The 68,478-nt window shown below is 36.9% G+C and overlaps 1 protein-coding gene across 2 annotated transcripts; it reads left to right on the plus strand.

Moving 5' to 3' along the window:
• The first annotated feature begins 2,128 nt into the window (after positions 1-2,128).
• Positions 2,129-43,825, plus strand: LOC134165048 (sodium channel protein type 5 subunit alpha-like). Of its 2 annotated transcripts, XM_062621390.1 has the most exons (26): positions 2,129-2,444; positions 3,978-4,096; positions 5,372-5,458; positions 6,537-6,665; positions 10,870-10,949; positions 12,856-13,062; positions 13,696-13,759; positions 14,354-14,498; positions 15,710-15,892; positions 17,823-18,014; positions 19,631-19,724; positions 21,443-21,681; positions 21,804-21,956; positions 23,049-23,402; positions 24,167-24,619; positions 26,780-26,899; positions 28,209-28,320; positions 29,420-29,574; positions 32,183-32,356; positions 33,827-33,961; positions 36,238-36,492; positions 37,160-37,213; positions 38,116-38,257; positions 38,787-38,887; positions 39,705-39,969; positions 41,681-43,825. In XM_062621390.1, exons 1-26 carry the CDS (start codon positions 2,172-2,174, stop codon positions 42,856-42,858), a joined length of 5,463 nt encoding a protein of 1,820 aa, XP_062477374.1. In that variant the 5' UTR covers positions 2,129-2,171; the 3' UTR covers positions 42,859-43,825. The 2 variants fall into 2 exon arrangements, with proteins under 2 accessions (XP_062477374.1, XP_062477373.1); XM_062621389.1 differs by lacking the exons at positions 2,129-2,444; positions 3,978-4,096 and having other exon boundaries at positions 5,354-5,458.
• Positions 43,826-68,478: the final 24,653 nt, after the last annotated feature.

Raw genomic sequence — 68,478 nt, forward strand, 5'->3', positions numbered from 1 at the left:
GGTAAGTGTTGTGAGTTTTATTTTATTAAAACATGGTTTGTGTATTCTGATGGAAGAACAGTAGAATGTGATACTGACTGTACTTTGAGCTCTGATCTTGTATTTATGAAATAGTATATTTGACTTCAAGATTTTGTTTTTGTAAGGTTTAATGAACATACATTATAGCCTGGGAATAATACAAAAATAAAAAGAATAAAACACAGTAATATATAACTCTTAATTTCTAACTGAAAGCTTTCAATAAAGAGCAAATTTTGTGCCTATATTTAATGCATGCTGGAAAGTTCAGTTGGTTAAAACCTCAGAATGAAATGCAAAACACCAGATCTTGTTTTCGTATGGTTTTACAAATGTATTTCCAGCTGAACAAAAAAAACCACCCTTCTTTGCTTTCAATAAACATGATTTCAGCAGAAATAAAATAATTGATTAATATTTAGGTGATTAGTCTTCAAAAGTATCACCCATGCACTTTTCCCTTTTTTACAGTGTTCCCAGTGAGATCACAAAATTTCATTTACTGTTGTCAGAAGAGCAACTAAGCTCCTCCCTCCATCCCTCCCACAGGCATCCTGATACAAAAGAAAACTTCCTGCATGGGAGCTAGATAGGTAGACAGGATGTTCTTTTGTATGAAACTGTGCAGGTGGGAAAATGAAGACTCTGTCTCTTTGAAGATACAAGCTAGCTGATATTAGCAAAAGAAATTGGTGTGAAGGTGTTTTATTTTGAAGGGGATGTAAGTATTTTGGTTTTGCTAAATGTTTGTATACTATGAGAAATCTCAACTGCTAATTTACTTAATTTAAACCTATGTATGTTTCATTAAAATATTCAGGGATGTATGCATACAAGTGTGTGTATATATATATAAGATGCATGCACACATGTTTTGGAGTCTTCGATATGGTCTTATTTAAGGTATGGTTGATACCAATTTCAGTGACACAATGTACCTAAGAACACGTATCTTTAATGTAGTCCTATTCTATTGCTGTAAGCATGTAGCTATTCCTGTATTTGACGTGTGACATTTTACTAAACATTAATATATTTCTCAGATTAATTACTGACTACTTCTTTGTCTTCTTGTTTTGTTATGTGGGCTTATGCCCTCAAATTGGCTTTGCTACTACCTAACCTGAGTTATACTTTTCCTGACATAATGGAATTTCTTTGCCAACACAAATCTGGAATGTTTTTCTCATAAAATGCTGTTGAGGGGTATTTTTCAGGATTTTTAGGTAATGCACAGTCTAGCCTGTGGCATGCATTTCTGATTTTGAGTGATTAGATTTTATTATGTTGATAGCGTGAATAACTGTATATTACATCTGTTAAAAAAACAAAACAAAGCAACCAAAAAAAGACCCCACTGATAGATATTTATCCAAGCACAAAGGTTTTGCTGGGGCTGGGGGGAGTGGGAAGCAAAGAGTAGGGGACAAAGTGTGGGGTTCAAAAAATGGCCATGTATTTTAGAAACAGCAGTAGTCCAATAAAATGTCCAAGTTTGATTTTACAAAGGACTAAAATCTTTCAAATCTGTTCATAATTAATTGTAGTTAAATAGAAGAATATGGTGATGAGAGAGCAGAAGTATTTTTATTGAAACTGGGTAGGTTATGGCAGTAGCTTTTTTCAAGGTATTGTACAATACAGGAAAGAGGTAATTTCTACCCTGTTTCATAAGGTGCTTTGTTAGCTATTTTCTTGGTTTGTTTTGTTTTTGTATTCCAGGTGAACTGATGAACAGTTGTTCATGTGAGATAAATATTTGAGCTAGTATATTTGATTTTGTGCTTTCAAACAAAATCCTACCACATGGATACATTTTTATTCTTTTTTTCCCCATATCAAAGAATCTGCTAAATGCATATTAAACCCCAACTGAACAGATATTTTACCCTTTATTTTTTCAGATCCAGGTGCTCACAGGAAATATTCAGTGGGTGGCTATTGACAAGGGAGTGGATAGAAATAATTTGAGACTCAGAATTGATTGTAATACAAGCTGGAACTAGGTTGAAACACAAGGACATTTTCTATTTATGTTCCCTGATAGATATTATTTTTAATTTGTGTAGTATTTCTGTTATTTTCTAATTGTCCATAGTTTTCTCTTTTAAGTTACTTCTAGCACTGGAAATAAACATATAGAAGGAAAAATGGATCCCTTGTTTTGCTCTTCAGAAACTAGCAACTTTCGACCTTTCACCCGTGAGTCCTTGGCAGCAATCGAGAAAAGAATTGCTGAGAAAAAATCCCAGCAAGCCAAAGCTAAAAGGGAGAATGAGGACAAAGAAGTTGACGAAAATAAGCTTACTCCTAAGCTTGATCTGAAAACCTGCAAAAAACTGCCATCTCTGTATGGGGATCTTCCTGTGGAGCTCATTGGGGAACCCCTGGAGGATATTGATTCATACTACAGTGATCACAAGGTTAAAACTTTCAAAAGCATTATTTTATTCAATTTTGTCTTCTGAACGCTTAAGAGATAGTAAAGCCTCTATTCAGGAGCTGGTGGGTTTTGATTCTTCTGTAGACGAAGATATTCTTCAAATATTATTGGTGGTTTTTGGGTCAGGAGTACTAAGGTATGCTGCACATTGTGTAATGAAAAGGTATTTTAAATTCCAGTCAGCAATTAGGATTAATTGTGAAAACCTGATACACTTGGTAGATACAATTTGATAGGAAATATATTCTGTGATCACTGATACTTTGTTTTCCAGAGCAACTTATATGATGTCTTTGGGGCTGAGCTTACTGTCATATAAACAGTGCCTGTCAAACAGTAAATGACTTATTGCATTTGTTTTGCTGAATTACAAATATTAAACAAATTGGGGGAGATATATGTGAGATATTTCAAGTACTCTGTGTAGCAAACCCACATATTTTCATTACAGTAAATTAATTTCCAGTTATTTTATGTCTCATCAGTTTTGTTTATTGTACCATATTCATATTGCATACTCTCCGTGATATTTCAAAGTGGTTTGTGCTGTAGCCTACAGGACTTTGTAAGGTAGGTACTAGAGAAATCCCTTCTAAATTAGATGTCTATTGTATGATTACTTACTGTTAAGGGGTACTTGACCTGAGGAACAGAAGCTTCCATCCAGCCCTATGTTGCTTTCTTTATACCAGCAAGTTACTGGAATATAATAATTTAATCAGAGAACATGCAGAAAGCTTTTTTCTTCCAGAGATTTCTTTTCTCAATGTAATCAGTAATAGTCTTGATGAAGAGAAACTAAGTCTGATTCAGTACAAGATGTTTACAGAAAAGGTAATGAACTCTGCTTTTTTAATTAAGAGATTTCATTTTTACTTCATGTGGCAAAAATACTTGGAGCTTCATAGACCTTAAGGTAGCTTAGAAGAAATTTACAGTGCTACTTGGTAATTTAGATGTATTTCAAAACTAAAATTTTTAGTTTAGGACTAGATTCTGGCAGTCGTACACAACGTGTTTTGTAAATAATTTTTTGTAGCCTGTAAAGCTATCCAAGAGTAAGATACTTTTGACTATGATTAACACCGTTGTTGCAGTCCCCAAATAATATCTTTTGATTACTTTGACCAAGTGAGTATCATCATTTGCTCTTCAAATTCATTCTCATTACTAACTTCTTCCTCACAGGCAATAATGAACTTTTGTCTTTTAACTTTTGTTCCTGCTCATGGCAGGGGGTGTTGGAACTAGATGATCTCTAAGATCTGTTCCAACCCAAACCATTCTATGATTCTGTGATTTATGTAGCTGCTGTCTTTCTTTCAAAATGTGGTATCGTCAAACCATAGCTCCAAGTAAGAATACAGGAAAGCATTACTCTTAATTGCAGTTAGATATCGTTCTAGATGCAGATTTGAAAACCTAAACATTTAATTTTGGGGTGAAATTTTGTTTCATTAAAATGTTTGATACTGTATGAATCTTTTTTTTTTTCCTTTACTTTTTTCCCTAGACTTTTATGGTATTAAACAAAAGTAGGATTATTTACCGGTTTACTGCCACATCTGCCTTGGGTATAATTAGTCCTTTTAATCCAGTCAGAAAAGCAGCAATTAAAATTATGATCCATTCATATCCTTTTATTGGTTTCCCTTACTTCAGTTTTAAAATATACTGTAACCTTTTCTGTTGTTCTCTTCATATGCATGTAAATGTAAGCTCATATAGCTGTGAGAGAGATTTTTCTAAAGTTATATTGAATGTTGGTTTACAACATTTGAGATATTTGCATAGTGTTGGTATACACTAAAATGCCAAAAAAATCTCAAATCTGCAAATCTGATGTTTAAAAAAAGTTTAAAAAACCCCACAAAACCTAGTGACATCCTGGGAAGGATGTGATTTTCAGCCACGCTTTGCCAAAAGAGTCTGATGTTATCCCCAAAAATGTGTTCTGCACTCAAGTTTAGAAAGGTCTGAACAGCCACCCATTTTTTTAATCTTTTTTTTGCAATAATATGAATGTAGTTTGGAGTATGTAAAAATATGAAGGATCACAGGTGTAAAACCATAGGCTGAATAGTTTCTGCTCTTTCTGCCAAACATCTGATTTCACTCAGAATTATATTAATTTGAAGAAATAGGTCCTTTTATGGCAACTTATGGCTGACTTTGTGCATTCATGCTATTAGAAATTGCTAAATTTACTGTTCAGTTTCAAATAAACCCTAAATGTAAGACCTATGTTTGTTAGAAAAACCCAAACACTTTTATTAGGGTAAACTTTTATTATAAGTGAACTTTCATGAAAGCATGTTTTTTCTTATGTATGTTTTCATCACCTGCCACATAAAATGAGAAAGCTTTCTGAACGTGTGGCAGAGCTTAAGTCTCTCCTTTAGGCATGTGTATATGGACTTCCAGTTTCAAGGAAGAGTGGTTCTTGGTAATTAAGCTTTTTCATCTGTTTTTCCTAGGCTTAAAAGCTTAAAACCCTCATTATTATGGGATTGTGGCCCATTTCTCTTTATCTCCTGCTCCTGCCAGGAAGAAATGAAGGTTTCTAAAGTTTCAAATAGCAGTAGACAGCAGAGGACTCAATAATTTTTTTCACTAATGTTCTTCATCTCTTCTGTCATGCATATTATGTCCTGCTCGTGTCCTAACTTCCAAAACTATCTTCACATGCAAATAATTCATTTTTATTTTTAGATCATTAAGTTTATCCATCTGAGCAGAATTTTGAGCTGACATCATTTTCTTTGGAAAATACATGAAAAGTCCTGATCATATTTAAAACCAAAGAAATTATTTGAAAACCTGTATGATTTATTATGTGCATGTCAGCAACTTTTTTGAACATCATTTTTTTACAGAATAGAACTTTTTCCTTAACTTATTATTCACCTTATTTACTTGCTTTATTATATGTACTGTGGTACTCAATTGTGTTTCCATGACTGTAAAGCTTCCACATGAACTCTACTGGACTGAGTAAGTATTTTGGTTACCATTTTTCACTCTTTCTTGGAATACTGACATGCTGGACTGAAGAATTTAAATAATGTGGTGATTCAGTTCTGGGGGTTTAAAATTCTCAGGCAGACCTCTTGGGCAAGATTTGGGATTATTCTTATTATTATGTCACACAGTCTTCTCTGGAGCTTCAGTGCCTTTTCTTAGAGGCTTACACCGTATGCCTTTTTTCTATGTTACCTAATTTTGTCATCTAACGTAACATAGAAGGTTGCCCCATTTTTTGTTTTAAGGATTAAGCCTTCTAGAGAGAGTGTGCAGTAGGATTCTAACTTAATATCTCTCATTCTAAGGCAATAACCTGAATTTCTGCTATGGCTGGCTGATGGAAAAGCTATAAAGGAATAAATATTAATTCCATTCTTCCTTGCTGTTTACATTAGGAAACAGTTACATTAGGAAGCCACTTAATGTTTTGCTATCTAATTGTACAATATATCAAGTGTAACTTGAGCTTATGTTCCAGAATTAAATCTTGAAAATGTGGCTGGAGCCTCAGAGTTTCTATAATTTTAATTCCTCTAATTTTGGGGTAAGCACGGTGATAATGAGAGCTTAATTTTATGTAGGATTTGTCAGAATAAATGTATAGAATGTGCAAACTTTATAGGCTAAAAATAAGTCTTTGCTGTTATTGTTCTGCCAAAATGTTGAGGCTTGGTAATTTGCCAAGCTGCTTTAGTACATAAACACAGCCATAAAAACATTTCATAAGGAAATGTGAACCATCCTTCATCCAGAAATAGTATCATATACTTATGTGAACATATGTGTTTGTAGATTTACATGGAGATCTTACTAAAATTCAGGAAGGCATCCTCTTGTACTCATGCTATTTCTGAAATTAATGTAGCCTGTCTTATATTACTTCACATTTTCTACCTTCATCTCCATCCAGTGACTAAATAATACAAAAGGTAGGAATGTGCCTGAATTTTTCTCAATCTCATTAATATTTTTATTTCTGCAACTTTAATATGTACTTTCCTTCTCAGATACATTTTTACTGCATTTTAATATGTACTTTCCTTCTCAGATATATTTTTACTGGCATATATACTTGTGAAATACTGATAAAAGTAGTAGCAGCAGGATTTGTTTGGAATGAATTTACCTTTCTTCGAGATCCATGGAACTGCATGGATTTTGTCACTACTGTCGTAATGTAAGTAGAATTCAGTGTTCTTTTGCACTCGAGGGATAAACACCCAAATAAAATGCTGTTCGATATTGCTGAAGTTCTTTAGAGTGTTTGGCATCCTACCTGCTTAAGGGTTACTGTGGTTGAATTATCCTTTGCATATCTGCAAAGAGAAGAATAGTCTAGGCCTTAAAGCGAGACCTAAATGCAAAGCTCATTTTAGAACTGATTGTTCTCAGTATAGTACATATTTAAATTTTGTAAAGAGGTGATTGCATAGACAGCCAAACCCAAGCATGCGTGTTTATATTCTTAGTTGTAATCTGGATCAGCTGAAACTCATTTGAGAAGGATCCAAAGTGGATCACAAGGGTGTTGAATAACATGGTGATAAATAAAAGGTAAATCCCAAGAATGATGATTTCCTTAATGCTTAAGGAAAAACACACTTAACTTTGTATACACAATTATGGGTTCTGAAATGGCTTTCACTTGTTGGAAAGATGATGTTGGAATTCAAATAGATGATCTTGTGAAAGCACCTCTCTGGTGTGCAGTCATGGGCAGAAAAGGAAATAGAAAATGAGGACCTTATGGGTAAGAAATAAAGAAAGAAGCAGAACATATAGTTGTTTCTATGTGTGGTCTTGTATTTTTCTCTAGGACAATATGTGATTTTGCTCCTGACATCTCAAAAGAATTAAAAGAAGATACAGAGAAGCTGTATATCTTTTATTCGATGCAATAACAAACAAAATAGAGTAGAACTATAATGAAAAAAGAAAATACAGAGGAGGAATACGGTTGAAGTCTGTAGCATAAAGCCAAAAAGAGAATAAGTTATTTTATTTTATTTTCTCCTACAACAAGAGCTAAAGGCACCAAATGAAGTTGCCATATGGCAGAATAAGAAAGGAGTAGTTTTTCACACTACATTCCTCCTATGGGAGGTTATGGATGGAAAGAACTTAGTTTGATCAGGAAGTCATCTGCACAAAATCCCAGATAAAAACATATTAAGGGTTACTTTTAACACAAATATACTATGTCTTGTTCAGGAAATCCCTGAGCTATAAACTTACTGGAAAAATTAAAACCGGGAATCATCACTGCCTTGATTCTAAACTCCCCTGTAAGAGTCTGTTGTGGGTAATTCTTGAAGACAGGGTAATAGGCCAGATGGAATACTGCTCTGAGCAGTTTTAAATTCATGTCAAAAGCAACTAGCTAGGTGGACAAGAAATGAGGAAGAAGCCAAGTCAGAATTTGCATCTCTAATACAGAATGTTAATCTTGAAAGCAAAATAGTCGTACTTGCAGCAGTGAACAGATTCATTCATATCCAGTCTCAGAGCTTTCAAAGCAAATATGTCATGTAGCATTTCTGAATGATTTTCAGTTGTCATATTCCAACTTATTAGGGGTGTAGAGTCATTTAGATTGGAAGGGACTTTCTATTGATCATATGGTTCAGCTCTGTGCTAAAAGAGTTACCAATTCAGATTAGGCTGCTCAGGATCTCGTGCAGGGAAGTTCTGAGTTTCTGTAAGCATGGAGGTTCAGCAACGTCTCTGAGCTAGCTATTCCAGCCACATTGTGTTGTTTGTTTTTTTTTTTTTCTCAAATTTCTAATTGAAATGTTGTGTGTAGCAACTGATGTCTGCTGCCTCTCATTCTTTCATGGTGAGCTTTCAAGAGCAGCCTAGATCCATCTTCTCTAAGCCCTTACATTGGACAGCTGCAGCCAGCAATTAGATTCCTGCTCCAGCACATTAGCCTGCTCTTCTTCAGACTCACCAAATCGAATCCAGCCTAATAATTTAACCATCTGATTATCTTACTGCCCTCCTTAGAGCCCTGGTTGGACCTGCTCCACTATGAAAAATGTCTGAAAATGAAAAAGCTGGACACAGATTCATTCTCAAAAATCACTTCCTTCAATGTATGAACTAGACTTCTCAACATATGAACTAGACTTCTCAACATATGAGCTAGACTCATGTTAATCTAGCCCAGCATGTATAGGGATTCTATTTCACAAAGTGTACTCTGCTCATGCATGTTCCGTTTGTCTTCCATGACCCTAAGTCCTTTTCTGCACAGCTGCTCATTGTCTAGTCTGTCCTGAGCTCCTACTTGTGGTCATGATGACCTGGGGGCAAGGTTTTGTCTTTGGTTTTGCTGACCTTCCTGAGGTTTCTACAGCCCATAACTCCAGTCCGTCAAGTTCATGCTGCAGAGCAGATTTGCTACCCCTTGTATTGACTGCTTTCCCTCCCGGTTAGTATTTGTGAACTTGAAGGCAAACTCTGTTCCATTCTTCAGGATGTTAATGATCCCATGAGGGATGCCAATAGTTACCAGCCACCAGCTGAATTTGGACCCTTCAATCACAGCACATAGATTCATGGATAATATTTCACTTCCACAGATTTATACACTAGACTCAAGGACCTGGGAGGCCTGAGAGCAGACCTCACTAATCAAGGCAATGCTGAGTAGTTTCAACTTTTGAATGTCCTTTGGCACTAGGTTCCCTGCCCCCTTAAACAACAGGCCCAGGGTTTCTTTAGTTAACGTTTTACTGCTGATGTACTTAAAGCAGCCCTTCTTGTTGCTCTTCATATCTCTTGCTAGCTTCAAATTCAGCTGAACACTTTGTCTTTCCTTGTTTCATCCCTGCATGCTTGGCAATGTCTTACTGTCCCTTCCCAGAGCTGTCTCTGCTTCAACCTTCTGCATGCTTCCTTTTTGAATATGAGGTTAGGCAGGAGCTCCCTGTTCAGCCAATCTGGTTTTCTGCCACATCCGCTTGACTTTCTACAGAGTAGAGTGCGACATTCCTGTGCCTTAAAGAAAATACCCTTGAAGATCAGCCTGATGTTCTGGGGGCTGCTTTTCCCTTTGGGAAGTTTCAGATGCCTGAACATGCTGAAATCTGCTGTCCTAAAGCCCAAGATTGTTATTCTGCTGTTCATCTTACTTATTTCTCTTGGGGTCTTAAATTCCACCATCTCATGGGTTCTGTAGCAAAGGCTGCCATCAACAGTTATACCCCTGACTGTCTTTTCCTTTTTCGTAAATAATAGGTTATGAACTCAGATGTCATCACACACATATATATGGATGTGAGCAAAGTATTAGTATGGGTAATCTGTAAACTATTAAGGAGCTTACACATTGTTAATCATCAGCCACTATCAAGAAGTCCAGCAATTGTATGAACAATTTAATTTTATGTTCTTACTTTCCTACCCATGCTCCTAATTAATTTGTATTCAAGCAGATATAATCACTTTGCACTATAGTATCTCCTTCTGGATTTTTTTTGGAGGGGGGTCCTATCATGCAACAAATAAAAATGTTTGGAACAGTTAACCGAAGTGCAGTTATTCCTTAAGGTACTTCAGAATTATTAAATGTTACAGGCTAGGCAAAGTCATAGTGTTCTGATCTATTGCTGACAAAGTCCATGCTTTGAGTGAGAGGTCAAACTCCTTTCCACTGGTCCTTTCCAACCAATGTTTATCAGATTCTGTTATTGAGAGCTTTTATTTTAAGGAATTATGTTACCAGTTATGATCCTGTCATAAGATGAATCACAATTCATGTCCATTCAGACATGAAAGACACCTTATAAAATATATTATGTAATATAAAGCCTGCTTAAGTGCTGTATTGGATATGCTACTTTTAAAGTATTAATTTTCTGATATTTTCAATTTGTTGAAATTGTTAAATTGAAACTAATTTCAATACTCAAGTACCTAGCTGACTGTTAAATAGAAAGAGAGCCATGTGGTGCAGAATTAACATACTGTAAACCTAGCTTTTCTCAACACCCTTCTCCTAAAGTATGTATTGTATAGTTTTGAGGTAGCTGCAACATATATTTTCATGTGGTGTTCTAAATCAGATTAGCCTCTGACAGTTATGACATTGAAGATTTTATATTTATTTGACATTTGATGGATAAGAACTCAAAAATTAAGCATCCAAATCAACATTAAGTAAAACCCTTATTTTTTTCAGAGGTACTAGTCAAAAGTCTTTTTATTTTATATCAGCATCTAAAAATGGACTTAGATTCCTAACTTTATGTATCTACCTTAGGACATAGTTGACCTATTTAGTTGCTGCACTTTATTCATTACTGTGTGCTCAATATGCATATGCTCTGAAAAGCTAGATCTTTGTCATTCAGTTATATGGTGATTTAATTTTATAGCTATGCTACTGTGGGCAAGGGTTCAGCTCTTCGAACTTTCAGAGTACTGAGGACTTTGAAAGCTATTTCAGTAATACCAGGTAAGGAACAACATGTTTTACTGATTTTCTCTGTGCTTCAGCAGTATGCTAATTCTAATTCCTCTCCTGTTCTTGTCTTCAGTTTTCTGGTCAATTTTTATGACTGTTAAGGAGATTGCAATGTGTAACTGTTTTGCAGTCTGTAGTAAATTTCAGCAGTACCCCAATAGAATATTTTTTATCGTTGTGGTTTAAGCCCAGCTGGTAACCCAGTACCTGCAGCTGCTCACTCACCCCGTGCAGACCTTAATGTGTAGAAAGTGCCTCCACTTGTCTCTTGAGGCAAAGGTGCATAATGGACAGGGCTGCATGCGGTGCACACTGGTGGAGGTCCTCCTGCAGCAGGGACTGATCTGCAGGACACTGTCAGTAGTTAAAAGATGTCAGGGAAGCTGACAGGGGGCTGGACTGCTTGCTTCAGGCCCAAACTGCTCATGGGCCAGGAGCATCACTCACCCTGTTGTCATCATCTATATTACCCTTACAATTTCTATGTAATTGTAAATATATTTTTTTATTTTTCTATTGTAATAAGAATTAAACATAAGAAATGTTTAATTTTTAATATTAATACCACCGATCAGTACTTTTTATTTCATATTCAGTATGGAGAAGAGAGATTAAATGTAATTTTACTTTTTTCTTACCAAAGACTACTAGAAAAATCATGGCTATCACTCCCTGGCTATGTCATAGTTCAAATTCAGTTATTCTGCCAGAATATTGGTCTTCAGTTTGTATGTAACCCATTTTCACAGAATTACAGAATGGTTGGGATTGGAAGGGGCCTCTGGACGTCATCTGGTCCAGCCTGTCTTCTCAAGCAGAACCATCTAGAGTTGGTTGACCAGCACTATGTCCAGACAGCTTTTGAGTATCGTTGAGGATGGAGACTCGCCAATGTCCCTGGGCAACCTGTGAAAGTGCTCAGTCACCCTCACAGTGAAAATGTCTTTCCTGATGTTCAGAGGGAACTGCCTGTGTTTCAGTTTGTGCACATGGTTTACAGACTTGTCACTGGGCACCACAGAAAAGAGCCTGGCTCCATTCTTTTTGCATTCTCCCGTCAGATATTTATACACAGTGAGATCCTCCCTGATCCTTCCTTTCTGAAGGATGAACAGTCCCAGATCTCTTAGCCTTTCCTCACAGGAAAGGTGTTCCAGTCCTTGTCATCTTTGTGACCCTTTAGAGGGCTCTTGCCAGTGTGCCCATGTCTGTCTGATACTGGAGGGTTCAGAGCTCGACCCAGTACTCCAGATGTGACCTCTCCAGTGCTGAGTAGAGGCGAATGATCACCTCCTTTGACGTGCTGGCCATGCTTTGCTTAATGCAGCCCAGGATACCATTCATGTTTGTTGCAAGAGATCATTGCTGTGTCATGTTCAGCTTGTGCCCATCAGAACCCCAGGTCTTTTTCTGCCACTCTGCGTTCCAGCTGGGTGTTCCCCAGCATACATTCTTTTCTCAGTGTCACAGATGCTCTTTTGGTTTTGAACTGGTGATATCTCTAAGGCTTTAACTTCAAAGGCAAAGTTCCATGAGGTCAGCAGAAGCTATCCTTTATTGTAATGTATATTTGGCACAATGTGAAGTACTTGTTGAATGTTAATCAAGCACAGAAATCTGTCCATATTCATTAACATTCTAAAAGAGTTTGCTTAGATGCCATCTTAATTTAGAATTTTCAAGTTAGCAAAATTAGTGTTGGAAGGAAAAGCCAGATAAGATATGATTAGGAATTTTAAGTAAAAACACATTAATCATTACTATGATTTATTTTACCTCATTTAATATTCTGAAGTTACAAAACCACAACATACTTGCAACTGTTGTATATTACCATATGGGAACACTACTGCGTTCCTCTTCTCATTTTACATATTGTTGAATCTTTCTTTTCTAGGTCTGAAAGTCATCGTAAATTCACTTATTGAATCTGTTAAGAGACTTACAGATGTGTTGATCTTCACTGTTTTTTGCTTGAGTGTATTTGCTCTAATAGGCCTTCAGCTTTTTATGGGCAATTTAACATCCAAATGTGTCCTCAAGAATACTACTTACAATGACACATTATGTAAGGATGCTAAGATCTATGTACCAGATACTGAAGGTAAATTTTATTCTTTTCCCTCATTTCATAATGTGTGTATTTTGTTATGTATGTCTTAGGGTTTTTTTAACAGATGTTAAAATATAGTTGCACATATTTCTCACGAGAAGGTATGTCCTTCCGTTTGCACAAGTAGTAATAGGAAGTCTCTGGGGCAACTGAATGTGAGATTAGTGGATCCTGGATTTGGAGAAAGATTAGCAGTTTGTAGGATAGAAGAGACTGAGTTTTCTATAAGCATTTACTTCTTCACCTATGCACATTGTATGGGGATCCTAATTTGAGGGGTACTGCACAGAGAATGTTTCAACTACTTAATTATATTGTTCAGGGATTTTGCCTGCTTCTGCCAGATGTTTTTATTTTTACCAGAAATCAAATAAAATCTTACCTTGTGAGCTGTTCACAATTATTATTTTTTTTTTTAATTGCCATAGGGACAGATCTGTTGAGAAACAACCCTATGGGCCCTTTGTTGTGAAAGGAGCCTTTCACAGAGATTTGGTCCAGCAAGGTTTTTTCTTTTAAAGTGCAACAATGTATGGTTTACTGCCAGAGTGCTGTAAGAACTGACAAGTGCTGATTTTTTGATTCCTTGATTTATTAATTAATTAATGAATTTATTTTTATTAGATGTCTGCGCTAGAATGAATAAATCTTCTGAAATATTGCTCTGTGGGTTCAGTTCACAGCCTGAGTAAGTGAACAAAACAGTTTTAGTATACTTCCTTATTTTTTTCCTCCAGGTATATTTTCTGGCGTAAAGGAATGGTGATGAAGAGGGTGCATGTCTGTGTGTTATTAAATTAAAGCTCAGATATTTACATCAGAAAAAGAATGAAATATCGTGCTAGGATGCAAACAACTATTTATGTGCTTGTTGCTAACCACTGGTAGTATCATAGTAATGTAGAATTACATGCATGAGTAGGAAAAAAAGATAGTAAAGACTTGTGAAATATGAATAAACTCTCCTCCTCTTGGTGAATTATTTTTTAAATATCCATTTTTTCCCCTCTTTATTTGTTTGAATGTAACCTACATTGGTGGAGGATTTCTGTCTAGTCAGAAACTAGGCAGAAGTAGACTTTGTCTAGCCAGTTTGATTGGACAAATGACTTTCTAGGATTGTCTGATATAAATCGCCTTTCTAGCAGAATTATACTGGGGAATAATGAAACAGACTTTCAGATAAACTGACCCAATATATATTTGATGTTGTATACTGGACGCTTTCAGGTACAATCTAACACTGCAAGTGAATACTGTTTAACGTTTCTTTTGTTGCTAGCAATGAGTGTCCCCAAAACTATACCTGTAAGAAGATTGGGAAGAATCCTGACTTTGGTTATACAAGTTTTGATCATTTTGGCTGGGCTTTCCTTTCTTTGTTCCGTCTTATGACACAGGATTACTGGGAACGTCTCTACAGACAAGTATGTACTTTTGTTACCTGCTATAATGACTTTAGACATGCAGTTTAGAATGTTATGTCCACTAGAAAATTCTGCACCTGTCTCAACATTACTGATACCAAATGTCTTCTAAAATCAATGTAAATATTAAAGAATTAGCTTCAAGTGACTAAGTTGCTACACCTTCTGTGAGTGACATTGGATGGGAGCAATCCTGCTGTGTATGCTCATTGGAGAGCACACCTGGGTCAATGATTAATAGTTAAATATTAATATGAAACCGCCACAGGATTTGGGTATGTAGTGGATTTGGCTAGTGAGCTCACTGCTGCTGCAGGGTAGATGAGGACTTGTTACACACACTGTTTCTCTTCCTTTGAAGTCCTAACTCCTCACAAAAGCCTTTTGGCTCAACATATACACCAATTTCAAAAAATTTTTGACAATTGATACCAGAAAAAAAAAAGGGAGCCTTTATGTTTTGATTCAGAGAGCTGAATTTAACTTTCATGTTCCACTTTTTGATAAAAATGGTACAAAAATTGCATGTAGAGAGCTCTCTGGGTCCCTTACATCTATGCAGGGCCTTTGCTAGAAAGGTATTATCCTCTGCCTTGTTTTGTAACTTTCATATGGTCCACCTTATTTACAGCAACCTTTACAAATTGAGAAAATGTAACAGTAAGCAATCAATCTAAATACTGCCTCTGATTCTCTCATCACAACATCTTTCATGATTCTTTAGATGATCTTAACTTTCATCTGTATTACTGAGTTTTATTAATTTCTCTGGTAGCCACCTGTGTATCTCTTTACAGCTGAAGTTGTCTTCTCTTAAGTTAAACTCTGATGATCATTTGCCTAATTTGCTGTGAGATATTTAATTTTAAGAATGTATTTTGTAAATTATTCCCTGCAATGACATCATTATGGACATTTGATGGTCTGTTAAGAAAGAGAAAACGTTGTGTGATCACAGAGACATTTTTAAGAGCTGAAATTTAATCACTTGGAGGCCAGGGGAACTCCTGACTAGATGTATTTCTACACCTTCTATTTAACTTAGACCAGAGGTATATCCTACTGTTTTTTAATGAAAAGAGTGCAGTATGTTGAGCCTTTGTGTTTTATAGGAAAATAAATTGTTTAAAGTTAGTTAGAAATCCTATTTTAAAAGTTAGTTTGTATAGAAATTATTATAACCTTTATTTATTATAACCTTTTCCTCACAGACTATCCGTACATCTGGAAAGAGCTATGTTTTATTTTTTATGGCAGTCATCTTTTTGTGCTCATTTTATCTCTTCAATCTGATCTTGGCTGTGGTAACTTTGGCATATAAAGAGCAAAATGAAGCTCTAGAGGAAAAGGAAAAAATACTTCATGATGCCTATCAAATTCTAGAGGAAGAACAGGTTTGTAAATTATTACAGATAATATATATATAATATGTGGTTCCTTTTGTTTTCTTCTGTTTGTGAATTAGGGAAATAAGAGTTTTAATTGAGCATCTGCTTTTTGAAATATTTTCTTACACTTTGTTTGTCTTTCTGTCGTTTTATAAATGCATGTGTGTGTCTATACATACAAATATATATAAATATATATAAGCATTTCTGCGTTACAAACTAACAGAATAAGTCCAAGTTCAATCATATTAAGTTTTAGGATTGGCAGACCTGATATTGCACAGGACTGGCTTGATGGCAAGTATGTAGCTTTCATGGAAATGCACAGGTTCCTGTGCTCTGTGGTTTACCCCGGTCTTGTACACTGCTACTATTGCTGTGTACAAAAAAATCCTTTCTCTGAATATTCCTTCTTGCTATTACCGTGTAGTTTGATGAAGGAAGTACAAGTGTGTAAACTGAAAGTTGGGGCTTTTCAGCCTGGAGAAGAGCAGGCTGCATGGAGACCTCATAGTGGCCTTCCAGTACCTGAAGGGGGCCTATAGGGATGCTGGGGAGGTACTCTTCCTTAGGGACTGTAGTAACAGGACAAGGGGTAATGGGTTAAAACTTAAACAGGGGAAGTTTAGATTGGATATAAGGAGGAAATTCTTTCCTGTTAGGGTACTGAGGCACTGGAATGGGTTGCCCAGGGAGGTTGTGAATGCTCCATCCCTGGCAGTGCTCAAGACCAGGTTGGACAAAGCCTTGGGTGAAATGGTTTAGTGTGAGGTGTCCCTGCCCATGGCAGGGGGTTGGAACTAGATGATCTTAAGGTCCTTTCCAACCCTAACTGTTCTATGATTCTGTATAAGAAAAATTGTCATTTCTACAGTTCCTTGATATTGGAAGTTCTGATGCTGGTAGATTTCAGGACTGATTAAAAATGTAGGCTTTCTGAGAGCCACTTGATTGGCTATTTAAGGCATGTCGTGCCTTTTTTTTGAGTGACTGTATGCAGAAGGCTTACCATTTGACAAGAGCAGTCATAGTCTTTGTCCAGGCTAATGCCATTAGTTCCATATTAATATAGATGGACATCCAGAGATTGTGTTTTCTTTGCTGTTGGTTTGGAGACCTCATAGACACAGATCAGATTTCTGTAGTATTTCCTCTTGGCACAATATTGCCTAGATTCATTCATTCCTTGCCTGTATAGGAGCAGGTGTCACTTTGTTGTTATTTCTGAGAAATTATTTTATTTCTAAGAAACGAAGCTCTGAGGTGAGGCAATAAGATAGACTGAAAGTTATTGGTAGGACATTTTATCTTCTTTTTATAAAAGATACCTCTGATTTACTGCTAACAATCAGAAAAGTCAGACTTGTAAAAGGACATTCAAACATTCTCTAACAACTACCCAGTTTCATCATTAAGGTGAATTGCATCACCAGTTTGCCAAATCCCTCCTCTCTAGCTGTTGACAGGCCTGTAATGTTTCTCTGTCCAAAATTCCAGCTTGCCAAGCTTTACTTATTCTTCCACCTATTCTTCATTCAATGGGATTAGTAGTTCAGAAAGGTTTAATGCTTTAGGATTTTGTTTAAGCCCTTAGTCTTCTGTTGTCTTTGGGCTCAAGGTCCTTTCCAAAGCAGGAAAAGGAGAGTAAAAGGATACACCAGAGTATCCTGTAATTCAGATACAAATGCAATATCTAAAGTGGCAAAGGCAGACTTTAATTACAGCAGCTGGTAAGTAACACTGTTTTATCTTTCAGTATTGTAAATAGCATTTTGTACTCTTATCTTTTTATAGTAATTTAATATTTTAAAAGTAGGAATTGTTGGTGCAGAGCATGCAGATAACATAATAATTAAATTGTATATCATCCTAATCCATGCACTGGCATTCATTTGCCCTGTATTATTAGACAGATCTTTTGCTGATTCTTTTACAGATGTTGGCTATCGGAGAAGGTAATAAGGCCCTACATGTTGAATCCAAAATGTCAGCTGCTGAGTTGAAAAATTCAGAAGAAAAAGAGGTGAAGAAAGAAAAACCTATTTTAAGCAAAAGTTCAATTTTAAGTGATCATGACAAAGATGGACATATGTTTCAGTCACAGCCTGTTCACTGCCACAAGAAGCTTGTAAGTATTTGAAACAGAAGATAGATTCATTAGACTTAGATGTGGTATGACAAGTAGATGAGAAGAAAATCTTCCTTTATTTGCAATCTTTTCCTTCATTTTTTTTTTTCTTAAACACACCCCTCCTCCCACCCCTCTCTCTTTCATGCATTGGATTAACTTGTGTTTTAAAGCAATCTGAAAGATAGATTTCTGGGACCAGAGAGAGACAGAACTAAATGGACTTGAAAGGGAAGTTTGAAGTGGTTGTCAGTAGTATAGTTAAGACACAGTGTAGACCTCAGCACTTAGAGCTGTGGAAAGATCTGTCAGCATCTCTATTGTGCTGCATAAATAAACACACAAAATCCTGTAAGTTTTAGAATTTCCCTAATGGCCTAATCTTTCTTTTTTTTTTTTTTTTTGTACACACACCTAGTTCTCTGGCCTAAATATTCTGGGTTGTATTTAGTTCAGTATGAAGATATCTAATGTTAGGGGCATAATTCACTTTCGTAACAATAAGAATCTAGTGGCATTTTTAGATGTTCTTGGAAATCTTGGATATTCTGGTATCTTTGGTGTCTGTGGCACATCTTCCAGCACTGTGTGAATATCTTAAATACATTATGGCATCTTAAATGTTACTAAATTTCTAGATTTAGGCAACTGAATTGTGCTTCAGGTTTTTGTTTGCAGGTGTCTACATGTTATTTACATTCTAAACTCCCAGAGTCGACTATAGATTTGAATTTTTGGGTCACAAATTAATCCTTAGTGACATTAGATGTTTTCTAGAGTGTCTTACTTGGCGTCCACCTGCTCTACAGAAGGGTACAGACATGATGTGTCATGTCTGCTTGGTCTGAGACTGTGAATGTCTCAGATATCAAATGTCTAAACAGGCAGTCTCAAATGGCTTCGGACACTTAGATTTAAATGAATCAAACATATATATATAAAACATCAATTATAATAAAGCAGATTTTAGCACATGAACAAATTAAACGTGGATGCCTGAATATTAGGCTGAAACCTACACGTGCTATTTCACATCTTGATTACAGCTGTGACTTCTGGCTTCCCTGCTCATCACTCCTTTTTAAATCCGTTAAGAAACTGCTTTTAAGAGTTGAAATTGTTACTTTTCCTAATCTTGAGGTTTTTTTTACAGTACCGTTGACACTGGCAAGATGCCGTATATCTCGTGGACAGTCCTTACTATCACGTTACCAAGACCCCAGCAGTACTTATATAATGGCATTATTATAGTTGGTAAATATTTTCAGAAGGAAACAACTTCTTGAAAAATATTACTGGTTTTGATGAAATGTTCTTTGCCTTTCCCAGACATATGCATTACCACCACCACTGATAGTTACCACTTAAGCAGAGTTGGGAAATAAAGGGTTGGGGAGTGGAACACACCACCACACCATCAAAAGCAAACGCATGGTATTGTTGTATTGTTTCATTTTACATCTTTCCAGCAAGGAAGTAAATGTAAAATATGTAAAACATTCATAAAATGTGTATTTAAAAAGCCATATTGATCTTATGCTGGACATAATTTTATTAATATTTGCCATTTCTTCATATTCTTTTGTTATATTATCTTCTGTTGTCTTTCTAACTAGAGGCAGATACTGCTGTCCTATGAATTGTCAGTGGACTCTATTAATGATCCTTTTCAAAGACAAAGGTTAATGAGTGCAGCCACTATTATTACAGGTAATTTGTGTTAAGTCATTCTTTAGTGTTTTTCCTGTGGTGATTGTGTAACTTGACCTAAGAGATCAAAATGTCACAAAAAACCAGCATTATTTTAAAAGTTGCTGGAGGAAATTATGCTGCTATTAAATGTACCTTTCAGTAAAGTAAATATTTTCATATCACATATCTGTAATTACGACTTAAAATTACCAAAGATCATACCTGGGCAAGCTGATTGCCCAGTAAAATGAATGGGGTTTGTGGATGAGAAGAGAGCAGTGTTTTCATTTACCTTGACTTTAGCGATTCTTACAACACTGTCTCGCACAGTACTTTTGTCTTGCACAGTACTTTTTCTTCCAAGTTAGGGTGTCAGGATCTGCAAGGGTAGACAACCAGCTGGTCAAAAAAAAATAAAAATGATTGGATGTTTGGACTTAAGTGTCTGGTGAACAAGCTGTATTCTACCTGGAGGCAGGTAACAAGTGGAGTACCACCGGGGTGTATCCTCGGACCCATCTTGTCCTAAGTGACCTGGAAGAGGCAACAGAGAGCTTGATCTTGAATTTTGCAGATGACACCAAATTAAGGGGGAACCTCTTGATACACTGGAGGTAAGGGCTGCCATCTAGAGGGACTTAGGCTGGAGGAATGGGCCAACAGGAACCTTATGAAAATTCAACCAGAGCAAATGTAAACGTCAACAAATCTGCAAGAACCTCTTGCAACAATACAGGCTATGAGCTGGCTGGCTGGGAAGTAGCTCTGCGGGAAAGGCCCTGTGGGTCCTTGTGGGCAGTGAGCTGAGCATGCAACATGCCCTTGTAGCAGCAATGGCTAACAGTATCCTAGTCTTATTAAAAGGAGTATAGCCAGGGGAAAAGTGATTATTGCCATTTATTAAGCACATCCTAGACCACATACTGTGCCCAGTTTGCCCCCAGTCTCCCCAGTATAAGACATACATTATGTTCAGTAGGGTGATTCCAAGCCAGTTGCTGGAGCACTTGCCCAGTGCTGGGCTGGTTCAGGCCAGAGAGAAAGCTTTGAGGCGAAGTTAATATCAGCCTTCCAGTGTGTAGGAAGACATTCTCAAGAAGATGAAGCCAGGCTCTTCACAATGGCACACAGCAGAAGATGAAGCAACAGACATGAATTGAAAGAAGAGAGTTTCAAACTGTGTGTAAGTAGAAATTTTCACTATGGGCAGCGGAACAGTTTATGTGTGTCTGCCCTCATAGCTGACCCTGCTTTGAGAAGGGGGTTGCAGTACAGATCTGAGGTCCCTTCTAACTTATCTTATGATCATATCTTCAACTATGGGACATCAAGATATGGGGCACACCCTTCTTCATTTTATGCTGGGCTTTTCTTCAAGCCATGCTGCATTTGTGACTGCATAGATGCAGCGCACAGAAAACTAGCTGACAGTTTCCAAAGACAGTTAAGTTATTTCTCCTTAATACAGATCCTCTATCATCCTTCAATAGTTTAATAAACATATGAAGAGGTGGGCAATATCACCTGTTTCTTAATTAAGAGATTTGTTGATAGTGACCTTCAAATAGCCTGTAATAAGTTTGTGTAGAATGCATGAAACTTTATTTTCAGTGATGCTGTTTTGCTCACATGAATGATTTTTCTTTTCAGACATTTCTATGAGTGATTGTCTTTTTCTTCATGCTGATATTGCACATAAAATTATCTGTATGTCACTTTACCTCTTTGTCATTTAGACATGCAAAAGTCAAAAATTACATGTCCTTCTCAATGGAAACATCTTGCTCGAAAGTGTCTAATTTGGAATTGTTGTTCATTCTGGAGAGCAGTCAAAGAGAAGGTGAAAATGGTAATTTTGGATCCATTTGCTGAAACCTTGATCATGGTTTGCATTATTGCAAATACTTTATTCATGGCTTTGAAGCATCCTGGCGTGAACCATGATTACAAAGAACTATTTTATAGAAGTGACTTGGTAAGTTAGGTCTATGTTAGAATGAATATGGAGTTATGACCCTGTATTTATATTTGAAAAATCCCATAAAGAGACATACTTTTTCAGTGACTTTTTGCTGGATTTCTTTTTCCTCTTTCCAGGTCTTCACCCTGATTTTTACAGCAGAAATGATCTTGAAAATCATTGCTCTTGATCCTTACAACTATTTTCAGCAAAAATGGAATATTTTTGATAGCATAGTTGTTATGATTGACCTAATAAGCTTTGAAGAAAATCTATCATATTTCAGGCTGGTAATTATTTCTTTATTCTTTTTTTTAAGTATATGTTGTATAGATTTATAAAGATTACAGTGAAACACCCTCAAATTATTTTACTGATGAACCCTTTATATCACTTCTCTTCATTAGTAAATAGCAAGCCCGTGTGAATATTTAATTAGAGCGAATATTAAATGAATATTAACAAATGCATTCAATATGATTATTATACTGTGTATATTGGATACTATAAATCCTGTGGCACAATGTGCTCTTTTGAAGATTTGACCTAGCAGACAATTCAATGGCTTTCTGTTAGGTCTGTACAGTGGCACCACTCAACTACATTTCAGATCTTCCATTAGGAAAAGGTATTATCTGAGCTTAGGGATAGCAGTGGTTCCCTCACAGCTTTTCCTTTTGAGTTTGTAAAATTTGATTTGTAAAATAACACAGCTTTCCTCAAGGCTTAAGCTTGGCCATGAGGTCTTTTCAAGGCTTTCCTTCATCTTAGGGAACAGGAGGAGTATCTCTGAGATCTCTATGTGTAATGTTATGGTTTTGTTTGCATCCTTACTATGTATTCAGAGTGCTATATTTCCTAAATGTTTCCAACATTCTTCATAGCTTTTCAGAGGCATCACACGTAGAAATTCATTTGAATTCTGTTTCATCTTGTGATCATGACTGAAAGATTGGAGCAGCCCTGATGCTGATTTTACTAAAAGTGTCCTTTTTACTCATGAGAATGCATGCAAAAGATCTGACCTGTCTTTTCAGATCCTATTTTAATTCAGTTGTGTAAGAGGCAGAAAAAAATTTTTTTCAATTTTTCTTACATATTTGATTTAGTCTACAATTCAGTCATTTCATAAGCCTCATGCAAGTACCTATAAGCCACTTGAATATTTCTATTGTCATCACCGCTATTAATACTAATTAACTATCTGAGCTGAAGCACAGTGTTTCACATTGGAACAAATATAAACCTTTCTTCGGGGAAAAGTTATGGTGCTATTCCTGTAGTAAAGCCAGCATGATAAATGCGGGGTCTGTTTTTTATTTGTGCTGTGCTACCTATGTAGTGTTTGCTACTCACATTGTTCTCTTGTGTTTTACTTACAGCTCAGGATCTTCAAATTGGCAAAATTCTGGCCAGCCTTAAATACTCTTATGAAAATAATTCTAAACTCAGTTGGTGCTCTGGGTAACCTCACTCTGGTTTTGATTGTCACTATATTTATTTTTGCTGTAGTAGGAAAGCAGGTTTTAGGCCCTTATTATGAAAAATATTCTTGTAAAATAAGCACCGATGCACAGTTACGCTGGCATATGAAGGATTTTTATCATTCATTCCTGATTATATTCCGAATATTATGTGGAGAATGGATTGAAACCATGTGGGAATGTATGGAAGTGGCTGGAAAAGGGCTATGTCTTCCCATTTTCTTGGTAGTCCTGGTCATAGGAAACCTGGTGGTGAGTTTCAAGCTATTTTTCAGTCCATTCTGAGTGAATCCAATTACATCAGCATCTTTTTTCCAAGGCAAACTTTATTATTTGAAAAATATTCACAGTATTCTTTTTTTCTGGATGTTACTTAATGTATGTTTTTCTTCTGACTTTTTTCCTTTTCCCCTTTCTCTTTCTCACACAAAAGGTAGCTGCTAAGCAAAATAAAATTATTTCTTCCACCCAGAGTATAGAAGTGCGGTGCTTTTGATAATTTGGTCTCTGATTTTTTCATCTTTGGTGTTACTAGGATCAATTAACCAAATTAGTCAGTGCTTTTAAGCTTGCCAACTTATCCTCTTATTATCTAAAGTCCCAGATTTTCTGGTTTGTGTGCCACATAATTTTCTACTGTATATATGCAGGAAGACAAAATCTTTTCCATGTGCTTGATTTGTTGGCACATACGAGATCCTTTTTGATGGTAGTGTTACTAAAATTTATCTTTGCCTGCTGTTTTTCTACATATCTACCTCCTTGTAGACATTATGGACATCAGAGCATGTGAAAATATATTTGCTAGACTCAAACTGTCACTTCTTTCTTTTTGTTCCTGCCCTTCCTTCCAGAAAGAGCCATATATATATATATTAGTATTTCAGTATAATAGTAAATTATTTCATTGCAGTGGTTGATGAAAGCAAGACTGAGATGCTTTTGTCTAATGAAGGTTTTCTGAAATGCCTTTTCTGTTACCAGTAGTGTCTCCAACTTACTTTAACTATTTTAAGGTGCTCAACCTATTCATTGCCTTGCTGCTGAATTCATTCAATACTGACTCCTCAACGGATCAAGAGGAATCTGGACAAATGACCAAAAGTCAGATTACCATTGTGCATATTCGCAAGGGCCTGCAGTCTGTGAAAGACAGAATTTTGGGTCGTTGTTGCAAAGCAATGAAACGAAGCCTCAAAACAACAGCCAAAAAGAAGACTTTGGTGAAAATTTCAGCCAAAGACATAGAGGAAAATAACTATGCCATGATAGATGTCAGAAAGGATATAGACAACAGCTGCTTAGACCTGGGTTATTATAATACTGAGAGGAATTGCTCAGTAACAATGAAATATGAAGAATTTTTGACCAGTCATAGTACCTGTGTTCCTATTGCAGTACCAGAGACTTACACGGATGAAGGTGGTGATGAGCACAGTGTATGCACAGAAACAGAATATAGAAAACAGGTAGGGAATAGTAATATTTGAAAAATTATTGTAACTTGCATCTATAAATATGATCTTGAAGACTCAACTGTAAATGTTATCCTTTCTCTCATTTCTGTCATTTTACTTTCTTTGTTCTTCTAGTAGCTTCAAAATGCAAAATAGACCCAAATAGTTTCAGTTATTTAATAATGTTGAATATTCACTTTTTCATCATTCTTCTCATTGATAGCTATCATTCTACTTTGGTCTGTTTTGCTTCCATTTAAGGTTGTCAATTGCTAAATGAAGTTTGATCAAGACAGAAAGTCTCCTTTGCCTTACAGCCGGCACCTGGAATTTTTTGAGGACAGTACTCTTGTGTTGTTTTTATGTTGCTTGTCAGTTGCACAGAGTCCAGATGAAAAAGCAAATAAAAGCTTCTCCTTAAAAAATTAATTTCTTAATTTTTTTTTAATCCCCCTTTCACTTCTATGATACTTTGGACTCCCCTTTACATCTCTTTATTTTTTTGTGTTGGGCAGGTAAAGGCTCAAGTCTTTCTGTGTGTGAGGTGTTTATATTGCCATGATAAAACGGTGTGATTAATTTTCCTGTACATAGGCATTTTGGGATATTTGAGATACTTGGGGTATCTGTCACATCCACATGGGACTGACAAATAAGACACAGAAGCTATAGGAATTTCCGTTGACACCGTGGCCAGGGGTGTGTAGAAACACCTCAGATGACACTGGGTACCAGCCACAATTATATTACACCACTTAGATACCTGAATTTCAGGATTCCACGTACTACTCACCTTATAGATGTCAAGTGTCATTTGAGGTGCTGGATCATCTCATACAGCTTCTAAATGCATCTATAAAAAGGTGTCTGTCAGTTCCTCTATATCCTGCACTGTATCTAACATGCCATGGGTATGTCTTAAGATACCGTCCACGTATCTTAGAAGGCAGTAAGCATGCATGAATGCATTTTAGTTCAAAATCATTAGGTCATCCTCTGAGATTCTTATTCCTGTACAAATATTTTTGCCTATAGAAGGTAAGGGTGGTACCTTTTAGCCATTGACAGCACTGCAGCTGTGTATGAAACACACAATAGTAGTTTCAGCTTTTATTAGCAAAAAGGGACATCAAGCTAATTTCTTTCAGAAGCCTGCCTTATTCGCACGCAGTTGTAATAAGAGGTAGCAGACTCCAATATACCTTCCTTACAATCTTCTGTCAGAAGGTGAACAATAAATTATTAACCTGTTGTGGTTTAACCCCAGATGGCAGCTAAGCACCACACAGCCGCTCACTCACTCCACCTGTGTTGGGATGAAAGAATGTGAGAAAACTAATGGGCTGAGACAAATACAGATTAATAGGTAAAGCAAAAGCCCCCCATACAGGCAAAGCAAAACAAGGAATTCATTCACCACTTCCCATCAGCAAGTGGACGTTTGGGCATCTCCAGGAGAGCAGGGTTCCATTATGTGTAACAATTACTTGGGAAGACAAACTCCATCACTCCAAATATCCCCCCTTCATCCTTCTTCTTCCCCAGCTTTATATGCTAAGCATTATGCCATATGGTATGGAATATTACTTGGGTCAGTTTGGGTCAGCTGTCCCAGCTGTTTGTGTACCCCAGCATCCTTTGTGCACCTACCCATATTAGACTCTGCGTAAGAACTGCTCAGCAATAATGAAAAAATTGCTGTGTTATCAACAGTATTTCCAGCACAAATTCAAGACACAGCCCCATACTAGTTACTGTGAAGAAAACAAACTCTACCCCTGCCAAAACCAGCACAAGACTGAGATCTGGTTTGGATCACTTAGCCATTCTCCCTGTAACTAGAAAGATGAAAAGATTCTTGGGGTCCAGCTGAAAAGGTTGCTGCTGAGCTAGTCCATCTGAACTTAGTGATTTGGATGCAGGAATACATCAGTGGGCTAAACGTAGGTCTCGAGGTATGGTACCTTTCCACAGCGTAACTACAGGAACACAGTATTTGAAATTGAAGAAAAAACCCCATTCTTTTACATGCCTTTATGGATATAATTTAATTATCTGTAAAAAGACAAACATGCTGAATTTTGTGGATGATTTAGATTCTGTTAAAGAATATTTACTTTTAAGAATGTCAGTAAATGTGGAAAGTCAACTGTTTTGCATTATTTTATGCAGGGAGACAGGTTAAGACATAGAAGGGAGTGCCGAAGTTCAAGTGTCTTCAGTCAGATTTCTGGGACTTCTGAAACTTTAAGTTGTGTTTCAGAAATACACCAAAAGAAAGAGCAAAAAGAGGTAATTATAAATTTTATCACCTTGCAGAATATGCTAGAGATGAAAATTGTCACAGTGGTTCCCTCATTCAGCAATGACAGGATAAGCTGGGGTTTTCCAAAGGGTAGTAAGTATAATCCTTGTGAAAATGTTACATATTTCTAGAGGCAATAATAGTTTAAAGCATGGAGGTTTGTCTCTCAGAAACAACCATGGCTGACAGTGTAGCTTCAGATATTATTTTGTACAAAATAAGTAAACAAATTAATCAAGAAACACACTTATTTTAAATATGTGTTACATATTATTCAATTTGACAGATAATTCTGTTTGTTCAACCCTGGATGCAAAAATCTTTTCTCTAGGAACAGTTCCCCAAACAGACATACTTTTTCTGGTCTAGAAGCATAGGTTATTCTAATACAACAGCTCCACATCACAAAAGGTGAAGAACCATGGCTTGCCTCCAATGGCCCAGCAACTTTCTGGATTACTACCTCCAAATGTCAAACCGCTTCAGTATTTTTTGATTTTAGAGGAAGTGGCTGGAAGTTTTATTTGCTAGATGTTATTTAATTTTATATGTTAATTATATTTAGATTAAAATATTAAAATGCTCATAAATTTAAGTAATTACATTTTTGTCTATGTTGAAGATTCCCTAGGACCCTAAGTTAGTGTAGAACAGCATGGCTGCCAACAACAGCAATTATCCCTTCTTCTGGCTTCTCATTTTTATTCCTATCCTTATGCCTTCCCTTTCCATGTCATACAGGGCACTTATATTTTATGGCTGATAGGTTGCTTTATTCCTTTTTCTTTATACTTATTTTCCTTATTGTCTTTAGTTTTATAGGTGTGTAGTTTATTTGCCAATAACAATAACTCTTTGAAATGTGTAGCCATACATACATTTCTTTCCTGCTAGGCCTTCCTATCTTCAAGCCTTTTGAGACATGGTTTGTGTCTCTGAAAATGAAAAAAGAATTGGATTGTCATGAACAAATCAGAGTTTTCTCTAAAGTAAAGCTGTAGCATAATATAATCTCTTCTAAATATTTTCCTTGCTGCAAGTCCAGTGTAGATGACTAGAAGATACTTTATTAAATTAAAGCCATGGAAACAAAGAGGAAGGATTAGCCTTTTCTGTCCTTTTGTTTGTAATTTTGTTTTGGTAGTTCAGCAACATTAAATTCATTAAGATATTTTATAGGGTGCAGTTTTTCTTTTTGTTTCTTCTTTTTTTTGGGGTGTGTGTGTGATAAGTCTATTTTAAATCTGTTAACCTTATTAATGAAAAGCAAATCCTCTTCTTTGCCATCCTCTGCAGAAATGTGATGGTGGTAGCTATTCTGAAGCCAGCACTGTGGATCCAGTTATTCTCCTGGAGACCTTTTCCCAGCCTCAAAACTCACACCTACCCAAGGACTGTTTTACAGGAAGTAAGAATCCTTTATATATTGTGGTGACACCAAATGAACCAGTGTTCATTTGTTCTCTTTAGAACATTTCCAAATTGGCAAAAACTGAGATGCTTGTTTATAAACATAAAAATTCAGATAAACAGACCTGAAGCCAGCACAGAACTGTAGCAGGGCTGGGATGCCTGAACACAAGCATTTAGAACCATATGAGATGCCCGAGAGCAGGCAATACAACTGCATGAATCTGGCAGAAGTATCACGGGAGCTGTATGATATCCGAAGAGGCCTAAATTGGTATAAAACACCTGTGTTTAGGTAGCAAAATGCCATCTTTGGAGTGATTCAGTCTTATATTGAGGCATCAGGCTGTAGGTATCTGTATATGAGCAAAAGCACTCAAAGCATTTCTGAAAGGGCAGCTGGATGTTGGGATATGTATGTCTGTATCGGGTGTCTTGAATGTCACTTTAAGTGAATTTATCTGAGCTCCCAGCACAGTGGATGAATATCCAGTCAATACAGCTAATGGCATTCAGAGGAATTTACAGTTTATCCCAGTGTGGACACCTACTTTTGATTGCCTGAATGGTTCCTTAGACTCCATTCACACTCATGGTTCAACCCTACTGCCTTTACGGATTTCCAGTGCAAAATGGTGACTAGAGAATCTAATTGTAATGTCTCTGCAGTGCAATTGAGTGAAATAATCAGTAGAAATACTAATTTACTAACCAATTTTTACATTATCGATTTTCAAAAGAATAAATGCAGGGGAAAAAAAAAGACCAACAAAAAAACCCAACAACCAAGCAAACAAAATAACTCAAGAAATTTTTTAGATGGAATTAATGGCTTTTTGTGCCCACAGAAGGGCTTGTGGACACAGTGGCTTTTCTGCTTTTTCCATGTATAAGTTGCTCTATTTAAAGATATTTTTACCTACAAATTTTGTCTTTTATTTAGCTTTTGATTGCTTCAGAGACAGCATCACCCCTTAGGTAAAACATCACATTGGTTGTATAGACTGTGGAAACTCATATTAAGATACCTTACACTTTTTATGTTCTATGTCTCTACATTTTCCATGGGACCAACATGTTCTTCTTTCTCTTTTCAGGTTGTGTTGAGTGTTTTCCATGTTGTGCATTGGATACCACTAGGTTTCCAGGCAGAACTTGGTGGAACTTTAGAAAAACCTGTTACAGAATTGTTAAACACAGCTGGTTTGAACATTTTATAATTTTTATGATAATATTGAGCAGCGCAGCACTGGTAAATTTAATTTAATTTCTCAAATTTTGAATTGATGGTTGTCAGTAAAGGAAAATTATATTATTATATTTATTTCTTTTACTCTCACATTCCTTTCCCCAGGGAGACACAAGTATTATAAACATGTCCTTTAGAAGTTATAAGGTTCTCCCCAGCTTGGACAAGATATTTAAATATATGGGATCATAGTCTTCTCATAGTTCTTCGTAGAATCATAGAGTCAGCTAAGTTGGAAAAGACCTTTAAGTCCAGCCATCACCCCAGGACTGCCAAGACCGTCACTAAACTATGTCACTGAGGGCCTGATGCACACTGTTCGTGGAATATGATTCCTCACACACTTGTGTGATTAACTAGGAGGCTAAATGAGGGTATGAAATTTATTAGGAAGGCTTATATAAAAAAAACAATAACAAATCCTTTTCATCGAAGACGTATTGTAGTGTTAAGAACTTTCACATTCCTAAGATACTCTTGTCCTATTGTGAAAAAGGACTTGTCCATTTTCTATTTTTAAAATTGTTTGCTGATACAGAATTTCCTGAACCAGCTAGAATGAAGCAGCACCATACCATCAGGCATGTCCATTCTTGAAAGCAAATCAGATGAGGTGGTGATCATAGAAAGAATGCATAGAAAAGTATGTGGTGAATGCTCAGTGCTCAGAGCAAAAGAAGAGTTAGAATTTTGAAAGAGTATCACTGCTAAATGATGAGTGATTTGACTAGTAGGTAGAAATCAAGGTAGTCAAGGTTAAACAGTGAAAAAGATGACATTACTTATCAAACTTGCTCAGAAAATATGTAGGAAATGGTAAATAGGCTTATGTACATGAATGCCAGAAGTTCTCAATTACCTACAGTCAAATTAGTAGTCCTGTGGACACAGTGACAGCTCTGCCCTGTACACATTTCTTCTGACTGTAGCACAATTGAATGACCACTGCTTTAAAGACCACTTCGGTCCAGAAGCAGTTTTACTGTTTCATTACACTGTGGAGCAGGACTGCGTAAGTTCCACCAGATTAATGTGACTGGCGATAACTCATAATTGTTAAGGCCCGCTATAGCTGGGCTAATGCTTGCAAAACCACTGAGTTTTCTTTGCTGCCATGCTCTCCTGAACCAAAGGTCTATGGACCATCCAGGTCATGTAACACAGCCCACTGTTTCCTTAAATGGTGCTGACTGTTCATGATCTTATTAAAAAATAACAGCAGAATGAGGGATTTCAGGGTCGGGTAAGGAGCTGTTAAGTGAGGAGCTGATGTAGATTGAAACTGGATGTGGATTAAAGTTTTGACACCCTCTGTTTGGTTCCTGATCTTTGTCAAAGACTACAGCCATGTGACTTTGGGCAAATTAATTGATCTTTCTGTACTTCATTTGCTCTTCTATAAAATAAAGATACTGTGTCTATAAAATAAAGATGCTGTGGTCGAACGTCCTAAGGATATGAGATAGTGTATTCTTTCTGAGAGGACAGACAAACAAATTTCTCATTTCAACTTTTTTGCTTGTCTCATGGCAAGAAAGAAGACAAAAAGTTAGCAGCTGCAGAGGCTATTTCAGAGAAAGAGACATAGATTTGAATAAGGATAAAAGAAAGGGAAGTTGTTAAGTGCCCTGATGTGCTCTAGAGACACTTTCAGCTCTTGAGACAGAATGTGAAAGAGACAAAAGGAGATTAAGTAATTTATATCTAGGGATAGTAGAGGGTCAGAAAGGGTGTGGTACAGTGTGGCTTCTGATTTATCTACATAAGTAACGGAAGTTTTAAGTAAAAGTAATGACAGGCATGAGGGAAATAGTGGTAGTGAAAATGGATGGATAGGTCATGAGAAATGCTGGCAGCGAAAGAGAAATTGAATGGAGATGGAGCTATAAGGTGGGGGAGAAATGGATGAAAGGAAGAATGAAGACATCACCAGAGCCTCACCTTGGTGAGGAAGTAGTGCAAGGTGCTAAAAGGAATTGAGAATAGAATGGCAGTATCAAAACTTTAAAATAAATCAGCAATGCAGCAAATACATTAAACACAAGCAAACAATGATGTAAACTAAAGCACTCAATAAAACATTTTCCAAAACCCTTACTGACATCAAAGTAATGTCAAGGTTTAGGTGAAAAATTGTGGAACTCTGGCAATTAACAATTCCAGGTAAAGTGCTTGTCATATTTTTTCATATCTTTATTACAGCTTTGCAGGCTAACTAAAGATGACACATTTGGAAGACCTAGGTCTGAAAGACAGTGCTTAATGTGTTTAATTCAAGCTTTATTGTGAAGAATTTTAGACTAACACCTTCAAAATTATCCAGTAATTCAGGAAGCCAAGATTTTTGGTAGCCACAACTGACCCTCATGAGATAATTTTTTGAAGAAGTGTCGAGCATAAACATCTGAAAGTATGTGATTTTGCAACCAATCTGAAAATGAGATTGTACTTTACAATTTAGGTTTTTATTTCTAAGCATAAAACTATGTGGTGGTTGCCCATAATTTAATATGAAATGGTTATAATAAGCCAAACTGTGCATTCTTGTGGAATTTAAAAGATTTTCCATAAAACTACCGAACTGTTTTAAAACTGAATTCTGAAATTCCAGGCATTTGAAGATATTCACCTACAGGAGAGACAAAAAGTGAAAATGCTCCTAGAATTTGCTGATAAAATATTTACCTACATCTTTTTTATGGAGATGCTGCTGAAATGGGTGGCTTATGGTTTGCACAGTTATTTCACAAATGCCTGGTGTTGGCTAGACTTCATCCTTGTATGTGTAAGTATTATATTCAGCTTGTCTTATGTATTGATTTTGATGTTTTCTGTATAAAGAGCTGCATGTAAAAACTAATTATGAATTAACACAAGTCTAAAAGACAGTTTCCAAAAGTTGAAAAAATTATAATCAAAGGAAATGTTAGAACATATTTAAGTGGCAGTTTTAAGTAATAATCAGAAGTCGATCAAGAAAATTTTATTTGGTGTCACTGTCATTGATGACCATAAGTTGTGGTCCTCAAAAAAAATGTTGGTTATGAAAACATAAGTAGAGAGAGAAAGTGCAATTAGCAATCAGAAATAAAAGTAAAATAAATTAATTAAGACAGTAAAAAAATGTGAAGCTGTTGTCAGCTCTGGTATTTAAAACCAGAAAAAAGTAGATTTTCTTCTTTAAAGGAGAAAAAATTTGGATGGTATAAAGAGCTGAAAAGCATTATTGGAAAAGTAATTAGCCAGAGAGTTAAAGACATAGAAAAGTATGTTTTGCTTTGCAGTTCTAAGAAATGCTAGCAATCCTTTATGTAGCTGTAAAGAGAAATGCTGAAATCATCAATACTGAAATGGAGGTAATGGAGTGTTTGATATATACATATTTATTATGAACTCAAAGTTAAATAATATAATCTTGCCATATAAAACTGAAAAATATTTCAGTATCTTCCCAATACATCTGAGCAGCTGACTTCTGGTAACATCAAGTAGCTGCTTGATAGCCTCTGAGTAGTTAGCATTGAAAGTTGCAAAGTACTAGGAAAATCAGCAGAAAAATCTAATATGATTATTTATGAAGAATATATAGCAGGACTTTAGCAATTACAGTTCTGTAACATTAATAACAATGCCGTTCAGAATGGAAGAAAGGCACGCAAATATACAAAGGCTAGACTATGAGATAAAAAAATTCAAATAGGAAGAGGCAAATCATGAACAGTGAAAAAGCCTGAATTATTGAAACAATAATGAAACATAATCTTTACAGTTCATTTTTTTCTTTTACAAAAAATAAAATACAGAATTGCTATCTTTTAAAAAATATTTTTTATTTCCACACCACCATCTTAACTTATGATAACGAATTACTGTATACGCTTCCAAGAATAACTATGCAGAAAATGGGAATATTTTATTTGAACAGTCCTTTCTGGTCTGGTAGTGTATGAAACTACCATAGTTACCAATTTGGTTGCTGTACCAGCATTCTGAAAAAAATTACAAGAACTGTTTTTAGGGAAAAAAAAAAAAAGTGTGTTTCAAATTGGAATGAATTTATCCCATTATTTTTAAAATATTAGGAAATACCAAAGTGAAATTATACTATGATAGCTTTGAATGTGTATTTTCTTCATTTGACTTGCTGGTCAAAGAAGACTTACTGGAACATTCAGGTTATGATTGTCTGCTGACACAAATAAAATAAATTTTTGTATACCATTCAATAATCTCAGTTTCAATTCAATGAACACAGCTGTCATTTGTTTCCTGGGGATTAAGTACTACTCCTGCCTCATCACTTTGTTCCTCTGAGAATGCCCTGAAATCTCTCAGGACTCTTAAAGCATTGAGGCCTCTCCGAGCTTTGTCAAGATTTGAAGGGATAAAGGTAAGGATATTGGAGGTGTGTGTGCATATTCTCTAATAGCTGCGTTTGAATTTTTTTTGTGAAAATTAAACCGTGAATCTCTTTTTGGGACTTGATGGCATTAAGATGGTTCGGATTGCCTTCTTATATGTATGGCTGTTAATTTGAAATAATACTTAACGCTTTCACAGAAATTTGTAAGTACAAATGAAATAAGGAAATTGAATAATAATGTGCTACCACAAGGAATCATTATGTATACTAATGTGAACACTGGAACATCTTTCTATATTTCCAGTTTTGTCTTGGCAGTTACCTGGACAGGCTCATGTGCCACATTTCAGGTTCTCCAGGGTGGATTTGAAAGACAACAATCCTTTCAAACTTAAACAGTGTGGGATTTTTTTAATAGGAGATTGTTGTATCTCGATTTTAAAATCTGCTGTAAGTGAACTGAATCTTAAAGTCAGTGGGGAGAAAGGCCATTAAGGGCAAGAAGGAATCAGTTACAAGCAGCCATCGAACCTGATAGTCTTCTATGATGAGACAGCTGAGGGAGAGAAGAGCCATCTGTGGTCTCAGATATCTGTTATATCTGGTTTGGATTGACTGAACTGAAAAGTTCAATATGCAGAGATCATTGGGATCTTCACAGACGGGTGAAGAATGGTGAAAAAAAAAATAGATAGTAGTCCTCAAATTCCCACTGGCAACAATCATGGTCCTGCCTTTCAGCATTAATGAGCTGGATTTGCGACTACAAGTTCTTATCACTGCTTGTGTCAGGCCCCTTGATGTCACCAGCACAAGCTCCAAAAGCTGGAATACCATTTTCACTGGTACCATTTCTGGAAGAGGCTTACTGGTCACCCTGGGTTTGCATTTTCCTTGTCCTCAAGCAAGTCTAAATGAAGGAAGACTGCTGACCAAAACTGCCTTTTGGAAGCCAGATTTTCTACTTTATGTAATGTGTGCAGTCAGTTGCCAGTGGTTATTGGGTGAGGTTCACTTTCTTTACGTAGAGCAAGTTGTTCTCTTGCAAACCCCCTCCAAGATAAAAGAAAGGGATATTTATGATATTATGGTAAATAATAGGCTAGAGTGTACCCTCAACAAGTTTGCTGATGATACGAAGCTGGGGGGAATGGGTGATGCACCTGAGGGATGTGTTGCCATTCAGCAGGGCCTTGATAGGCTGGAGAAGTGGGAAGAAAGAAACCTAATGAGGTTCAACAAGGGCAAGTGTAGGGTATTGCACGTGGGGAGGAAGATCCCCAAGTACCAGTAGGGGTTGGGGGCTGACCTATTAGAGAGCAGTTCAGCAGAGAAGGACCTGGGAGTATGGGTGGATGGGAAGTTGACTATGAGCCAGCAGTGTGCCCTTTCAGCCAGGAGGGCCAATAGTATCCTGGGGTGTGACCGGAAGGTTGAGGGAGGTGATCCTACCCCTCTACTTGACCCTGGTGAGGTCACATCTAGAGTACTCTGTCCAGTTATGGGCTCCTCAGTGCAAGAAAGTCAAGGAACTACCAGAGAGGGTCCAGCAGAGGGCTGTAAGTATGTTTAGGCGTCTGGAGCCACTCTCTTATGAGGAGAGATTGTGGAGGCTGGGCATGTTTAGTCTGGATAAGACTGAGAAGGGATCTCATTAGTGCATATAAATATCTCAAAGGTGGGTGCCAGGAGGATGATGCCAGACTCTCTTCAGTGGTGCTCAGCAACAGGACAAGGAGCAATGACCATAAACTAAAACACAAGAAGTTTCACTCTAACATAAGGAAGAACTCAGTGTTGAGGGTGGCAGAGCACTGAAACTGGCTGCCTAGGAGGGTTGTGGAGTCTCCTTCTCTGGAGACATTCAAAACCCACTTGAACGTGTTCCTGTGTAACCTGCTTTAGGTGGCCCTGCCTTGGCAGGGGGGTTGGACTTAGATGGTTGCCAGAGGTCCCTTCCAACCTTAGTAATTCTGTGATTCTGTGAACCCGTTCCCCTATACCTGACTTTTAGATCCCTTAGGTACTACAGACTCAGAATCTTAGGTATTTGTTTTACCCAAAGATAATTCTGGCTGCCATCTGGTTTACTTCCTTCCTGAAAAAGGCAAGATAGACACTGCAGAATTACATGTTAAGACAAGATTGAAGTTGAGCTGAAAGCCAGCTTTATGTTTGTCATCTGCTAGTTTTTATATGGGTAAGAATCTGCAGTAGATACAGGAGAAGAAAAATATTTTTCTGGGAAAGTGTTCTATTGAATGTAAATAATCCATTCTTTTCATTCATTTTATTTATTTAAGGTTGTTGTGAATGCACTCTTGGGAGCCATCCCCTCAATCTTGAATGTTTTGCTCGTCTGTATTGTCTTCTGGCTCCTATTTAACATTGCAGGAGTAAAATTATTTGGAAAAAAATTTTGGAAATGCACACTCTCAAAAGAAAGCATCAGTTCAGTTTGGAACAGAAATGATTGTACTCACTTTAATGGCATATGGACAAATAGTGATGTGAACTTTGATAATGTTGGGATGGGATACTTGGCTCTCCTCCAAGTGGTAAGTTCTATAAAAACATGCGCAGTTTTGTTTTCTTCAAGGAAATGAGTTGAGCAGCCCAACCATGCGATACCACTGTGCTTCTGTTTATCTCACTGAAATTGGGGGATTTTAGCTTCCATAATATTTTTCTTATCTATAAGCTGCTCAGAACACTTAAGAAATCTTGTGTTAAAATCAAGCACTGTATTAATGGCTTTTCAATTTTGTTTCTATTTTGATTAATATACTAAGCCTGAAATAATCTGCATGTTACTGGATTTAAAGTTATTCTCATTTTCTTTAATAAAAGTTAGTTCAGAGTGGATAAGAATGAAAATGTTCAATGCAATTTATATTTCTATATTTTATTTTCTTGTATAAGTCATAAAGTATTGGGATGCTAATTTATTGATCTCCCTAACACCACAACAAAGCAGAGAAAGACATTTTTTAAAAGTGGTTGTTATGCCTGTATCTTTTCTAAATGAAGTTCATTGCTGTATATTCTCCAAAGTGTTCCATGATTCTGCAGAGCTGCTAAAAATTGCAGGAAGGAATTGTCTGTTGTTTTCTTAGAAATTGTTTTTATACTTTTAGGATATATTTACTAGTTAGGCTGAATCTTGTCCTGCTTTTTTAACAAGCAGGAAATTTACAAAAATTTTAATTTATGTTTTTTTTCCAGGCAACTTTTAAAGGTTGGATGGATATTATGTATGCAGCAGTGGATTCTCGTCAGGTATGTCACTAAAATGAAATTTTTATTATTTTCCCTTTCCTTCTTTCCTTTTCTATCCATACCATTCATTTTTCAGCTTTATTTACAATATCAGAAATACAAGCAGATGAATGCATCGAACTACACAGTGAAATGATAATCCTTGGAGTACCAAATATCAGGAATTTTTAGACAAGAGAAAACTGGTCAAAATGGAGTGATACCACACTAAAACTTACTATATCGAGAAGGCAGAGGGAAGAGGCTGCAAGTTTTGGACAAATCTGTTTTGGAAACAGAGTTCAGAAGATCTTGGAGGGAACGGGCATGCATCTTTAGCAGTTATTTCTGGGGCTTTTTTTCCTTATATTTGACACCTTTATTATTTCTTCCCCATTTCTATGTGCTGTTTCTCACACTCTTGTTGGTACAGTGTCTTTTAACTTTTGTATGTTTAAATTTCTTTGCATTTTCCTTATTCATTCAGGCACTGTATGCTTCAATGTATTGAATTAGCTGCTAGTTAAAAAGTTTGTTCCTTTTAGGGCCGATCGTAGTGAGCTGGATTTTCAAAATTGCGTCTTGTCTGAGACAGTGTTTAAGGGGTTGGAGGTTCACTGTTATGTTTAGTCTGAGCTGTTGTTCTATGTAGGAAATTCACAGTATCACTTCTGATTGCAACTGTTCATTTACTACTTAAGTAGTATTAAATTTACTAGAGCTGGATTGGGCTTTGTATCTTTGTAATTATCTTTACAAACAGTAACAAGACAGAACAAGACAGTTCTACTTACAGATCTAAATGAAGGTTTCAATGTGTAGAAATAGAATTTTTTATTATAAATTGAAAATGATAAAGTTGTGATTATCTGATTTTTACCAATATTATTTTTCTGTTTTGATTTTTTTTTTTTTTTTAACAGATAGATGAACAGCCAAAGTTTGAAGCGTTCCCAGCCATGTATATGTATTTTGTGATTTTCATTATTTTTGGATCTTTCTTCATGCTGAACCTTTTCATTGGAGTGGTTATCAGCAATTTCAACCAACAAAGGAAAAAGATAAGTACTACATGAGCTAATTCAGGGTCTCTAGTAATCCCAATATCATTTTGTGAATGTTAGTTTGACATTGTCATGGTTTGAAACAACTAAGTCCCATGCAGATGCTCGCTCATGACCCCCCCTTCCCTCCTCCCTGGACGGATGGGGAGGAGAATCAAAAGAATGTAAATGCCATGAGTTGAGATAAGAACAGTTTAATAACTAAAATAAAGTAAAACATATTACTACTAATAATAGCAATGATGAGGGGACTAACAAGCAGAGGGAATATTAAACCAAAAGGGGAAAGGAAAAAAAAACAGTAATAACCAGCAGTGATGCACAATACGGTTGCTTACCACCTGCTGACTGATAACCCAGCCTGACTCAAGCAGCCATTGGTTCCTTCTGTGTAACTCCCCACAATTTATATACTGGACATAATGTGCTGTGGTGTAACTTACTTTTTTTTTTCACATGAACTTGTTAGTGTTTATTTAGTTGACTGCTTAAACTTCAGCTGAACAACGGTATTTTTTTCCTTTACTTAGGTGGAAAAGATATATTTTTGACTGAGGAACAGAAAAAGTATTATAATGCCCTAAAAAAACTTGGATCAAAGAAACCTCAAAAACTCATCCCAAAACCATTGGTGAGACCATCTTAAGTAGAATATGACAAAGATACAAAGATGGTGACCATATTCAAACTCAATAGCCAGGCATCTGGAATAAAATTCATGTTAGAACCCACCATCTTCCTCATTCAATATAGCGTTTACATTTTACTCTGTATTTCTTAAATCTATCTAATGCAGCCTTTCTTTGTGGGCATTAATTAAAAAATTCCACAGCCTGTTTATTGCCTATTCAAATGTACAAATTATTTATAAAGGTTCATATTAAATATTTGATAATCATAAATCCATGCTCATATGTCCATATGATCTTGAGATCTGAGTTGCATGACACTACTTCTGCAACTAGATTGGATTATTGCAAGTGAGAATAAATAGGGAGTAGTACATGCCAAATGGTTGTTACTTACTTCCAATAATCTTACGCTTCATTTCATATAGGTTCTTAAATTTAAGTCCACGCCTGGGTTCACATAGTAACTGCTCAGAGGTTTTCTTGATTACGACATTTTAGTTCAAATTGCTTATCCTAAAATCTCTGCTTCAATAACTAATTCTATTAAAAGAGCAATCACTATGTACTCTGAATGCTTTCATCCTGAATAATTATTTTCTAAGGGAATGTGGTTGCATGATGCCTGCAAATATTTCTCCAAATACTGAGTGTTTTCTTCGAAGGTCTAAAGAAATGACCTAAAAATGCTTGTAGGAGCTTATAGTTAAATTTATATTCTCTTAAATTCTCTTTCTAAGCATAAGTTACTGATTTATATTTGAATGTAGTCTGGGTCTTACAAGTAGCATTAAGCAGCTCTTCTCATTCTCTCTGCAGAATATGTTCCAAGGATTGCTGTTTGATATAGTATCGCACAAAGCATTTGATATTACCGTTGCAGTTTTCATCTGTCTAAATATGGTCATTATGATGGCAGAAAATAACCAGGACAACGTCAAGGATGTTCTTAATAAGATCAACCTGTTTTTTGTGGCAGTGTTTACTGGGGAATGTGTCATAAAAATACTAGCCTTAAGACATTACTTTTTCACCTGTGGCTGGAACATATTTGATTTAGCTGTTGTGATCCTTTCACTAGTTAGTAAGTATTAATCATTATTAGATCAGGTAATATGTCTTAGCAATACTAAGCCAAATTTCAATATGAAGTAACCACTTATGTATCTGATAAACAAGTTCCAGATCCATTGTACTTTTTCAAACCATATGCTGAGTGATCCTTTCTAAAAGGATTTATTGTTGTTTTTCCTTATATTTTTGCAGAGTCTAAAAGGATTTATTGTTAGAGATTTTTCCTTATATTTTTGCGGGTTTTGAATGTCTCCAGGGAAGGAGACTCCACAGCCTCCCTGGGCAGCCTGTTCCAGTGCTCTGTCACCCTCACTGAGAAGAAGTTTCTTCTCAAGTTTAGTGGAACCTCTTGTGTTCCAGTTTGTACCCATTACCCCTTGTCCTATCATTGTTTGCCACTGAGTCAACTTTATATATTTTTTAAGGTAAACGGATAGTTTTCAACTTTTTGCTTTTTTTTTTTTAAGTATGAGATTTATTGAGTAATTAACAGAATAGGAATTTAATGAGTAACATATTTTCTAAGTTACTGTACTTAAATTTTTCTCTTGATGTTTTTATGCCTTCAATTTACATGTAATCACCTTAACCATTGTTTTCACAGTAAAAGCAAATTCAGGTTAAAAATACATTTGTATGAAAAATGGAAAAGATTTATTTTATTTTCCAGGACTTTCTTTTAAGAAAGCAGATCCTGAGGACTGATTTAGAAACCTCAGGGAAATTTAATTGTTCTGCACCATTCTAAATCCAGGCCACTGTTGGTGACTGTGAAAGTCATAAAAACTGGCTTGTTTTTATTTTGCTTTTCAACTAAGACTAAATGCATATCATTTCCCCTACAAAGGTTCATATACAGCTTTAATTTCTTGTATGGTTTATTTGTCTGTGCTTCCTACCAAGCTCAGGTTATGTCATAGAAAAAAGGATGGGAAAGAACCTGATCTGAGTTCTCTGCCTCATCCCTAAGCACAGTTCCCCTTTTCTATACCATGCAACCCAGAAAAATTGCTTGGATGGTGCTCTGAGCAACTTGATCTAGTTGAAGGTGTCCCTGCCAATGGCAGGTGGGTTGGAACTAGACAACCTTTAAGGTGCCTTCCAAACCAAACAGGTCTATGATTCTATGAAAATGCTGACTTCTTAAGTCCTCTGTTTGTAATCACTTACATTACTACTGTATAATTATTCTGATAGTAGGATCATAGAATGAGGTGTGATGAAGCTTGAATACTGAAAGACAGTTTTCATTTATTTTCTTCTTGCTCTTCTCTGATCTCATTTAAGTACCAAGCATTAATAAAAGTCTCACATTTAACATGTGGCTTATGCCTGTAGAAGAAGCAGCAATCAGGCAGCAGCTAGGAGACAAGCCCCATAGCTTCCAGCACAGGAGCTGAATGGATTTTAAAGGACTTTTTAGTACTTAAGCAATGTGTAATTTTATCCCCTGAATTAGAGAAAACTGGGAGAATGCAGTTGCCAAACTATATGAAATCTTGATACTTCTTCAAGATTTAAAGTTATTACAATTTGTCTTCCTTTTCCTAAGCTCTTTTGTAAGCAATTGCAATATTGATGATAATATTTTTGGTGAAAGTTTTGTAATATGCTCAAAGTTATTTTCAACACCTAAAGCATTGCACATAGCAAAATAGACATAAATAGGGAATTTCACTGATACGGCTTGACAACATTCTGTTTTCTTTTTAATTTCAAAGGTACTGGACTTGCTGAAGGCTTTCAGACTTTGTTCTCCCCTACGCTTCTGAGAATTTTTCGTTTGGCAAGAATTGGCCGAATCCTGAGATTAATCCGACAAGCTAGAGGAATTCGAGCTCTGCTTTTTGCCTTACTGATGTCTCTTCCTGCACTGTTCAACATTGGTCTTTTGCTTTTTCTGGTTATGTTCATTTATGCTGTTGTGGGCATGACAAACTTTGCCTGCATTGGCTGGGAAGGTGGAATTAATAACCTTTTCAACTTTCAAACTTTTGATAGTAGCATTCTCTGTCTCTTCCAAATTACAACATCAGCTGGCTGGGATGGTCTTCTGGCCCCTCTGTTAAAAGAATCTAATTCATGTGCTCCCAACTTAAATTTAACAAGTGAACAGAAAAAAAGTTGCAGAAGTAGGGGGGTTGGTATTTTTTATTTTGTAAGCTATGTCATTATATCATTTCTTATTGTTGTAAATATGTACATAGCTGTCATTTTAGAAAACTTCAATGTTGCCACTGAAGAAAGCACAGGTCTTCTTTGCGAGGATGACTTTGATATGTTTTATGAGACCTGGGGAAAATTTGATCCTCAGGCAACACAGTTTATTGAATATTCTGCTCTTTCAGACTTTGCAGATGCGCTGGCAGAACCCTTACGCATTCCAAAGCCTAATAAAATTCAGCTCATATCCATGGACCTCCCTCTAGTTAGTGGAGATAAGATCCACTGCTTGGATATCTTGCTTGCTTTCTCTAAAAGGGTTTGGGGAGAATCTGGAGATTTGCGTGATCTTGAAATGCACATTGAAGAAAAATTTATGGCTGATGATCCAGCTAAAACTTCTTGCAAGCCAATTACTACCACCCTTAAAAGGAAACAAGAGGAAGTATCAGCTCGTATTATTCAAAAGGCCTTCAGGAGGTATTTGGTGAAGCGCTCTTCTAAAAAGAAACCTTTCTTATACCATCGTAAACGCTACAACAGTGCTGTCTTTGAAGAAAGTACATGTAAGAAAGAAAGTCTTATTGCATCAATGCTCAATAAAGATAATGGTAGGAAGCTAGACAAATCATGGACAGCGTCTTCCATATCTCTCCCTTTATTTTATGATGGTATTGCTGAAACAGATAGCAATAATGCGGACACGCAAGGTTGCCCCAGGCTGCAGCATTTTTGACTAAATCAGTATCAGTTATTTTCAGATGGAGAAAATATTCTGATGAAGCATAATACTTTACATTCTGAAAAATGCTGGCAACCTTTAAGTATTGTGCTTGTGCTATTTTGCAAATGCTCCTTGAAACAATTAAGGTTTGAACAACTAAGTCAAATATTAGAGGAAAATCAAACTGGATTTTTTTTTTTTTCCTCAGCTACTGGAGGAGGTGAGTTAATTTTTACAGCAGTTGTTTTTTGTGTTACTTCATATTTCTGTGTGTACAGAAGTAACCCGTAGATCTGTTGTAACTGTAAAAACAATGTAGACATTGTTCTACACAAGTCTGTAGAACAATGTGTATCTCTTTAGAGATAAAGCCTGGTTTGAAAAATCAGTTATTGTAGTAAAATAATTACTGCATTTTATGTAAAAGAGCTTATTCAAGACACTTTAGTATAATCAATCACTAATTTCTATGTTGCTTGGAACCATCTTCCTCCTAGTACCATTGGATGGATTTGTTTATTCTTAAGAATTTTTGAGGTGTCTTTATATATGCACCTGAGTGAATGTAACATATCATCCTCAGGTGTCTGTGCTTAAAATTGTATATGATTTGTTCTATCTATCATTTTGTGAATGAAAGTTGTGATAACAATATTTACTAAAATCAAAGGATGTTATGCAGGAGGTATTGTTTTGGAAAATCTTAAGGATTGTTGTACATACATTTCATCAGTATAGTTCATCCAAATGTGATAGAAAGTATTAGCAATCTGAAAAAGAGTTCATGGTATATCTTACAAGACAACATTTATTAAAGTTAGAGGAAGCATTTATTTCATTGGTTTTGGAAAAAAAACACAAACCTATGTATGAACAATGTGTATTAATATTACCTTTACTGGTTTTTTGCACTTTATGTTGGTCAGGTGACATGTCATGGTGGCCTCAGAACCAGTGAAACAGGACTATTAGATTCTTCAATAAAAGTGTTCAGATGTTTAACATATTTTTTGTCTCTTTTGTAAGGGGTATGTTCAGTTTCAGTTTGTTACAAGACATTATTAGAGGGGTAAAACCACAGCAGTATAATTTAAAAAAAATAGCTACTATAAAGTATAAGAAAAGTGTAAGTGCTTTCCTTTTTTTCAGGGAATCAGAAAAGATTTAGCTTTCTCAGGCAACCAATAGCAGGAACAATAAGGTAATTGCTCAATTTCTACTGTAATATTCTTTGTTCAATGATCAGACACCATTAGATGGCAGCATTTACTACGTTTTAGAATGCAACCAGTCTGAAGAGATGTCAACTTTCGCGTCAGCCAGCATGTAGGTATAAAATTAATTGTAAATAATATCTAGAGGAGGGCCACAAAGATGATCAGAGGACTGGAGACAGGCTGAGAGGGATAGGGATGTTCAGCCTGGAGAAAAAAAGGCCCTGGTGAGACATTCAAGCAGCTTCCAGTGCCTAACAGGGCCAAAAAGAAATCTGGAAAAAAACTTTTCACAATGGCAGATAGGGATAGGAAAAGCGGGGATGGCTGTAAGCTGAAAAAGGTGGATTTAGATTATATATTAGGAAAAAGTTCTTCACTCTGAGGGTGGCGAGACACTGGAACCAGTTGCCCAAAGCAGCTCTAGGTGCCCCAGCCCTGCCAGTGTTCAAGGTCAGCTTGGATGGGGCTTGGAGCAAACCTGGTCTAGTGGAAGGTGTCCCTGCCTAGAGCAAGGCGTTGGAACTGGGTGATCTTTAATGTCCCCTCCAACACAAACTATTCTGTGATTCTATGATTCTATGAAACAGTGTCATAACTCTGGTTTTCTGTCCTGGGCTTTCAGTCTAGCCCCAGGTCTCAGTAGGTGCTTGTTTTCTGACTCTTCTGTTTTTCACATATGACAGGTTGGCAGAATCCTGTGTGCTTGGATCTTTCAGTGGGGTAGTTTCCAGCATGCCTTTATAACACCATAGCAAGAAATGTTTGTTAGGAAAGAAATAAGAGTGTTTTGCTCTTGCATATTGGAAAATAAGGAAAGACTGGAAAAACCATATGAGAGAATTTTAAACACTAATAATACTCTAACAAAATGTCTTTCTTTTTTATTAATCTGACCTTTGCAATTTAAAATTATGTTGTTTCAGTGCAGCAGCAGTGGCTATGCCCTGTTCCATAATTAGAAATACTTCAAAGCTGAACACTTTATGTCCATTGTAGGGACAGAAATTTTGGACTAAATCATGCCTGGCATGAATGCATCCTTTGTGATTATTTTACCTCAGAAATATACAAAAGCACCCGAATTCACCACAGTGCAAATTTAGAAGTCTGAACAATTTTATAGTATTGCTTAAGCCTTAAAATAGCCTTATAATGCTATTGCAGGGTTGAAAAGAGAATGGTGATATCCAGCTGTTGTGGCTTCTTCATGCTGGAATTGTCCCAAAGGCAATTCAGCTGCTGAGGTAGCACAGAGTTTCTTTATGAAGACTCTGTAGGGTGAGGAGTTAATAGCAAAGAACAGGTGGGATTTTTTGTGAATTCCTCCAGGTAAAGCTGCCTGGACATGTGAACTTCATGAGAAGTGTTCAGGCATGCTTGGAACACAATGGAAGAATATTATTTTCTGTTTATGAAGTTTGATACTAAAATCAGAGCAGAGCAAACCCAAAGGAATTTTGGATCCCTCCAGTTAGGAAACATGGTGTGTGTAAATTTACTAGTGAATTCCCGAGAATCAGCAATATAATGCATAGCAACATTGCCTCCTCAGTGGTGAGGCAGAACTCTATTATCACATTTCCATTTATCATTTTTCTGTGTAGAAATAGTTACCAACTGACCACTGATCATTTAGAGTTTTCTCCTACCTTTGTGGTAGTCCTGTATCCCTGAAAACAGGCTCAGTAAAGGTTTTGTGGAAAATGCCTTTTGCTTTCTGGAGCTATTCAGTTACCGCTAGCCTTGCAATGTTTGCACTACACATAGTGTTTCTTCAGGACACAAAGAGGCCCCATATGTTGTTATTTGAAAAGAAATGTAATAGAAAGAGAATCTCATCACAGCATATTTTCCCTGAAACTACCAAAGGTCATTGTGCTTGACAAGTGTGTCATCTATAATGTCACTTTCCAAAGCCAAATGTAAACATTCTATCTCAAACTGAGAAATCCCTGTAAATTATGTTATACAAGAAGACATGCCAAAATACGCTTGTCTAACTCATATTTAGGGTGAATGCTCCCATAAGAATAGCACACCCAACAACTGTAGCAGCTTTAGGCAGAGCTCAGGATTATTGCTAGAAATGATGGAGAAGATGTCTGTCATATTATGCTGAAACTGAGTAGAACAAATTTTTCAGTATTTATAGAAAAAGTTACAAAGATGGAGGAATTGTGCTTTGATGCTGTTGTTAACTACCACCAGCTAATAGCAGGCCTGACTTAGGCTTGCTTCAGCAGACTTTAAAGGATTACTTTCTGAAGTCTCTCTGCCTCACCTGCCAAGGAAAGGTTCTTCCAATTGCTTCACAGAGATGAACAGTAAAATGGGCTTGGCACCTGCCTATCTCTTCTGCTCCTCAGAACATGGACTGCCTTCATTATGAACACCTAGGCCCTATCCCAGAGTATCTGCTGATCATTAACATCCATTCCAGCTACTGGTCCTGTTCTGCCTTGGAGTTGCACTGGCCATACATTGGAGAACTGAACAGATATATTGTAGGTATTGCAACCTAATTCAGCAAGCATATGCTGTCCTGACAGGTAGGATTACCATGTTTTGAACAGGTCTCACGCCAGTGAACCTTCTCTATGGTTTCCTGAATCTTTTTCTTTTTTAGTGTTAACATAAGATTAATGTGCTGTTTGTTAAGTCTGTGGGTGGAAGCCTATGCAGTGACTGCCTATGAAAACCAAAACTTATGTGCATGTTAACTAACTTGGCTCTTATGCGTAGATAATTGTGTGGAAGAACTATCACTTATAACAGTATCTCATCACAGATTCAAGGTAAAGGGAAAAAAATGCCAGAGATTGTGGTAACTAGCCAAATAACAGTGTAAAACCATTTCCCTTTGGTAACCCTAAGTGTCATCAATTTCTAGCAAAAGAGGGATAGAAATGAGAGATGAGAAGAACAAGAAATGGTGCAACTAAAAGGTCAGATTGATTGTTTAGAAGCAGCTGGTACAAAAGAAACCTTTAACAGGAAATAGTAGTTCAGAAAAAGAGAATAGCTGTGGATGGGGAGAAGAGATAAACTTTGGAGAAGAACAGACTATCTGGTACTTTAAATATACACTTCAGAGAACTCTGGCAATCACATATTGCCTACTGAATCTAAGAAGGTTGAAAGGAGCATCCATTATACTTTCCCTGCCCACATAACAACTGAGAGATTTCAGTTCCAGAAGTGAAACCTATATCATATAAAAAAGCCTTTACCAGTATCTTAGAGGTCTATATTGCTAAGAAATACATAAGTGGTTCCCAGCAAACTTTGATCAGGCTACACTGGAAGGCAAAATGTTCAATATTTCCGATACTTTGAACAGAAGGAAAATTCCTACTTCATCCCCAGTCTGGCAACAAATTAGTCTAAGTTTTGCTTTAAATGAGCATGTACTGACCCAGTTTATCTCAGATTTTACTAGCTCAGCCACAGCTTTTCAGTGCTTTACTACCATGTGGTAGTCATAAATGACTAATAATCAAATTAATGCAACTAGAATATTGTCTAGTTTTGGGTTTCTCAAAAGAAGAGACATATTAGAGCAAGTCCAGTGGAGGGCCATCAAGATGCTGGATCATGTGACATACAAGGAAAAGCTGAAAGACTGGTTCGTTCAGTATAAAAAACAAAAGGTGAAAGTGTGGATCTTACTTTTGACTTCAACTACTCAATGGGTAGTTCTAGAGAAGTAAAAGCTGAACTTAGATGCACACAGTGGTACAGATAGGAGTCCACAGGCACAAGTTCCCACAAGGGAAGTTCTGATTAGACATTAAGGAAAAAAATCCCCAGTGACGATGGATAAACTTTGGAACAAATGACCAAGAGATGTTGTGGCATCTCTATCTTTGGAGAAATTAAGAACTTGACTGGAGAAGACACTGACCAGCCTGATCTAGCTGCAAACTTGAATATACCTTGGAAGATGGATCTGCCTTGAGTTGTGTTAGTTGAACTTCAGGGTCCCTTCCAATCTAACTTACTCTATGATTCCAGGACAGTAGCTACATGCTTTTCAAACTTAAATATCTTGGCTAAGAGGACCATTTTTCCATTAATCAACCACCATTTTTATTATATGAGAGTCTGATTCTATACCAATAAGTATTACTTTGGGTATACAGTTCTACCCTGTTTGTATGATAGGGAGAGAATTTACTGCAAATTTACAAATGATTTCTTATCTGTCCACCCTGGGAACCAAACAATGAGTCCTCTGTAACTTCATTTCAGATCATGTCAGAATTTTTTTTGTCTGAGATTTTCTTCAGTACTCCATCCATTATAAATATTTGGAGGAAGATACTGAGTGATTTCAGAGCTGAATGTGGTGGCACAAGTTTAGGCTCTTTGCTCTGCCAGTTCCAGAGAAAATATGTGAAGGCATCAACTCTGTAAGTGGTTTTATTGATCTACAGAGACTTTGGAAGAGCAATCGTGGTATTTTGGCAACCCCTCAGAAAAATATAGCTATTTGGGCAAATCCATTGCAGTTATCTGCTTCATGATTTCATTGAGCTAACACAAGACAGGCCAAGCTGATGTTTATAATAGTCATTACCTTAATCAGAGCTGCTAGAGTTCTGGGCAAATTGAGGGCAATGCAGTTTCCTCTTCTCTCCAGGTTCCAGGCAAGATGGGCTATGCAAGAGTATTCAAATGTTAGAGATTCATAGGACAGACTTAAGACAAGAGCCACCCCAGCTTGATACCCAAACACTGGGTAGAATTTGTCCCCAGTGATAAATTAAAGTAGTCACTGGAAAGATCAACTTTTATGTGAATTTTCTTTTGTATATTCATACTCTTCTTGAAAGGAAGAGACTAGAACTGGAGACAGTATTTTAATAGTGGTCCTACTAGGCTACCAGTCTTAACATTCTCTGCAGAATTTTTCAGCAAAGGTTTCGCACGAGTGCTTCACTTATCTATTTTTTTGTGGGGGTATGGCTGGAATAATAACACAGACATAATGAGGCAAATAAAAAGTCACCCTTTTGTTCTTCACTTAATATGTTGTGAAGCTTGTAACTGCTGCAGCCAGAAATCTGTGTTCGTGTAATAAGACAGATCCTGCAATATCTGTACAAAGAAATTCACAAAAAATACCTCCAGCTGCTGCTTCCCCCCTGCCTTCTGAACAGTATCTATAGAAAATGTCTTCCACTTTTCAATGAAATAACAGTAATTTTTAATCCAAATAACAGCAAGACCCCACCACAGCACCTTGGAGGAAGAATGACATTCAGTTGCTCCCTACACATATGTAGTGCCCATCACTCATTTCTCAGTCTGCCATCTCATTTCATACAATACTTGTGCCTACGTCCATTATGTCCACCCTACTTATCTTCAGCTTCCTTATGTAAATTGTTTTGTCTGCCAGCTGCGCAAAAGTTAGAATATCTGATGGCAGTGAGAACATCAAATATAATGGGTAACAATTAAGGTCTCCTACTTTCCTCTGAGTAGGCAGCTCATCCCTTAAGAAACAGTAAATAATCTGGATGGCAAACACCCAAAAAATCCAGATAGGAAAAAGAGAGTATTAATGTACAAGCATGGATGAAGTCAGTGCAAGCCACGCTTTCTCCTACACCTGTGAGTCCACCAGCAAAATACAAAGTCACAGGGAAAACTAGTTTTGTTAATTCTGCTGCTTATGTGACTTGTTGGTATTTATTTGAGAATACTAAATCTAAAAGTACATTTGCCCTATATGTACTTACCAGTTTACAGCCTGCAATTTCAGTCTGAAACATGCTTAAACTGATAAATACTTTACGTGCTTAAACTGACATTCTACTTCAGCTTGGTTTAAACTCAGTCAGCCACACAGCTCTCTCTCTCACTCCCCCCCACCCTTCCTCCTCCCCCCCCCCCCCCCCAAGAAAGATGGGGAGGAGAATTGAAAAAATGTAACTCCCACGTGTTGAGGTCAGAACAGTTTAGTAACTAAGGTATAACACAAATCACTGCTGCTACCACCGATAATAATAATGGTAAGGGAAATAACAAGGGAAGGGAATACAGCCACCCACCACCCACCAACCAATACCCAGCCCAACCCCGACAGTGATCTAGCCCTTCTAGGTAACTGCCCCCAGTTTTACATCCTGGGCATGACGTGCTGTGGTATGGAATACCTCTTTGGCTAGTTTGGGTCAGGTGTCCTGTCTCTGCTTCCTTCCAGCTTCCCCTCCTCCCTGGCAGAGCATGAGACTCACAAAGTCCTTGGTCAGACTAAACATTACTGAGCAGCAACTAAAAACATCGGTGTTGTCAGCGCTGTTCCCAGGCTGAAAGTCAAAACCACAGCACTGTGCCAGCTACTACAAAGGAGAAAAATGACTGCTATTGCTGAACCCAGGACAGAGCTGAATACAGTATCAAATAAAATAGAATTTGTTTTTTAAAATTAAAATTATCTCAGAGTTATTTTGTTTCATTATATTGTATGGTCTCATTAGGTGCATGGTGACATGCATAGATCTACCCGACTGCCAGAAGAGAATCTTTTTTGTTAAACTGATATTGCCTAAAGCAGTTGGGCCCGTTTTCAGTTCAGGGCAAAAGCGTTTTCTTCCTACATGACTGCCCTGGAATGGAGAAAGGAGATGGGCAGGGGTGATATGCCCATGAAACTCAGGGAATAATGTATGGTGTGACTGACTACAAGTGCTGCAAAGAAAGCCAATTTATGTCAACACAAATGAGCCTGGAGGGTAGCCTTTGTTTTAGATAAACAGCCATCAACAGTTGAGTGGATCAACAGACTATATCAACAGCTGAGTAGATCAGCTGTGCAAATATTTCTCCCTAAGTTCATTAAAAGAGAATGTTTCCTTGAGCTAATGAGAACAGTATGGGAGGAATGTGTGTATAGGTTGGCCCAATAGAGAGTATAAAAGCTAAGAAAAGTAACTAAACAAAGAATTTAAAGAGAGCAATCTGCTTAGAGAGCAGTCTGCTTCAGCCCTTCTCCCTGGTCCCTGGGGATGCCTAGCATCATGATGGTGGGCATATTATATAGAGGGTAATGGAGATCAAATTGGTAGTGTGATTGACTTGTATATTGCAGCTGCTAATTTTTGCTGAGTATACCGTTACATTTGTATTGTAATTTTAGCATATTATATGTCATTCTGCTAAAACAAAAATTCCATATTGCATTAGATATCTTCAAACAAGTAAATGTGATATTAAATGCGTATTCCTCCTCATGTATCTGAAAGAATCTGAAAAAATCTGGTCAGGTAGTGTCAGACTCTGCCAACCTGGCATGGCCATTCTTTCTGCAATTTTCTCCATCCATGAGTATAAATAAGCACATATTTAGAGAAAAGCGATTTTTCCTTTGTTAAAGATGGGGCAATAGTAAAAGAAAAATACGATTTTAGAACCTATTAATTCATGTTAATGATAATAGAAACAACAACAGCCATCTTCATTTATGGTTATAAATTTTGTATGTTTATCTATGTATACAGAAAAAGGTATTTTAATTGCAGTGCAATTAAATTAACTTCATAATGTTTCATAGCATGCCATGAATAATATATAAGAAGTAAAGTGAAATCTGTCTCCATAATTCCTGGTCTGATGATGCCAATTAGTGGATTTGAATACTACATCCAGCTGTAGCAAAGGAGAACACAATGCGCTTGATTGGCAGAGGCTTTCAATTCCAAGTGCCACATTACTGCCCTGCTTGTGTTTTAACAGTGCACACTGTCCAATGAGCCTTTTCTCACAGGCAAATGCAAAGGTTAAAATCTGTCTTTGTGATCACTGCTTAGATAGTGCCCATATTTCAGAGATTTACGCAAAAAGGATCACTGAAATATCTGTGGAGTAATAAGCATTTCCTCACAAGACACTTCCTGGCTTTCTGAAGGTGATACAGTAAACCTGCTTCTCTACATAGCTAAATGTCATTTCTTCCTTCTTCTAAGATTTTTGTCTTTCCATATTTCTATGGTGTTGAAGAGCATGAAGATATTTACTGGGTTCATCATGCTGCTGGCCTTTTGCTGATGCCTGTCCTACTAAATACAAAGTTGAATTACTAAGTTCTTTAACACGATATAGAGAAAGTCCCTGGCTGACTTCAGGAAGAGAAATAAATCACCAGAAATCTTATAAGAAGGTCTGCCCTTACTGAACAGTTAGCAGTTGAATGAGCTGTGGTATGTATATGTGTACTCTAACTAATAAAGACAGTCCTATGGTTGCCCAGTCTTGGAAGTAAAAATTGTAAGCATGCTTGCATGTTCTTGTAAATCCCAAAAGTTTTCATTTTTTGGCTGCAATCAAACCCAGCTATTAGTGCTATCCCTTCAACTTTTGCTTGAATTTTAAGCCCAAGAGTGTTTATCCGCCAAACATCTCATGAACAAGCTTTTCATGTACAAAGGTAATGGTTGCTATAAAGGATTTGGTTTTGGATTTTTGTTTTGTTTTGGGTTTTTTTGTTTTTGTTGTGTGTGGAAAATGTTGGATTTTGCTACTCTAAAAAGGAATCCTTACCCAATGCATCAGTTCTGGTATTACGAACTGTTGATTTTGCTTTTAAAGGAAAAGATCTTTTATGTCAAAAGCCTCACTGAAAAAGGAAGCCAAATCCTGTTTCAGTAACTGAGTAAGATTCTGTATGAAATATGCGGATTAATACAAGCACTTCCTTCTTTTTCCCTCTCACCTTTTCTCTTCCCACTTTTTTTCCTTTTCAACACTGATTTCTTCATATTATATGCTGGGGAGGGGCTCTTCACTAGGGACTGTAGTGACAGGACAAGGGGTAATGGGTTAAAACTTAAACAGGGGAAGTTTAGATTGGATATAAGGAGGAAATTCTTTCCTGTTAGGGTGGTGAGGCACTGGAATGGGTTGTCCAGGGAAGCTGTGAATGCTCCATCCCTGGCGGTGTTCAGGGGCAGGTTGGACAGAGCCTCGGGTGACCTGGTTTAGTGTGAGGTGTCCCTGCCCATGGCAGGGGGGGTTGGAACTAGATGATCTTAAGGTCCTTTCCAACCCTAACCATTCTATGATTCTATGATTCTATATTCGATGTGTTGCAGGAAGCTGAATGATAAAAACATTGTGGTTAAAATATGAGAATTAAACCAATCTCTAAAATCCTGGGCACTGTGTTTCATGTCTGTCACCTAGAAAACCTTTATATTTTTATAAGTGACTAAGAATGAAAGTGCTTATAAAATAACACAAAAGTGTGGCCCCAGCTGGAGGACATATGATTTACTTGGGGAAAACCCACCAAATTTATGCATTTATATGTGTAAATACACTTGTGTGTTTATGATATGTTACCACAGGTGCTGACTACTGTAGGGAGATTGCTTGAATTTTCTCTTTTGGAGGTTAATAGAGATCACATGTTGCAAGAAATACTGGGGTGATTAACACAGGTGAGACACTGATTTCAGATTTTTACTTCCTCTGGCCTTTGCACTAATTTGACACAAAAATACTTGCGGCTGGCAAAGCACAGATGTTTATAACATAATGTGTTTCAACAGCAGGATACCTTCCAATTGCACGTCCCTATTTCCACAAATTCAAAGCTCTAGTTTTAGCTTTAAAAGATGAGAGTGAGATGAGCGGTGAAACAAATCCTAGCTTTCCTTTTTTTTTTTTTTTTTTTTTTTCCCATTCTGTTTGTAATTAGATAGACATTTAAAGCATGTCTTCTGAGAGGCAATTTCAGACATTTCTTTTAGCATTGTCCAATTATGCATTGGCTGCAGCTCACTGTATCTGTCAAAGTGTCACAGATGCTTTCATGGACGCAATATATTGCTTTTTCAGACCCAAGAGAGGAGAAAAATCAGGCACCCCTGCATCTTCTCCTTAAGTAGGTGTTGAGCAAATTAGTCCCATTACAATACACCATGCATTAGTCCATTAAAGAGCTGGAGAAGATTCCTCTGTGTAAATGACCAAATGGATTTACTGTATATTTGCATTAGTCATTTCCTGTTGTTCTTTAAAGAAAATTCTTGATAGCTGATATTTAAAATGTCTTAATTTCCAAATGAGCCTAACTTTCAAAAAAAAAAAAATAGCAGAAAAAAAGCAAGCATTTCCCCATATTAAAAAAGGTAATTAATTCCTTTTTAATATCAGCAAATTAAATTACTTTTTGGCTCAAAGAACATAACAATTTCTCAATTTACAAGTGCCTATATGGTTATCCTGTGATTAATGTGGCTCCTTGTGTGCAAAACTTCTCTTCCTTCCCCAGATAATTTCTGCTGCTGTTCCCAGATTTAATGGTAGACCATGTAAAAGACCAGGTCCTCAGTCAGAAAACTTAGACACCCCTCCTAGAATGAACATACTGAATTCAAATTGGGAGGATTAAGGCTCTTAAACTCTCTTGAGGTACTTGGTTGGAAAGACTTGTGGTAATGAATCGATACCCTGACCATGAAGTTTGCTTTTCTCACACTCCTTCTGTAACATAAGTTTAAAGGCCAACTGAAAATGTACAAAAACTGGGAAAAAAAAGTACTATATGCTCAGTTCCCTTCTACCACAGACTACAAGGCCCAATGAAGCCACCATTGGACAGAAAACCACAAAAGGAGAGGCAGAGATACTGAAGAAAGACCTCACAGAAACATGTGATAGATGCAGAATTACATTACCAAGATTTCAAAGGAAAAACTGAAAATTCGTGCAACAAACTTGAAAATAGCAGGCAGTGACAAGCTCCTCTGTTCCAGAGAAGGTGGAAAGAATAAAGGTTGTAGTTCAAAGCGCAGAGGCTGGCAGAACAAGCTGTTGAGGATTGTTCAGCTTAGATCCTCTTGTAAAGGATCAGAGGAGTACCTCATTTTCTAAGCAATATATGACACTCATTTTTTTTTCAGCTCTTCCAATCTGATGAATAATGCAGTCTCTAAATCACCACACTCTGCCAAACAGAAGCTTTAGTCAATCATATTATTATGTATTTAATATCTTGTAATGTATGTAGGTCCTTAAAGCTCCCTGCTCCTGAAGGCTATAGTTTATTCTTAACAGTCTGGACCTTCATTCCAATGCATAATATCTTCAAAAAACTAAAATTGCCTCTGATTTACATCAGGTAATCAGGTTTTTGTGTTTTGATTTTTCATAATAATGATAGAGATATAATGAGGAAAAAAACCTTCTCAAAGAATAAATATCCAGTGTCTGATACAGCTAGGAAAATCTTGAGATCTACTTAATGCTGCTTGATGAAATAGTGTTAGGAATATTAATTTTCTAACTTGATCTACTTCACTACCCTTATTCTCTTAGTATTATTTTGATAGACCAGTGAGGAGAGAGAAAAGAGCAATCCATATTTTTCCATCTGAGTAGATGATAAGCAAATTTTCCTGATTGAGATGTGCATTGGACCATTTAAAGAGCTGAAGATTGCTGTATGTAATAGAATGATTTTAATACATACTTACTAAGAAACCAATTTCCTGTTACTCTGTAATACCAATTATCCATTCAAGAGAGTCTGAATTTTACATCATCATGATGTTTTTTAATATAATTTTGTTCTCTGATGAAAGGAAATGAGATTCCTTTATACTGGGTCTTTATTTTGACAAAAATGCCAATTAACTACTTTATACCATTTAGACTTCCCTATTATGTGAACCAGAAAACGGCTTCAGCTATTCTTTCAAAATAAAACAGCAATGTAATATATTTTAAAAGCTATTTTAATCTCTGTGCAGTAAAGGGCCTTCATAAATCACTGAAAGCTCTCTGCAGCATCATTTCCTTGGTTTCAGACTGGGCTACAAATCCCACATATGCTAATACTCATCCCATAAACAGCAGCTTATGAGGATTTCCCCTCTTGACCAGAAGCTCTCAGTCTCCATTGTATTAGAGAAGTGTTATATAAAAAAAAGCCCACCCAACATTGAAAAGCTTTTGGTTTTGTAAAGTCAGAGAAACATTGTACAGATGAACATAAACAAGCATTTTGAGGGTTCATTTCCATACCATAATTTCATTGACAGAATAGAATCAACAACACATCCATGAAAACCTGGAAATGTGGTGATATGAATCTCATCATGGTGATTTCTTTGTGGGAAAGAGAAAGCATGGTCCTTATCTGTTTAAAACCGTATCAGTTAAGCTATTCTAACTTAACTGAAGTTGTTATGCTGAACCAGTACATACAAAGAATTTGAAAAATTATTTTTTTTCCAGTCTGTGTTGGTTGGCATTAGAAATCACAATGCTTGCAATCAGAAAGTTATTGTTTATAATTCAGTTATAGGTATGCTGCTCAGAGTATGTAAGTTTGCTTTTGATTAATGAGCATATGATTCTGTATTGCATATCTGAAATCTGTCAAAGAATTTCGGTATGAGATATAGTTAGCAACAGTAATGAAAAGCTATCAGAACACTGACTTGTTTTCCTTTACCAGATGAAGTATTCATATGTATTTCACACATTAGATATTAACACTTTCTATTCGGTCATCTCCTTTCTCCCACATTGTGCAGTTGAAAGGTTTCTGATTGATGCATGTTTCTGAAATTAAATGGGTTACAAAATGAAAATCAACACTGTATCCTTAAAACATGATAGTAAAATGCAAAAGGAATTTACAGATAAGATTTTTGTAATAATATCCAAATTCTCAGAAAGGACCAGAAATTAATTTTTAATAAATTGTGTGATGTTTGGAGATTCCAGAAATATATTCAAAAATGATTGCACTTCTGCAACTCATCTGCTTTCTTCCTATTAAAACTGCCATTGTAGTTATTTTCGTGTCCCTGTTACTATAGCAATGAAATCTATGCGAAAGCTGGATAGATACTGACTGATTGCTGTAACTGATACATAGTTTTTCATAATCTACCTTCCACCCAATTGTTTCTGAAATTGCTATAAAATAGCATAATTTATCATAACAGGTATGTACACACATACCATTTACAGCACCTTCAGGAAATATGCAAAAATAAGTTGGTGGTTATTTTTTAAAGAATTAAGAAATTTAATTATTTTGTCTTATTTTTAAGTAACTGTTCCCTACCCCAAAGTTATTGCTATGCCGTGGAGGGTAAAACTAAAAGGCAATTTGAATCTCACTTTGACTGTTCAGCTTTGTTGTAGATTAAACTACTTTACATTTAATGAATATTCTTCTTTTTTTAACAGCAAACATACTTCACATGTGTATGTTTCGCTTGTCTTTAAGTATTTTCTTAAGTTCAAATATCCATTAATATCAAATATTTACCTGCTTCCATTAAGCTGTTTCTGTGTCATTTGCAAATGCAGATGTTGCTCAGCTTTTTAAATACCTCAAGAAGTTTTCTCTCTAAACACCTTGATTTTCATTTATTTATTTATTTATTTTTAATAGACTGTTTCCATGTATTTTCTTTACAAATGGGGAATGCTTTTTGGCTCTTCTTCATTTAGCAAGGTTGAGATTTTGTCATGGCAGCATTTACATTTCCACTTTTTCAACTTTCTTTTAGCTTGAGATTTATTTCCCTCCAACTGCTTTGATTGACTTGAATTTGCTGAGGTTCTTAACTTTTCCTGCTGATGGAGCAGAGGGGACTCAAAAAGCCTTGCCATGAGTACAATGGGCAAAATAAGGATTTCATTTTGGATAGAGGAGGAAAAGTCAGTGCCAAAAGTGCCTCACCCTTCCCTACCCAGCAGCGAATCTCTATTTTCTCCCCACACATTTAAAAGGAGATGGGACATGTTTAAATGCCTGTTTATCCTGACACGAGATTTCATCAGCACAGCCTATGGAGCCGAGACAGCTGCCCTTGAACTAAACAGCCCTTGAGCTAAATGTGCATTTTGTTTGGCCACTACGATTCAACATTCAATATGTTTTTCATGTATGTGCTACACTTTGCAGGCTACACAGGGAGTTATGACCTGAAGCCACTTAGCAGCACAGTGATGCGAGACACCTGATTTGTCAAGCAACCATTGGGCTAAAGCTGGTTGACAGAGCTGATTTAGCTGTCTCTTTGTCACAGGTAGTCAATGGGTTTGGATATTTTGGTACACACACGGAATATACACTGAATGCAACCTGTAGAAGGAAGTTCCCTTTGAAAATACCTTGGGATATTTTTAATAAATGAGAGCTAAGCTTGTCTCTGACTCAGTCTGGGCCAGAGCTGGTAAGTAACTTGCCCATCTCAAGGCTAGCACAAGGACCAGGGAAAGTCTGAAATAAACATGAGATGCCATTCCTGCTTTCTTCACTTATAGATGACAGTAACTCCATCTTGCCTCTAGAAACTGCAGATTATCTTTCCCTCAAAGGAGAGAATAGCTAATATGGAGGAAGCCAAGACTAGCTGCTGTTTCAGGACTGCTTTTCGTCTATAACTCTGAGTGAAATGCAAGTAAATTAGCCCTGGAGGTGGATACAAATGCTATCTACCTAAATGATGTTAGAGCAGCTTGAGAGTGGCATTCTTAAAAGTGTTTAGAAGTTTAAGTCTTACTGATTGCAATGTCATTCAGACACTGAAAATCCTCTTGGGCATCCATATATTTCTTCAGGGGTGTAAATGCATTTTAAAATCTACCTTTATTTTTTGCCTATTCCTTCCACATGAATACAAGGTGCAGTTACTTATACGAAGGAGGTGAACTTTACCCACCTTCACGGACACCTAAGTGAAGCTGTAAACAGTTCAAACTTCATAAAATTAATGTAAATTGGTTTTAAAGTTATATAAAAACTCTGACAGCTTGCAGGGACAAGAGATGAATCTAATTTATGTCATGAAGTCTGAGATTCACGTAACTCGTGTGAGCATGCTCCTTTCTGTACATGATGTTACGTTAAAGCTTGATAGTGTTGATAGTTGTGAAGTCAGATGGATTAATAAATCTTTTATTTGGTTTAACCTGCAATGATATTTCCTAATTCATTTGTGGATAGCCCCCCTGATCATTACAGATGTGCTTCTTTCCATGAAATTCAATCTTCTGTGAGGCACCCTGTGCAAACTGTCCATGACATAGTTTAGCTTCCTACAACAACGCTCATTAAATTTACAGCTTAATGAACCAAACCGTTTGCCATAAGATGGCGATGTTCCACCAACACATCAAACCTAGAGAGCTGGTGTACTATCATGACTTCTTCCCCCCATTTCTCACAGTCCCACATACTTTGATAAAAGGTAACTTTAAAGATTGGAGATTGGCAACCAACCCAAATTCAACAAGAATATAATAGCATTTGTCTCAATATGTTGCAAGAGTAATTCCCTTGAAAGATTCTCTTCTACCTCAACCAAACTCACCAAGGACAAAATACAAATGGAATAAAAAACCAATGTTTTATTGATCCTCATTTTATTTAGTATGGGTACTAAACCAATCAGTGTCTACAATAGCAGCTTTAGTTGAGAGTAAGGATCCAGCACCCAGATCTTATGGGTCAAAGCAGTGCTCACATTTTTAATGCATTAGCTTCAGCCATAGTCTTTCAGTTCACTTTATAGATTCAGCATCATGCATTTTCTGACTTTACCAAAGCAGACAACTGAAACTGGAATATTTAAATAAAATGTAAAGGCCAATGCCTTTTGAAAAAATACTGTTATAGTTCAGAGAAGCTCTCACTGTGAAGCTGGCAAAACCATTTTAGCCCCTGTTTCCCAACTGCTTTGTTCTGCTGCACTCCTGTTTCTCTGTGAAAGGCACTCAGAAGTCCAGGGGTGGAACAATATCTGAAGGAAATGTTCAGCTTGGAGCCTCTGCAGTTTTGCTTACTGAGGTTACAGCCGTTCCCATGAGACCTTGTATGATCACATCAGTTACTCTGATAGCTAAACAGACGCCTCCTTCAACACCCCCCCTGTACAAATAACACAGCTCCTGAAGGAAGTGAATTGCCAGGCTGGCAAGAGATTGCTGAAAGGGGAGATAGAAATAATGAAGGCAGTGAGGAATTTTATCCAACTGTTTCTTGGGAGGTAAATGGGCTGAGATATGTTTCTCTTGCACAGAAAGAAGTGACTCCTCAAATCTTCACTTAGAGGGAACGGTAAATAATGTAAGTCCTGTGGTTTGTTGCACTTGCTTTAAGAAAAACGGTGGTTTATGGTAGGGTTTTCTGTAGGATTCAGTGACCTTTTATTTGCTTTAAAAACACTGAAGCACCTGATCAGAAACTTTTTTTTCTAGGTGAGTGGCATGTAAAAGAAAATGGAAGTGTGGGGGGGAATAAATTATTATTCCCTCTAGTGCAATATGTTTGCACAGGAGTTTCCACTATGTTTTTGACATTATTTTGCTGAAATGAGTTAACTAGTAGGGTCAAAATTAATACACAGAAGAGTGAATACATCTATAAGGAAGTTTTTCTTCTGTGCATGAAATTGGCAGATATATATTTTATATAGAATGTTCAAATTCTTTACTTACAATATGTATTTCAAAGTAAAGATAGGAAAAAATTAGTAACCTTAAGTTTTATAACGTTACTCTCTTGCATAGGTTTATGCTTAGTAACATTGTTCTGATACAGATAACCATTTAGCTTTTGAGACTTAAGAAGAATGGATCTTATTTTAAATGCATTTTTTAAATAATGAAATCCATTTTATTTGTGGAATATGCTGGACTGTGTTTGGTGAATGCTTTTATCAAGATAAAGTGTGGGGCAAATAAACTAAGTGAATACTGATGGCAAAGTAAATTGATGAATGATGTTATCAAGAGGAGAATTTGGCTATTAGGTGGTAAATTGACAATAGAAAAGACAGTCTTTTAAAACCCACAGAAATAAATCTGCTTGATGGAGCAAAACAGATTAAAGGTTTCAGGTTTGCATTGGAAGAAGCTGCAACAGATTTTATACGCTGGCAGTAGCTTAAGTGTGTTCAGATCACCACAGAGACAACAGGTAAACCCCTAAAGAAATTAAATTTTGAGTGGAATAGGGCTGTACACTAGGCAAAGGTGCTTCATTAAGATGATAAGGAGGATAAACTGGGAAGGTAATTTATACAGAGCCCTAACAGAAACAGGTGCTCTGAGGTTCTTCCCATGATACTGGTACTGTCCCTTTACCTTGTTTCTTAGGTTTTGATTTTTTTGCTGTACTACATTTTTATTTTCTTTGTAATTATTTCACTTGACCTGAAACTTTTCCACATCAATGGGGAAAAATTCTTTGAAATTTGGATTTCCTTCTGGATGAAAAAGGAAAAAGGTGAAGGTCATAATGAAAAGTGAGAAACCTAAATAGTGACATTAGTTAAGTCATTATTAAATGACATTATTAAGTGACATACCTAATGCAAATGGGTTGCTCAGAGCTGACTTCTGATTAGATACATTTTGATTTATTTAGAAAACTATTTCTGTGCAGAAAAGTGTGGCAGACAAAAGACTAATTTGTACATTTCATACAATTTGTGTGATCACTAAACTTCTGGCAATCAAAGTTAAGATTTAGACTGTATACTCAAGATAGTTTAGCTTTGTTTATTTAAGAACTTAAATGTCAAAACTTTCCTCAATGTTTTTCTATCAACAGGAGGGTGTATTGGTTTTTTGTTTGGGGATTGAGGTGTTTTTTCCAGGTTTTATTTCATTGACCATTTGACTTTTCTTATGATCTTGGGAAAAAAATATTTCTCATGTTCTGTGTAAAGTTTTGTCCTCTAAAGCATACATTCAGCTGCTGAGAGACCTTTCTGTATCAAAATGTACATGATGAAACCAATCTTCAGAAATACAAAGTGGCAAATCTGTGATACTTTTTAGTGCTTTTTCTGTTAATGGTGTCTGTCCAAAATCCAATGCGTGTATTTCTGAGTTTTTATAGCTTTCATTTTTTCTAATAGAGCCATATTAATATGAGCTAAAAGTTTATAGAACCGTTAATCATATTAGCCATATTTGAAACACTGCTTGCACGTAGCAAGAAAAAAATCTGACATACTGGCAAGCTTGCCTTTAGAGCCCTAAGTCTCAAATACACCCCCCCCCCCCCCAAGTTACCATTTAGTAATGTCATATGAATACAATTGCAGCAACTCTTACTTAAGTGCCTTTAGCCTCTTGTAAATCTGAGGTGTTGAGAGCTTAGTTCTTATTACTTAAAGGCGAAGAGAATTCAAATACCCTCTGTTTGTTGCAGAATTTGAATATACATAAAATCTGCAGATGGTTCAGTATAGCACTATAGAGAAGTGTGTGGCTAAAAATCACAACTTCTCCCTCTACTGTCTGCTAAATGTGACCTGCAGCACAGTGTTCCTTCCTTACACTGTTACCCTTTTGGCAGGATCTAGCCTGTCCAGATTGCTGAAATGAATGAATTCCACTTCCTCCTCCTTTTGCTCCTTCTCTTCCCCACTTTGGGCCTGCAAAATAAGAAACTCACACTGTCTGGCCATCCTTCTTAAATCTGCTCTCAGACCAGCTGATATTTCTTTATAGGGCACTTCTAAATCAATATATATTCCATTTAGCGTAGGGTTTCTAGTAAATGTAGCATTAAGTTAAGGAGAGGTCTAAGCCCTAACATGTCTAATTTCTTTGTTTTTCTAAAACTCCACACCTGAGTTTTGTTGCCCTGTTATCTGTGTTCAGCAACTGGTCAACGCTGTTGGTAACAGCATAGGAAGGAGATTATTATCTCAGGTCTCTGCAATTGTCACCATAGTGTGGAGGATAAATGGGCTCTGATATCAACACATTTTGATCACATATATATGAAATTTTATTAATGTTGTGACTTTCCTGTAGTGCAGTTCCAGCTGTGCCATGCATAGTCCTGGGTTGTGGGGTTCCTTGGGGTCTTCTCTGCTCCCTGGGCTCTTCAGTGGTTGGAGAGGTGGTCCAGAATCCTGATGCTGGGTCATGGAGTTTCCCATCAGTCTGTCTTTGTCCTCTGGCTACCTACACTATCCTTAGCTGCAGGGGTAGGTAGGGAATGCTTGTTGATGATTACTCAATTCAAACTGTACTGTTGTTGCATTTACTGTTGGTGTTCACAATCTTCTTGTGGCCACCTGTCGTGGTTTAAACCCAGCCAGACAGCTTGTTCACTCACTTCCCCCCCTTCTTTCCCTCCCCCTACTCCCGGAGGGATAGAGAGGAGAATCGAAAAGAATGCAACTCCCACAGGTTGAGATAAGAACAGTTTAGTAACTAAGTTATAACACAAATCACTACTGCTACCACCAATGATAATAATGATAAAGGAAATAACAAGGGAAGAGAATACATCATCTCACCACCAGCCGACCGATAACTCGCCTCCCAAGCCCAACCAAGCACCGACCCATACCTCCTCCAACCCTGCAGTCTCCTGCAGCCTCCCAGCCCTTCCGGCTCACTCCCAGTTACATCCTGGGCATGACATGCTGTGGTATGGAATACCTCTTTGGCTAGCTTGGGTCAGGTGTCCTGTCTCTGCTTCCTCCCGGCTTCCCCTCCTCCCTGGCAGAGCATGAGGCTCACATAGTCCTTGGCCAAACCAAAACATCGCTATCAGCTCTGTTCCCAGGCCAAAAGTCAAAACACTGCACTGCACCAGCTACCAAGAAGGAGAAACACGACTGCATGACTGCTACTGCTGAGCCCAGGACACCACCTCAGAACACTTTTGCATTTCTTGTTGACCAACAGTTTGTTTCCATGGTTTGGCTATTTCCTTGGGCACACCAAAGCTACCAGCTAAAGTTGGTGAGCTATGCTGGTTATATCTAACATACTAAAACCTGCAGCAATAGATTAATCTGTGGTTATTAAAAGCTTTCCAGCTTTTTTCTCTCAGATTTCTGTGCTGCCACAGAATTTCTTAACTTACTCGGTGCTTACAATTGGCCATTTGACAACTTGTCAATTGACTGCTCAAGCACTTTCAGAAAGTAATCTCTGCACAGATTTAAATAATTTATGATAGCAAAGTAGCTGAAAATTAGTCCACCTTTGCTATGCAAAAGAAAATGTGACTTAACACTTCACTAATTGCTAAGAAGGGTTGTCCTGTAAGTAGTCATTAAGGAAGCAATGTAATATAAGACAATCCTAGAATTTTTATGTGTTCACAGTCTGCTGGTGACTAATGGTGTTTGCCCAGTTCTACCCCTGACTGTATTATTAATCTTTAGAAGTTTAGCAGTTGTTCCTTAGTTGGGGGATCAAGAAGAGTAGGCCTAATGGATGCAGAGTTGAATTTGTCTCACCTAACTTGAGGTATCTCAGGTGGTCAGTTGTAGTCAGCTGGAACTCTGAGGTGTGATTCATTTCATTCTGAAAGAATGTGAAAAGCAGGCAGTTGGAGGGCTGGTAGAGATGTAGCCATCTAACTCTGAGATGTCTGCAGTGAGGTGAGATGAATCCCACCCAAGGGAGCTTTCTGGATGAATGCTAACAGGATGTATCAGGTCTTTGTAAACTGTTTTGAGAATTTCCAGTTGCTACAAATCTACAGTTAGCTGCCTTCATTCCCCAGCACTCTGAAGCTGTAAACTGTGAATCCCATATTGAAAAGGTGGGATTTATCTCATGCTAAAAGTTTCCTTCTATAGGCAATGATAAAAATCAGTTGCATTTTTCAGCACTCTTCATTGTGTCTTAATCTCTGTGTTTACTGATCATTAGCCTGTCTGGTCTATGTCCTCAATTTTGTTGATTGCAAAGAGAGCATAAACTAGCTATACCCGCTGTTGCCATCTCATTCAGATGCCGTGCTGGGAGGCTCAGACAATTGGAACTCTCAGCCGTGCTGTCTAGGGAAGGTAAGCAAGTTTTGGGGTTGAACCTGGAATATTCAAAGGATGGTGCTGCAGCACAATTCAGGTATGATGTGGTGTTCTAAAGGTGGGAAACTAATGAGCAAATACGCTGATCATTGTCTTCCGTGGCAATCTCAATGGCACTACACTGGATGGTGTTATTCAGACCTGTAAGATGTTTCTTGTGAGCTGCTATAAATAGGTAGACTAAATGAGCTGAAGTAGGTATAATATATGTCTTCCTTATATAGACATTTTGGGGAGGAGGGGTTGCCTTGTAGCTTTCAACTTAATGCAACATTTTATTTTTTATTATTACAGTGCTGCATGTTTGGAAGACAAGAGGAAAGGGACATGAGCTGAAAAAGTCAAGGAGTCCAAATGGATTGAGACAGACAAGTACTGCTGCTCAAAGATGTTGTGCAGTCTCTGTCCTTGGAGATTTTCCTGGATAAAGCCCTGACTTCATCACTGACCCATTCCGAGGTGTGCGTTAAACAAGAGACCTCCTGAGTTCCTTTCAATCTGAATTATTCTGTGATAAAAATGTACATTCATTAATGTACCAAAGTTATTTTCATACAAGTTTTAAAGATCATTAACATAATGTCAGGTTTTTTTGTTTAATTATCTGCCTTAAAATACAGAGATGTTTTTGAAGAAAGTGTAGAACAGTTCTACAGAAGCTTTAAGTTGTTGTTAACTCAATCTTTTCTCATTTAGTTCTAGAAAGGTTTGTCTTACATTAGTAATTTAGACGTAGAAAGGTGCAACACAGCCCAAGTATACCATAGTAACTTTGGGTGGTGCAGTTTGGCAAGTTTTTCTGAAGTTTATATTGATGGATTTGGCTCCCAAACTAATTAGTGGAGTTAAAAGCAGCTGGATCAGTCTAGAGTCCCTAACTTTGCTATGGGATATTATCGCTGAAGAAGATGCAAAAGTGTACAAAAAATCAACTACACTGGAGACATTCATAAGATTTCAGCTGTTTCAAAAGGATGAGGCTTTTCATTTACTGTCTTCAAACAACTGCTTATCCAGTTATTTAAGAGATAATTTCTGCGCATATTATGAAAGCCCTGTTAAACCAAAGGGACATTTTTTGCAGACAAGAATTACAATCATCCAAGCTAAAGAGAAAAAAAAGTAATAAGGTAATCCTGGCCACTCAGATCATTCTAATTACCTTGGTCATGGTGATCACAGTAAATGTCAACAAATTATCACCTCTCTCCATAACAGTTCATGAAGCTAGGAAATCAAATAATTGAGAACAACTTTTATTCATTAACTGAGGATTGAATTGGGTGATTGCAGTAACAAGAAAAGGAGAGAAAACATCTTTGACAATAACCTTGTTTCCCAGTCTGTCACAATGAATATTCCTAAAGAGGAAAACACATTTGGAAGAAAGCAGCCTTACTTTAGAAAGCCATCTAGCTACACATTTTGATATTTGACAAATAATTCATAGGAAATACATTTGACAGCTAAAAGAACAAATCCTAAATACTTTTTGGGTTTTATTATTATTATTCTTCGATCATGATGATTTAATTCAGCATTCTTTAGTCCTCAGTCAAAGGATAAGAAAACCTTTCATTTTGAAGGGATATTAAATGTCAATCTATTTGTTAGATATTTCAAGTCTAGAGAAAAGGACAAAATAGTACTTTGTTGTTTCTGTGACACAGAAGGCAAAAATGGTTTTACATTAACACTTTTAACTTCTTTTGGTCCAATTGCTAAATCCAGCCCTGGTCATATAAAAAACTAAATACATCTCAGCTGTACTTTGCATGCTATCCTCCCTGAGAGTATGAGTAACAGAAATTACTTTGGGGCTATTTTTAAAGATGCTTGCATGAATCAGGGACACTTTTCTGGATTATTTTATTTTTAATAATAATTAGACTTTATTCAGGACTAGGCTGAGTAGCTCAGAATTGCCCATGAATTAAAAGTGCATTGTAGCCTTCTATTCCATGACTTGCACCTTCTAGCATAGGACATTTTGCCACTGATGGGTGACACAGCAAGCACAACACTGTGTTTCTTTTCCTTAATGTTTTTTCACCTGTGGAGCAATTTTTAAAACCACCAGGAAAGACTCCCCTGCCTGGTCCCCAGCTTCAGTCAAGAACATGCAAATTGTGTGCCTTCATGTTTCCTTTTATTTCCCCATCCTTGGTTTCAGCCAGCACTCCTTGTCTTCCCAGATTTTGCTCTGCCTTCTAGTAGTTTTAAGGGAGAACAGTGTCACAACGAAAGTTTCTTTTCTGGGATTTGAAAGATTGTTTCATGGAAGAGAGAAGATAAACCCACAAAGATATCTGCAACAAAGCCAGAATTGTAATGGTGAACTTTGAGATCAGGTAGACTTTTATGGAAGTGCTGTGTTGGCAGCATGGGTATGTTTAAATGATTTGGCACACAGCAGAATAATTATTGTATTCCCTCTGTGCATTCACAGAAATTGTGTCATTTCATGTATCATTCACAGCTCTCATTACTGATACCGCAACATCTAAATTACCCTGAGCGTCAACAAAACAAATATCACTTTGGCCAGCTGAAGACTTGAAAACTTGCGAGTGGATGTTACTGTTTTCTTCTTTGCTATAATACCGTGCACAGCTTCCAAACCGTTAGCTTGACCTTGAAAAAAAAGTAAAATAATGAATATTCTTGCTTGAATACCTATTTCTGTTCCATAAATGTTGCTAATTTATGCGGGAAGCAAGGGTAACTTTTCATATTTCTAATTTTATGTGCTTATTTAATAGGAGAATCAGGCAGACTGCAAAAGTGCGGAGATCCCAGTGCAGTTAGTTTTATCACTGAACTTCAGCTGTTATTCTCGCAGCAATAGTTTCATAAAGTTCAGCAGTGTGAGGACAACTCAAATCATGTTGTATCTGGGGAGAAGGGAAACGGCACATCATGGCAAGGGGAAGATACAGGGAGTCAGCACACATGGTAAAATTATTTTCAGTAAAACAAAGCCTCTTGATTCAGATTTTGTGTCTTCTTGGGTTATTGCATATAATGCCTGGAAAGGAAAGGTGCAAGAACAGGTCATTGGGCAGTTGTCGTGCAGAGATGTCTTAAACTCTCCAAGATCTGACTGCTAGTTATGGTGTGAACTCTGAAGGACATGTTGAAGTGGTGGTGGCAGCTTCTGGATGGAAGGACCTGGTCTTGTGCTTCTAATGCAATCTACCCATACTCAACAGTGATCCACCCTGGGTAAAGTCCTCTACCAGATGGGTTCAGTCCCAGTGTGCAGGTGGGATTCCACTGGCTCAGTAGCTCAGTGACTGTACTGAATCAACAGTATCTTCCTAGAGGTCATAATCAAAGGAAATATTTTAGAGAAATCTCCTTATAGAGCTTCTGAGTGAGTTTAGCACAAGGATACAGGTCTGGATCATCTTACTCTGTGTATCATTTTCAGTTTCTTCACTGTCAATATATGTGCATTTCATGGGCTTGCTTTGAAGTTTTTCCGTGTTAAGGTAGAAGGTTGGATTCACTATACTGCAAGTATGGACTCAGGTTGCTTTTAGTTACATGGATACTGTCCGATACCTGACCAAAATTCT

Source organism: Pezoporus occidentalis, unplaced genomic scaffold (genome assembly GCF_034315485.1).
Source record: "Pezoporus occidentalis ecotype Australia unplaced genomic scaffold, CSIRO_AGI_Poc_V1 ctg23, whole genome shotgun sequence".
Taxonomy (NCBI): Eukaryota; Metazoa; Chordata; class Aves; order Psittaciformes; family Psittacidae; genus Pezoporus; species Pezoporus occidentalis.

Excerpts from the sequence above, each read along its gene's own strand:
- LOC134165048 (XM_062621390.1), top strand. The coding sequence starts at position 2,172 with ATGGATCCCTTGTTTTGCTCTTCAGAAACTAGCAACTTTCGACCTTTC. Across the intron at positions 21,957-23,048 it reads ATCTATCATATTTCAGGCTG|CTCAGGATCTTCAAATTGGC; the intron begins GTAATTATTTCT and ends TTTTACTTACAG. Across the intron at positions 32,357-33,826 it reads TAGACTTCATCCTTGTATGT|CTGTCATTTGTTTCCTGGGG; the intron begins GTAAGTATTATA and ends CAATGAACACAG.